At 40.8% G+C, this 60,870-nt stretch overlaps 1 protein-coding gene and 1 long non-coding RNA gene across 5 annotated transcripts; both read left to right on the top strand.

Moving 5' to 3' along the window:
• LOC110402307 lies at positions 5,052-12,800 on the top strand. Its single transcript, XR_002441040.1, has 3 exons — positions 5,052-5,485; positions 6,061-6,184; positions 6,796-12,800. It is a non-coding gene; the product is annotated as an uncharacterized LOC110402307 (long non-coding RNA).
• On the top strand, positions 12,804-58,230 carry SCAF4 (SR-related CTD associated factor 4). Of its 4 annotated transcripts, none has more exons than XM_021404206.1 (21): positions 12,804-13,113; positions 25,528-25,611; positions 26,210-26,254; positions 27,267-27,428; positions 28,537-28,672; positions 31,434-31,573; positions 32,041-32,217; positions 32,562-32,659; positions 33,154-33,201; positions 34,318-34,426; positions 34,778-34,945; positions 36,247-36,332; positions 37,753-37,943; positions 39,750-39,850; positions 40,762-40,875; positions 41,569-41,725; positions 43,051-43,205; positions 48,449-48,611; positions 48,732-48,812; positions 48,912-49,100; positions 57,026-58,230. In XM_021404206.1, the coding sequence occupies exons 1-21, from the start codon at positions 13,084-13,086 to the stop codon at positions 57,865-57,867; spliced, it is 3,276 nt and encodes a 1,091-aa protein (XP_021259881.1). In that variant the 5' UTR covers positions 12,804-13,083; the 3' UTR covers positions 57,868-58,230. The 4 variants fall into 4 exon arrangements, with proteins under 4 accessions (XP_021259881.1, XP_021259873.1, XP_021259902.1 ...); XM_021404198.1 differs by having other exon boundaries at positions 32,559-32,659; XM_021404227.1 differs by lacking the exon at positions 33,154-33,201.

Genomic DNA, 60,870 nt, shown 5'->3' with positions numbered 1-60,870 from the left:
GTCCCAGGACTGAGCCTTGGGGGACACCACTCATGACCGGCCTCCACCCTGACATAGAGCCATTTATCACAACCCTTTGGCTGCGACCAACCAACCAGTTCTTAACCCACCGAACAGTCCATCCTTCAAATCCATACCTCTCCAATTTGGAGAGAAGGATGTGATGAGGGACCCTGTCAAAGGCTTTGGAGAAGTCCAAGTAGATGACATCCATCGCCCTCCTCCCATCCACCGATGCCATCACTTCATCATAGAAGGCCACCAGATTGATCAAGCAAGATCTACCCTTGGTGAAGCCATGCTGGCTGTCTCGGATCACCTCCTTGTCACGTATGTGCCTTAACACGTCTTCTAGGAGGATCTGCTCCATGATCTTCCCAGGCACAGAGAATAATTTTTTTTGAATTGATTATGTTTGTTTGAATTGATTATGTGTCATTCCAAAGACATTTTTGATATACCCTTTCAACTTCCAGTTGCATACAGTGAGTTCTCACACAGACCCTGGGCCACACACTTATTTTCTGTCCCCAAGCATTCTTATGCTTTCAGTAAGAGGGAACAATCCTATGGAATTTATGTCCTATTCCTGTCGGTACTCAGACTTACATGCTACTTCTCCGCACCAAATCATACACTGCGTTTCTCAGAGGCAAGACCTAGGTGAGGAGGAAGAGGCTGGCTGTAGATGGTCACGTTACCAGCTTTGGATGGCACTAATTCCTGCATATTAATATCATCCAAAGAAAGGGTCATGCAAATTACTGTTAGTGTTTCATCTCCTAGCAACAGCAGAGTGAGTACAGAAAACAAATTATTGCCAGAATATATAGCTACAGTAACCTCTCAGAAGGCAAAATATTACACATATATAATGAGTCTGCAGGGTAACAGGTAACAGGTTTCCTTGTGATGCAGGAAAATTTCGGGTTCAAAAATACCGACCCTCCAGCAGTTTTACCATAAGTCATCCTGCTGTATTGTCTTCCCTCCTTTTGCTACGCCATCTGCATTAAAGCTAAGAGAGGCCTGCCTCTCTGCTTTACACTCACTGCTTTCGTGGTGGATGTGTATTCCTACAAACAGAAACTGTAGGTATCTGGATATCTGAAGGAAGAACAAATCCACTACTTAATCTTCACTTCTCAGATCACAGTTATCTAATAGAGCAGGCCTGTTCTGTATATGTTGGACACTCAGGAATGCCACTAGTCCATCACCCAGGAGCTGTGCTGGTTGGCAACTAGCAGACATCTGTTCTCATCATGGCCTCCTCGACGGTGCTTCTGTAATTAATAGGACACTGCTCAAGTATTGGTAGGTCTTATTCTCCGAAGAGTCTGAATGTCTCAAGAGACAAAATCCTACCTTCCAAACTGCAGGAACCCAGCTGGGGAGGTGGCACTGGGAAATGCATCAAGGGTCCTTCCCTTGGACGTCTGTCATGGCTCCCTGGGCACAGAAACATCACATCACATCGTGTGGCCATCTGGAAGGAAGTTACACTGACGCCATTCTACTACTTTTCTGCAGAAAAATAAAGGATATCCACCCGGACACCTGCTTGACTAACACTCTGCAGACCTGACTAACAATCTGCACAAGCGCTAACTTCATGTGCACACAACAGGATTTGTGTGTTTAAGTTAAAAGAGTCGATGTATGTTTTGTAGGAGACTATGCAATTAGCTGAAAAATTCATCTCAACAGTATATTGCTATTTTGATAGACTTAATTTCAGTTAATGAATTCAGCAGCTGCTTTTAGGCTCCACTCAGTGAAATGTAAATACATCTCATAACACATTAAAGAGAGTCAAGTACATAGGTATGTATTGATGCTTCATATTTTATTATTTTGCAATGGAGTGCATGCAGTCCTTTACTTCTCTTCATAAATGATGATCCCTTTGAAATCGTCAGAATGAGTAATTAATTTACCCAAGAGGAACTGTCACCTCTATTTTATGGAAGGGGTGCCAGGACCAAGAGGCTGAGCAGTAACTCGAGGACTCTGGAGAACGGCTACAAAAAGTCACCAGTCTCCTGGGTGCCAGAGAACCCTAACCTCCACATCTCCATTACATACAATGCAGGCTGCTATAGCAGCCACTTCTTTGTGTTACTTGAGTTTTTAAGAGTAGCAAGTCAAACCACATTCCCATCATGTAATTTTTTTTTCTTGTTTAAGTAGTGGAAGAGTCACACACACAGAGTAACATTTATTTTGGCAGTATTCTCTTGGATAACTATGTGTAGTTGAAATGACTATTTCTACTTTGGCAAAAAACAGTGAGTTTTGCAAATGAAGTAACAGTTGAGCTGAACCATTCATGGTCACAGAAGGCACTGTATTACACGAGTTTAGTAGCAGGTACACTAACACTGCCAAGTACTGCTTGAAGCCTATGACCCGTGCAGTTGGACAGAGCAGAACAGCAGCAAAAAGCTCACGTCTCACTGCCAAGCAGTTACACCCATCCAATCAAAGTACTGAGACCTGGTTTCCATTATAAAAACAAAACAAAACAAAAAAAAATAAAAGAAAGCATGCAATGTGGATTACTAGTGTGCCTCGTTCCAACTAAGACCTTGTTTGGGATCATCAGTGAGCCAGGTCTCCAGCACTTGCACTGCAGCCTCCCAGAAGGTGGTTTGGATGCAGCCAGCCAGCCCACCCATAGTGCTTCTCACACTTCTTCCTGCTTTCTCAGCTCACGATCTTTTATCTCTTGCCAGTGGTCAAGTATTTGACATTGGCATATGGCTGACAACAGACATGTTTTTCAACTGCTTTCCCTTTCCAGTCTGTTGATTACAGTCTTCAAACTTCCTAAGGCCCAGGAGCCCTTTTATTGCTTGGGGACTTAGTACTTGGATGTGGCTCTTCAAAGACTGGGCTGGGGTTCCACGTGGCTTAATTTGGTCTTGAATCACAAAAACTACCCTCATAGCCAGAGAATAATTCATCTTCTGCAATAATCTTTCTGCGTGTCACAGAAAATAAGCTGGCTGTTAGTGGCTGTGGTGCAATATATATGCAAAATACAGGTTCTCCTGAGTTGTTTAGTTATTATTCATGGGCTGGGCAAGGCTAGAGGCAAATCGGCACTCTCCGTTACAATGCTTATTACTCTTGCACAGAACAAAGCAAAAGGTATGAAAGTGAATTCTAAAAATAAATCAGTGCTAAAATTGTTAGGGGGAAGAAGGCTGCGGTGGATAGCAGGTGATAGGGACAGTAGGTCATGAAGGGTCTGTAAGCATTGGTGCTGGTGTGAACTGACATCAGCGAGCCCTTGGCATACCCTGATAAAAGGTTTATTTGAAGATCAGGAATACAGGGAGGTGGATCACAACGCTGTGAGGCTGCCACAGGCAGAAGTCCAGGGATTCCACCACACCAAGCAGAGCAGGCCAGACAAGCCACTCTGATATCTGCACTGATTTAGATGGGTCCCATGATCCTCACAAAAAATATGCTGAAAGCCTTGGGAAGCTGCCTAGATGGGTTATGACAACTTTATATCCCCCTCCTGCTCTTGGCCATCTCCTATGTGCAAATTCAATCCTCCCTTCAAACTTGGCTACCCAGAAGAGCTGTGTTGTTTCAACAAGTCTAGTTTAGAGCAGTACCACTGATGTCTGACAAAGTTACACTGGGATAAATAGATTGATGCTGGAATAGCTCATTACAAACAGACATGAGGAAGTAGTTATACTGGAAAACGGGACAACTTAGTCCCCACTAGTGATATTAAAACCTTAATTTGGAGAAGAAGAAAAAACAGGAATAGAAAAAAAAGTGATGAAGCTATTTTAAAGAACCATTTTTTAGACTGTGCCTTCACATTCAGCACAAAAACTCAGCTAGAAGTGAAAAAAAATGCTATGAACTGTTTTTAGGCTGTTTTAAACTCTCCTTAAATAACAAAAACAATGAAAAGCAAGATTTACTTGATGGTTGCTTTCTGAATTTAGTGGCAAATCAGATCCTCATTACTGAATAAGAAAATAAGAAGTTTCCAAGTGGAGTAACAAGTTCCTGGACTTTGTTCTTCATCTGTGTTCCTCATGCACTACACAATCAAAGTCATCTTTTATCCTGTGAGTTATCATTTGCCTAGAATATTTAGTGAAAAGAGTGAGCAACAATACTTGCCAGCATGTTCTCTGTGCAGACAGTACACAGTGTTGTGACCACGTACACAGATGTACACGTTAAGCCTTGATCCTTCATTCAGGCCTGTGTGTAATCATTTATACTTGGATAAATGTCGACAGCACCTCATGCATAAGGTCAGACATAAACAGATGAAGTATCAAAATCTATAACTATGTTTAAAAAAATAACAACAGCAATGCGCACACATATACACACACACAAAACAATAAAACCAACAACAAAGATTAGTGCAAAGTGCATGACACAAAACAAAACCAGATGCCTTCACTCCTTCTTAGTGTGTACATAAGTGCCATCTTCTGGCCACAACAGGGACTGTAGAAGAACTGGTAAAACGGATTATCAAATGATACAGACGAACATTCCGAGTTGGAAGGTGCCCGTAAGGACTATCGAGTCCAACTCCGGGCTCCACACAGCACCTCCCAAAGTTCAAATCCTAAACCTGACAGTTTTATCCAAATGCTCCTTGAACTCCGGCACGTGGGGCCATGCCCGCCGCCCTCTGGTGCAGACTCTTTCCCTAACCCCCAGCTGCCCCTCCCCTGACGCAGCTCCATGCCGTTCCCTCGGGCCCTGTCGCTGTCACCAGAGAGCAGAGCTCAGCGCTGCCCCTCCGCTCCCTGTGAGGAGCTGCAGCCGCCATGAGGCCTCCCCTCAGCTCCTCTGCTCTGGGCTCGACACACGGAGGGACAACCTCTTACCTTGCCCAGCTGGCAGTGCTGGGCCTTGTGCACCCCAGGGTACAGTTGGCCCTCAGGGCTGCAAGGGCACGCTGCTGACTCAGATTAAATTTCCTATCAGCCAAACTCCCAGACTCCAAGAGGCTCTGCAGCCCCTCATCCCCCAGTCTGTACATACACCCAGGGTTGCTCCATCCTGGGGCAGACTCCGGCACTTGCTCCTGTTCAACTCCATGTGGTTGGTGATTGCCCAGCCCTCCCATTTGTCCAGGTCTCCCTGCAAGGCCACTTTAGCCTGAAGGGAGTCAACAACTCTCAATTTTGTGCTGTTGACAGTCGTAACCAATACACATTCAAGTCCTCCATCCAAGTCTTTTATGAAATCATTAAAGAGAACTGGCCCTAAAATGGGGCCCTGATGGAACCCCACCAGTGACCAGCTGCCAGTCTGATGTGATCCCCTCTACTACAACCTATTGAGCCTGACCCATCAGCCAGCTGTTCACCCATCACATTGTTTTTGTCTAGCTGTCCAGGAGCATACTGTGAGAAACAGTATTGAAATGTTTGCAGAAATCCAAAAAGATTACATCTACCAGCTTCCCATGGTCACCTAGGTGAGTAATCTCATATACAAGGTTGGTCATTTAGCCAATTAAACAAAACTTTCCCCTTGTGGACCTGTGCTGGCTGTGACCAGTGATTGAATTGTCTTTCAGGCATTTCTTAATAACTCCCAGAATCTTCTCCACAATTTTACCAGGCACTGATGCAAGACGGACAGGCCTATAGTTACCAGTGTCATCTTTCTTGCCTTTCTTGAAACAATAACCTAGTACAAATCCTGTAAATACAAAGAATGATTTGCTCTAAAACTAGCAGTGGAGAAAGAACAAGTGTATATAGATTTAATGTAAAGAAATTCCATCTGGATATTCTTGCTGTAGTTCAGAGCTGTCAGATCCCCAAGCATCCTTCCAGTGTTGGTAGACTGGGAAAGCAAAGCTCTGCTTTTAGAAAGATGTTAACAACTGTTGTTTGCCTCAGTTGGAAGCAGTTGCAACCAGTGCCCCAGAACCCTGTCTTCCCAAAACCAACACACTGAACCCCAAAAAGTTAGATGCAACAAAAAGGGATTGCGTCATTGGTACTTCTCAACAGTACCAAAGAAATGTGTTCAAATCTCTTTTAGGGCACTTCAGCAGAATTTCACGTAACATGATGATGTTTGTTACCCAGTATCATGTTGTTGGACTGCAGAAACGACAGAGAACCCTAATGCAAATAGGTACTTGAATCAAGCACATCTCAGCAAGGTATCCATGCATCTCCCATTTAGACAAAGAGGCCTATATAAAGCCACATTTTTTAAACTTAGCTGAGAGTCATTGTCACTTGCATGGGATTTCTTTCTCCCCTCCCCAAGTCTAATCTGACTAGAAGTGTTTACTAGTATATTGCACAATATGTTTAAAAGTGATAAAAACTGTATTAGTTACATATTCTTCCTTAAATACTTCAGGGTTACATCCCCATAATAAACACACTAACTCAGAATTTTATTGCATCCTACTTGGCTGTCTTAAAAATCCCACTTTCTGAAGTAGCAACTACATGATGATCCTAGGCTTTGGCAGAACAAATAAATAAACTTTCTCGACAGCATGTGACAAAAGAAACACCAAAGTGTCAAACTCCAAAGCTACAAAGCAAATCATTGAAAAAGAACCCACACTTCTACTGTTCCACTGGCAATTTTTAAGTCCCCTCATTACTGGGAAAGAAAAAAAGACTGAACATGACATTTTTTGTTATTATAGGATGTTTCTGAATACCTGAAATAAGGAACTTTGTAATACAGGTTCAACAGGATGGGTTACTGCAAATAAAAATTACTTTAAAATCCACCACTGCCCTTTTCCCCCAGGTAACATGGAGAGTGAAGACAACAGGATAGAAGAAATAAAGAGTGCTATTTATTATTGCTTCTGTGTACGATGTACGGCACACACTCTTTTGAGACCTAAAGTGAGCATAATGGGTTTTGTGATAATCAGGAAGAATACTTCAATACTTCCGATCCACTGAAGCAAGTAGATTACATGATGAGTAAGGGAACTGAGTCCCACAGTAACGCATCACTGAATCCTATAAAGTCCCACTGCAACCTGTGGAAGGTCCATCTCATTGAAATAACACAGAAGCACAGAGCTTAAACAAGGACATCAGGGTTTGATCCTATGTAAAACCCATTTTGCTGCCTACATATCAGTGCTAGAGAAGGTGAATATTCCTGGGTAATGTGATCGTTTTTCTCCTAAATAAACAAGTAAACACACAAACCAAGAAACACAATTTCTTTCCAGATAAACAAGAATAGTGTTTTTCTGCTTCTTGTTGGGGACTGGAAGAAGAAACCCTTTAAAGTCAAATTTTAGTGAATCCAAAGTACTTTTTCTTAAAATATGTAAAGAAATAGGACCAGAAAGCTGCCAGAGAAAGAAGCAGAGGCCGTACTACTGGTAAATGGGCTCACATTTCCAAAATTGTTGTTGCTATTGGCTTACATACATGCCTAGAAGCTCAGAATATTGGCTGTCCTAGAATTGCAACAGTGTTCGGTTTTTTGGTTTGTTCTTTTTCCAAATAAATGATTCATTAACAAAAATAGTAAGTATAATTCCTAAGAAGAGATTCGCTTTCAATTGTAAAAGTTTTTGAAAGCGCCAAATCATTTATTTTAATGTGACAATGTGCTCACATTTGTTACAAACATTTGTTCTCATAAACCCTGTACTGTCCCAGACAAACCATTAAATAATGACATATAATGCATATTTATGTGTGTTTCCTTTCCCTGTAACCATAAATTCTGTATTTTCCCATCATCTCCTAAAACACAGCTAAACACTGAATTTTCCAAAAGAACTAATTATTCTTTGTTTAATGGCTCTTAGCTTCACTAGTCTCTGTGCATCTGATGAACAGCAGAACAACAGTATGACAGAATTTCTACAGAAGGAAGCAATTTCTGACATATTTTGATCTTCAGTCTTGCACCTACAATAAAATGTTGTCTAGCTTCATCACCTTGCCAGCCTGCACATCAGACCAGAAGAGGCTAGTGAGAAAACTGTGGAGAAGCAAAGTTGGAAGTCTGTTCATATGTGTCTGCTGGCAAAAGCAAAATAAGTCTAGATTCCACAGAAAATATAAACGGTAGCTAGTCTTCTACCAAGTTAATATTCTATCATGTAGGCTTTCTTGTGAAAAACCTCAGTTCATTTAACAAGAAGTTGCAGTGAGATCTTGTAAGGCAAGTGCATTATTATTACCTTGCTGTATGACTTGGAAACTTTGTTAATACTGGGCTAATATTCAAGATCCACTGGAGGTAGTGGATTAATGCGCAAAGCCATTTCCATATGGTTACCAAAGGTATTTTTTTGAAAGCAGAGGTTTCCTCTCATCTGCAAAACATTAAAAAGGATAAACTCAGGATCATATTCAGACAAGACATACCCTCAGCAGTTAGATAACCATCAACAGCAGCTTAAGATGTTGCCTCATTAGCACTTAGAAAACAGCAACATTTTTTTTTTAATACTGAAGTCCGCAATAGTAAAATTATGGGAGAGTATAAAAATCCAAATGTTCACAACAGACAGAATTCTTAAATATCCACTATTCCAAACTGCTTCCATAAATACGAGTACGGAAGTAACCCCTGACCAGAAAGAAGCATTTCACAAGAGGCTCAAATCTTCATCTTCATTAAGAATACAAGTGCAAGTCCAACAGGTAGAATATCTGAAGTGCAAACATCATAGATCCAGTTGTCTACATTACAGGGCTGTCTGCAGAATTTGTATTCAGTCTCTTGTATCACTCCAAGGCGACCGGCTCTCAACTCTTTACAGGGTTTCTAGGTTAAAATCAAGGACCATGAACTATATCCAGATACTCACAGTGAAACTTGAAGTCAAATTGAAAGCTATGTCCATCCAAACCTTATGCAGACTGATTCACTCCACTAAGCAGGCAGGTAAAACACTGCCTATATTATGAGGTTCTCCAAAAGGCCCTCAGAAGCAGATCCGCAGCAGTCTGCCTGTCAATATTACTCAAGTTTACAAACAGTAAGAGAACAAAAAATCAAGAAAAAGATTGAGAAACACTAACTCAAGTATATAGTCGTGGTGCCAGGCTCACAAGCCTAATCCTTACAGGGCACAGATAAACCTTAAGGGAGATACATACTCTTCCCTCAAGGACCTGTCGATCTCAGGGATCTGATTTTATTGTGGTTTACATTTGGAGAATAAAGAAATCCCACCCCTGTGATGTGAGGGAGATCTACCCAGAGTGCAAATGTTTATAATCACAGTAAACTTATACAGTACTAGTTTAATAAAGACTATAAAGCTGCAGTAATATATTGAATATTGCAAGAAAATCAGTTTTGTCTTTCTATAGAATACAGGACTTCAGGAAATTCTAATCAAATCAGTTGTACAATAACTTAAATTACATCACCAGGTTAGAGAGTAATAATGGACAAAATGCTAAGTGGAAACTAATTCTTATTGAATGAGTCAGAGTAACACAGTCAGACACAGATAAATATTACATTTTTCATGGACGATTGCTTTCAATCATTTTGTCAATAACAATGCAAAACACTAGTAATTAAGGAGGCTCAGCAAAGCTGAGCTTCTTAACTCTGAAAGATCGAGATAATATTGCTGCAAGAAAAAGAACTGTATCATTATGGAAAAGTCTCTAATTCTCAAGCTAACTGAAATTCAGTTAAATTTGTACTTCATTTTGTGTAGAATAACAAGGACTATACAGAATTCAAAACATTTCAGATCAACAACCTTGAATAGGACACCATCTGATGAAATTTATGTGCAAAAGACAAAAAGAATCATTACATCAAGTAACCATAACTTGTCCTCAACAGCAATTTCCATACATTGTTGTGCATATTTATCGCCCATCTGTCAAAAACAAGAGTAAGCTGAACATAACTAAACTCATGCATCAACACAAATCAAAACTGCTAAACATAAGACATGCAGAATTATACAGGACAATATTTAAAAACATATATAAACAGTGCTATGAAATGCTCTGTGAGTCATGTCTGATTGCATGGTCCTGGAGGCAAGAACCACTCTTTATATTGTACACATATATAATACAATGCTAGGCATCATGCACCTTGTATTTGTACAATACCTACTGTTGTTATAAAAGCAGCTTAAATAATAAACCTGCTGTAAGTTGAAGTATCCACAAGCGTAAAACTGACAGAAGCATAATCAAATGAATGTTTTTTTAATAAGAAATTACACAATTGTCTCCTTTGTCTCTATTGTATTCATAATACAAGCAATGGTAAATTTTACTTCAAAATTACTAAGCATACTGTATTGGCGAAGCAGATCTGCTTTGAACAACAAAGCCGTAAGTCTGGGTTTTACTGGACTAAGTCTAAACCCTGAGACAAATGACCCTACCCCCAAATCCTAACATCCAGCCCCTAAGGAATCCAAATTTCACTCTCAGTGAATGAAAGGAGCCAAGGATATGTCTACAGAATCCAAGGATTTCTCTATACTGTAAGCAGAACTGGAATCATGTCATAGCACAGATAAACCGCAACAGATTTTAGCTTGGTGGTGGAATGAGCATGGAGCTTAGCATTGCAAGGTAAGGACTAACACAGTGGGCACATTCAGCACCAAGGGACTGCAGCTACCGGTGCCTGTAGTAGGCAATTTTGAAACACACTGAAGTACACCTATACTCTTTTTCCCCTGCAGATTACAAAATATAATTATGCATAAAGTCTGATTACTAACACACTACAGAAGTAGGTGTTTTATAAAGAAGATACATAGTAAGACAATGCCAAATACATAAGTAGTAATGAGGAAACTTGAAAGTATTTAACACTCTGTTTTAGAGGAGTCACCTCTAGAATCTCTACTGATAGCCTGTGAAAGGAAATGTAAGCAGAAGTTTTTAAAAGCAAAAAGAACTAGAAAATTCAGTGTTATTTTCCAGAACCACTTGATCTTTTCCTCTCCTGGAAAGGTTTTCTTTTTCTGTACTCTGCATAAACTACTAATGTGATGCTGAGAAGAGACACCTTTGTATTAGCAAGTTTATATATGAAGGAACATAAGAGTCAGTTACTCAGCAGTAGCTAACATTGCAGAAACACCAGTTAACATCCAGCTTTTGAATCTGAAAACTTGCTAGTTTAGGAAGTCCCATCTCATTCAGTCACTCTTTCTCCCTAAGCCAAGAAGCCCCAAAGAGATCGTTCTTACTTTTCAAAAACCTTTTTAGCTGCTCTAAAAACTGGACAGAGATGATTTACATTTTCAAACTCTCATCATAGATTCCAGTTCTACATTTGCTCTTCCTATTTTTCAGGTGGCAGAATGAGTTACCTGGATTTTAGTGAAATTTTGGACAGTGGTGTAAACAAGAATAGTAGCAAAAGCTACATATGAAGTAATTTACCATGTTGAAACTGATATTTAAAAAAAAAAAAAAACCCACGCAGCAAAAACACTGACATAGGACAGTATTACATTCCTTTTTTTTTTTAATAATTGTTTTAAAAAATTATTTATTATTATTATTCTCTGCTTTGGCAGCTTTCTTTAGGAACATTAGCTATGAATCACAGATTATTGAATCATAGAACATCCTGAGTCAATAGAGACATATAAGTATCATCAAGTCCAACTTTGGGCTCCACACAGCACCACCCAAAAATCAAACCTTTACATCTGAGAGTGCTGCCCAAACACTTCTTGAATTCCTGCAATCTTGCGTCCTGCTGCTGTCACCAGAGAGCGGAGCTCAGCTTCCCTCGTGAGGAGATGCAGGCAACCATGAGGCCTCCCCTCAGCCTCCTCTGCTCTGGGTTGAACACACCAAGAGACCTCAGCTGATCCTCATACATCTTTTCCTCCAGACTCTTCACCATCTTCATAACCTTCCCTTTGGACACGCTCTTATAGTTTCATGTATATTGTTACATCTAAACCTGCACACAGTGCTTAAGGTGGGGTAGCACCAGCGCAGAGAACAGTGGGACAACTACTTGTAAGAGCTGTACACAAACACTTTTTTATGTATTTCATAATCAGAGAAACAAGAGGTCTTATTCCTGTGTCAGCTTCCTTAACTTGAATTTTAAAAGACTTGTTTTTAAAGAGGAGGAACTTCTGGACAACCATTGAAGGAGGAGAGCAGAGACTCCTGAAAGCAGTTTGCATTTGATATAACAAAGGAAATGCAAGACACAGCCCATTTGCAGAACAGTTAATAAAGGCAAACACACTCTGCGGCATATCTGTAACATCCTTCACACCGCCTGCCCAATTTACAACCTGGCTGACATACCAGGCCAGTGTTAAACAACTAAAAGTTCAACAAGATTTAGAATGCACCATACCACACAGCACTATGCAAAATGGCACTGAGGGACATGGTCAGTGGTTACGGTGGGGACGGGCTGACGGTTGGTGATCTTAGAGGTCTTCTGCAGCCTTAATAACTCTACGAAACCTCAAGTTGCTGACTTGACATTAACACTAAAACATTGCACGTGACTGTGTCCTTAACAAGCGAGCTCTTTAATAGGTGCCACAGCTAGTCAGCGTCCTTGAAATCCCGCATTGGGCAGGATAGACGCGCTTTTCTCACGAACTCCCATGGGCCTGTCCGCCTCCCTACAACGACTCCCAGCTCGCCCCAGAGGTGAAGGAAGTCGCTCCGCGGCCCGGCAGCGCGCCGCCATTTCCCCTCCCCGGGGGCGGGGCGGCGCTGACATGGCGGGGCGCTGGGACTCACCCGGCCCCGGGTCACGTGATGCCACCGTCGCGCGCGCTTCCCCCCCCTCCCCCCCCCCCCCCCGTTCTCTCCTGTGGGTGGCGCGGGGCCGGGAGGCCTGCGCGATCCCAGGGTGCCGTGCGCGGCGTGGGCTCCGCCATCCCGCTGGGAGAGACGGCCTGCGCCGGGGTCCTGCCAGCGAGACGCCGCGGCCAGCGAGCGAGCGAGGGTGGGAGGCAGGGAGAGGAGAGAGCGCCGGCCCCGCCGCCGTCAAACGGCCATGTCCGCGCACAGCCCCTGAGCGGTACCGAGCCGCCCCTCCCCCGCGCGGACGCCCGCCTCAGTCGCCGCCAACATGGAGGCCGTGAACGCCTTCAACCAGGAGGTGGGAGCGCGGGGCGGCGGGGACCGCGGGCTCCGAGGGGTCACGGCGGCCGCCTTCGCCTCACCCCCGCCCCCAGCGCTCGGCTTCCGGCTGTGGGCCGCGCGGGCCCGGCGCGGAGGAAAGGGAAAAGCCCGGGCCTGCTTCGGCCTGCGGCATGGAGCCTGCCTGGGGCGGGGGGCACGGCGGGGCTCCTCGGGAAGATGGAGGCGGTGGGGGCTCGGCGGTTGCAACGGCCTAGAGCGCGGGCCGGGCGGGGTGGGGGGGGTACCGGGGGCTACTCTCAGCCCCCACCGTGGCCTCCTCGCCCCGGGAGCCGTGCAGCGAGGCGTGCCCGGAGCGGGCTGTTGGCTGGGGGGGATGGGGAAGGGAACGAGAGGCGCGTTTGGGAACGCGGGGCGCTGCCATGTGAACGGCGGCGAGTGGGAGAGGCGGGACGTTGCACGGAGAGAGGGAAGGGTGCGAGGGTGCCCGGCTGTGTGTAGGGATGGGGCTGGAGGAGCCGTCCGGCACTAGCCCTACCCCCCCACCCGTAGGCAGGTGGGAGAGGGGTGGGCGTCCAGCTCCTGGCACACCGAAGGGCCCTCCTTTCTTCTGATCCCTTAATCAGCCAATCAGAATTTGAAGCAGGATGGACAACGACTGCTTTTTTGCATCGTGTATTGAAAACAAAAAATCCAACTTGTATTTTATAAAGTTTTGACACGTGGCTCGAAACGATTCTTACTCTGAGTCCCGTTTAATGAATTGGCTTTTTCAGGTCGTGTACAGGCTATAGAACATTCATACTTTCATTGCAGATAATCATTTAAAATGAAGTCAGAATCCTTCCGACGTGTTTAATGTATTTTGAAGGTTGCTGTGCACGTTTGCTGTGCAGAACGAGGAAAAATGGCAGGCTGCTCTCATGTGATGAAGTCATGCTGTGTAAAGTTCATTCCCTGCAACTGCTTGTCGCTTGCACACAACTGAAAATCTGTGCTTCCTTGAAAAAATACAAAAGTTCAAAACCAGAGAGCATATCTGTCCTGTTAACAGTGTTTTTTTTTTTTCATTTACTTCTGTTATGGGTGCATGTTACATTGTTTTGAACCAGGTGCATGAAAGGGTGCAAAACAACCTCCCCAAACACATTAGAGTACAACAGCATGTTCTACATTTTCAGTTTTAACGCAGAAGACAGAAGTATTCTTACCTGACTGAATAGAAATAAAAGCAGTCGTTTGCCAGAACTTCTACTCAGTTTACTTCAATGTGTTGCTACCTGATACTTAATTGTACTTAGTGTTTGTCAAAAAACAAAAACAAAAAACCCTTTTTTTTTTTTTTTGCTGATCTGGTGCTGAAAGTATGTGTGACTTTAGAGTATTCTGTGACTAACCTCTATTTCAGAAATAGATGTGTCTCAGTGCCTCTTCCTCTGGGATGAATATCTACTCAGGTGTAGTAAAAAGCGTAATTCTTTTGTTTGATACATTCAGAAATACCGTGTGAAATTCTGGTGACTGTAAGCTGAAGCATATTAAACCACTGGATTTCATTTGAGTGTGAGTTACGGGAAAGAAATCTAATTGTTAAAATCCCTGTTCTGCGGTGATTTGTATTGGCGAGTAGTTCCGTGGGACATAAAGTTAGCATGTTGGGAAGTTTAGGATTCATGTCATTACTGTGTTGTCCTTAGAAGGTGTACATGTGATACCAGTTAGGAACATAAAGTTCTTAAGCTGTTCTGTTAGCTTTGCAAAGCGTGTTGCCTGAAACTGTGCACAAAACCCAATGCATGTTACGCTTTGAAACACCTCAGCTCTTTTGAGGAGGGGAAGATTTACAGTCATGTACCATTCTATTTCTGATCTTTCATAGTGACAGTGGAGAAAGAGCTGTTTTACAAATAGTGTCAATGTTATTCACAGAATGGGGGGCATAGGGCAGGCTGGTGACTGTGTGAGAACTCATCTTGTGCTTAAAGAGTGTCTTAAAATGCATAGATGTGCCAAGGACTACAGAGGTATGTGCGTCTGCTGATTGAATAATTGTTTTATGGAGAGTAAAATAGCTTCAGCAATGACGGTCAGGGTTATCCCAGTCTACCCTTTAGGTCAAGAATTCCTCAATGTACTGGCTGACAGTTGTACAACGCTACTGTAGAAAGAACTGGGCTTTTGTAATGGCAACTCTTAACTTTGGCAGCCATGAGTTTTGTTCTGGACTTCCCATGTATGCCGGAGCTTTGCTGTCTCTTTTGGTGTGGAGGTGACAGGAGTGATTTCCTCAGCCCGTCTACATATGCAAGGAACACGACTTGCTGCCTCAGGTGGCTGTATGATCATTTGGGATTTTGGGGCAAGTTTGGTGTTTACAGCAATTTCTTGAAGGGTGGTAGATCTAAACTCAAATCACAGCTGTAAATTAGGCATCCTCTGGGCTGTTATGTTGGTATCCTCTTTTCACAAAAGCATTTAGGGAGGAAGAGAAAGGCACGAGCAACTCTCTTATTAATGGAAGTTGCGCTGTTTTGTTCTGCCTGAAGTTGGTCGCCCAGTTCTGTGCAAATCATTACAATTTTTTTGGCTGACTCCAGTTTCTCTCAGGAGTTCCAGTTTTGACCTATGGGTTTTGACTGTAAATGATCATGTTGCAGTGAAGTAACAAGTTCCTGCCTGTCAGCTAATTGTGATAAGTACGTGATCTTAACTGCCCATCTGAACTGGGAGGCGAGACTTAGATACAGAGGTCTGAGCTAGCGTGTTCTACTTGGCAATTGTGGCAAGCTATGGAAGAACACTTAGATTAGTTTGGCTCTGGTGACGGGTGGTACCTTAGACAAGTTACATAATTGGATCATGTTTGATTGTGTTGCCCTCTCCTATAAATCCTGTTTTTTGTACCTCTATTTTTACTATATAGTTTACTAGTAAATGCGCCTCTTTAAAATTATCATTTTTCTAGAGGAGCAGGCATGTTTTTTTTATATTCACCAAACGTGTTAACTGCTTTATTTTTATTCAGCTGCACTCTGAGCGCGTATTACTAACTGAATAGGTAGGATTTGACACTTATGTGATACAGTGTATTTCCCCTGAGGAAATTAGTTCAAACTGTATCTTAGGGGAAAGACTTACAATTTGTGTACTGTTTGGTGTACGTGGTTTGTTAGATTAACAATATAGTGTAAGTAAATCACAAAAGGTAATTCGATAATGGTGCAAAACTTAGACGTGCATTTAAGAAAGGAAGTAAATATTTTTCCAGAACAAAAAATAACCCCACGCATTTATGATGATTTGCAAAGTTTTTAATCCCTGTCATGTTTTAATCTAGGGAAGATACGTTTTCTTTTGTTAACCTGAAAAAACTGAGGGGTAACTTAAATGTTATAAAAGCTTGAGACTAGAAATGGGGATTTCTTTACAGTCTGCCTGAAAGTGGAAACAAATTGAGTTTGCTGTTTTGTAATCTTACCTTTCTATTGAGTAATGCAGCATATTAATTTAATCATACGTCTCAGGTTGGCAGTAGATAATCTGTACCACTAGAACAGTTGATATCTCACTTCAATCTCCCTGGATCACAAATAGAACAGATATTTTGTGGGCTGTTTATTTAAAGTTACAGCTGCAGCTTCCTTCTTACCATTTATCCATATTGAGTGATCCAGTCAGTTGTATTTTTGTTCTATATAGCTGTCTTTTACTAATGGTAGACTACATTTTGCACGCTGTGTTATGTAGGTTGCTGTGAAAGTAATACTTCATATTTATTTCCATGGTAGCTACAAGAGATACACACAGCACAATAACGCTATTTGATAGAACAAATTCTGAGCCACAAAATGCTATTGCTCAGCATAGTCACCACCATTAGCTATGCTTTCTTGCCAGCAATGAGCAAGAGCCTGCATGCCATGCCTGCAATAAAAAATAATAATAAAAAAAACAACCCTGCACCAGTAGAGGTGCGCTACTGTAGCTGTTGCCTTTGCTGAAACGCACCACCCACCCCTCACTGTGCTCACATCCACTGGTTGGACTCCAGAAAAGTTTAGCAATCAGCTGTGAATGTCAGTGGGTGCCATTTTTTCCGTGTGGAGGAATTCAATGACACACCTTTGCTTCGAATACACCTACATGTTAGGTGTGATTCTGTCAGGCTGCCCCTCTGCTGCCATAGGCCACACAGCAACAAAATGTAACAGAATATTGTTGGGAAGGTTCAACCTCTACTGCCATGCACCACCATCCACCTCTGATGTCGTGGGCAAACATAATGAAATGGGAAGCATTACTTTCAGAGCAGCCTTCATACAATCCATCCCCTAACCCCTCAGTCCTTCTCTTCGTTGTGTTGCTGTTGCCAACAAGTTTTATATCCTTCTGTGGAGAGGGTGGTATTCAGAGGTTTTGATAAAGGAAACACGGGTAACCTGTATTTTCTGCTCCCTGTTCTTCCCCTTCCCACTACAAGACCTATAAATAGAGGCTAGCAGGATATCCTTCACAGCAGCCCTTCTACAATTCACTGAAACTCATGAATCTCAGTTAGATTCCCTCTGATGTGTGACAAAACAACAAGAACACAACTGGCAATACCTGCGGTCAGGGGAAAGACACACATCACCAGTCTTCTGTGCATATTCATACCCTTCGTCTCTTTCAGAAGGCAGTGACACTGGTTGCAGCTGCCTAAAATACATCCCATGAGGCACCACAGGGTGTATTTTTAAGTGAGTGCTGCCTCCCACGTGTCCTGGGAGAGTTGCTCAAGCAGCAGTTCTAATGATGTTTGGGTGGTGTAGAGAAGGATAGGAGAGTGCTTCTGGAGTTTCAGACTGAATTTTGTCTGTCTTTACTCCGTGATGGAGACTGAAATTGCGGAAGTAGTGTGAACTCTTTTGGGACAGAAGTTGCTTTGTTGCTGCGTTCCCCTTAGTTGAAGGGTCATCATCATTGTGATAGTGAAAAAGCTGTGTGTTTCTTCTAGACTGAACTGTTTCCAGGAACCTGGAGAACTGTGGTGTCCTGTTAGAGATTCTTGGTAAGAGAAGAAACGAGGTGAGAAGCTTTTCAGGAAGCTTTTCTGCTGGGCTCATGAGTGTAGCACTGACCCTAAAAAGCAGATGAGTTTCAAAAACATTTGTGTAGGAAACAAAATTCTGCTCTGTGTGCTTTTATGCTGTCATTTTAATTTGTTTTCTGTAAAGACTTTTTTCCCTAGTGATTCTGAATTTGTAAATGGTCTTTAATGGCCTCAGAAATAGCTTAGTGGATCAAGTACTCTTTTTGCTGGGGTTCCTATCTGGTCAAATTTAAATCTCAATATGTTTTCCAAAGAATAGAGTCTGGCAGCCATGAGTTTTGTGGTGATCTTTTGCAGCACCTAGTACTTGGTATGTTTCACAGTTGATGGTCAAGAGCTTAAAACTTACATTGATCCTCTGAGGAGGATCTCAGCAACGAAAGTTGGGTGGACGTTATTATCTTCCTTCCTTTCTTAGCAGATCAAGGAAGAATGGAGTCCTGAAAGAAGAAAGGAAGCAATGAGTTTTACTGGGGAAGGAAAATGTATCTTAATGGTTTTATTTTACCTGTGTGTTTTTTTTTTTTTTAAGACATCTGACCTCTTAAAAATCAGGTCATGCATTAATATTATGGTGCTTTGTTAACAAAATAGGATGCTGTTGGTGCTTGGTAGTCAAACCTTCCATCCTCCTTTTTTTTCTTTAGATATGTAAATTACTGCAATGATATGCATATGAGAGGCTTGCAGTTTGGCTTTTTCTTACGTAGCTTCTAAATGCATAAATGTATTAAAAAATGAGTGAATATACAGGATACTGACTGTGTCATATATGTATATGAAGCCCTGCTTAAATAAATGTTCTTGGACACATGAGGCTTCCTGAAATTGTTGAGGGCTTGTTAGACTACTCTATGAAAATTGTAAAAGGAAGATTGAATGAGAATATTGTAGCAATGACCTGAGTGCTCGATGCCCGCTAAACACTGCTTTTCTTTCAGTATGTTATGCATCAGTGCTATTCCTTTTCTGTGGATTTTATTTAATGAGTATATAAAACTGAGCCATATCTCTCTATTTGCAAATAGAGATCTCTTTATAGCAAAGAGGCTTAAGCAGGAGAGCAAAGCCAGCAAAGTCAATTCATTGCTTCATATATCAAGTACAAGACACAGGAAAAAGTTATAAGCCTTATCTTTTTCCTTCTGTGCCGGTGGGATAAGTCTCATGGGATGTCACTGTCTCCCTTCTTTCCTAGCAGTTTCAGTTTTTGGAAATGTATGAGCTGCCTTCTTTCTCTGACTGTTGGCCTTAGAATATTATAAAATAGTCTAGTCCGAGAGAACTACAAAAATCAAGTAGAACTGACCGACCACTTCAGGACTAACCAAAAGTTATTGAGGGCATTATTGAAATAATGTCTTTAACGCTCCCAGCCATGGGGCATCAGCCACCTCTTTAAGAAGCCCATTCTGTTGCCTGGCCACCGTAACAGTAAAGAAATTTCTGTAATACCAAATTGAGCCTCCTCCGGAACAGTTTTGTACTATTCCCACGTGTCTTGCCATCAATGACCAGGAGGAAGAGGTTGTTGCTTCCCTCTCCACTTCCCCTGCGCAGGTTGCTGCAGAGAGCAGTGAGGTTGCCTCAGCCTCCTCTTCTCCAGGCTGGACAGCCCAAGCATCCTCAGCCTCTCTTCACAGGACATGCCTTCAGGCTCTGTTACTAGCTCTGTTGCCCTCCTCTGGATGCATTCAAGTACCTTAGCATCCTTTTTATATTGTGGAGCCCAGAACCACACACAATATTCCAAGTGAGGCCACAACAATGTTAAATATGGGGAGAGAATCACCTCTTTGGCTGGCTGTGCTGTGTTTCTTGCGCCCTAAGGTGCAGTTTGTCCTCTTGGCTGCCAGAGCATGCCGCTGGCTCACGCTGAGCCTGCTCTCATCAGCTCCCCCAGGTCCACCTCTGCTGAGTTGCTCCAGCCACTCATCTCCCAGTCTGTGCCTGTGTCCAGCGTCATTCCCTCCCACATGCAGCACCCAGCGTTTTCCTGTGTTGAACTTCCTGTTATTGCTCTATGCCCGGTGCCTCAGGCTATCTAAATCCTTCTGCGAGACCTCTTGTCCCCCCAGATGTCTTTTTGCTCTCTGCTTTCATGCACATGTTACTGCATGGTTTTGCGTTTCTTTTAATAAACTTAGTAATAAAACAAAGCTGATAGCGTTCCCACATTTCATCTTTCTCTTGCTCCTAAGGCATTCTGTGCCCAGATGTGCTGTCTTTAGGGTTCTAAGGTAAGGCAGTGGGTAAATTTGAAAATAGCCATTCTTTCTTTTGCTTCAAAACCTCATCATTCTCATGCTTGTGTGTAAAACAGACCCTCAAAGGGCACGAATTGGAGAAAAGCAGAAATGAATAATTTGTTTTTTTGGAACACTTAAAAACTAAAGGTTGTCATCCAGTTCTTTCTCCCATTACTCACTTTACCTGCGGCTTTGATATGGACTGGAGATCATAGAATCATAGAATTAGCTAGGTTGGAAAAGACCTACAAGATCATCCAGTCCAACCATCCACCTACCACCAATAACCCCACTAAGCCATGTCTCTCAACGCTATATCTAAATGTTTCTTGAACACCTCCAGGGACAGTGACTCCACCACCTCCCTGGGCAACCCGTTCCAGCGCCTGACCACTCTTTCAGAAAAGTATTATTTCCTAATGTCCAGCCTAAATCTCCCCTGGCGCAACTTGAAGCCATTCCCCCTCGTCCTATTACTAGTTACGAGAGAGAAGAGGCTGACCCCCAGCTCACTACAACCTCCCTTCAGGTAGTTATAGAGAGCAATAAGGTCTCCCCTGAGCCTCCTCTTCTCCAGACTGAACAATCCCAGCTTCCTCAGCCGCTCCTCATAAGGTCTGTGCTCCAGACCCCTCACCAGCTTCGTCGCCCTCCTCTGAACACGCTCCAGGCCTCAATGTCTTTCTTGCAGTGAGGGGCCCAAAACTGGACACAGTACTCGAGGTGGGGCCTCACCAGGGCTGAGAGATGGTATAGTTTGATCTGGAAGACTTGGTTAATTCCCTCAGTTATCTTCTATTATGTGCTTCCTGTAGTATTTCTGTATTTTACATTGATCTTTGGGGGATGATGACTTGCTTGCTCGTTAAATAGCATGTAGTACCATTAGTCTCCCTTTTGCTATCTGGTAAGGTTTAAGGAGCATTTCAATTCTGTTATTTAGTTGCATTTATTAGCCTGAAAAGGAACGAGTGATTCTCCTCCCTTTGAGATTCTGGACTTTAGAGGTATTTTATCCTGCAATTCCAGACTACTGCAAGAAGAATATTCTTCAATGAATATTTTGTTTTGTGATTTGAGTTTAGTAGGCTCTTCCCTACTTCTTTTTTTGTAGTAGATGGGTTGATACAGAGCAAGGAAGAAAAGATATCATTTGAAAGCATGGTGCTCCCACAGCACTCAAACTGTCAATTACAGAGAGGGAGGTTCCAGGAGTGTTTGAAAATTCTTAAACTAGCCGAAGCCAGAGCTTGTGTGATACAACAGTGCTTTTTTTTTTCCTGCTGCTTTCAGCAGGTAAGGTGATTAGTTTTCTCTTGTGTATTAAAAGATCCACACAGACAGCAGGAGGCAACTCCTCCTGAACTACTGAAATGATCAAACGTAAATAAAGGTACAAGCCTTGAATAGTCCTTGGGCTAATTCATTCTTCTTTGCAGGGTTTCGCTTAATTTCCCTTGCTGTCTCTTGCCCTGTGGTGCTCGCCACCCTAGGGAATGGGTTAGTTTGCATAGTTCCGAGCGCCAGCTGAGTGCAATGGGGAGCAGTAGCCTTCTTGCTTGCTTCTCTAGACAGCAGTGTCATTGTACAGGGAGGGAAGGTGGGAAGCAGCTCTGAGCTGTTTCTTTTCTGTGAATGTGTAATTACAGTTGGTAGGAATTTTCTAACAGGTTACAGGCTTTACAGGGCAGAGTGTTCCATACAGCACGTTGGAAATGCTCTCGAGCTAAGCTTTTCCATCTATGTTGCCTCTTGAACTGATGGTAGTGCTCTTAGAGAAACTGGGTATTTCAGTACTATTGGAAGAACGCTCCTCTGAAAACAGCCTTTTCTGGCATGTATTAGTTTGGGAAATGGATACAAAAGAGGATCGAGGTCTAGGTGAATGTGTGCAGATGTTCAGTGTAACGCCTGTGCAGAAGGTTTCACCTTCTAGCAGTGAAAATTTGCAAGGAACTGGTAATGTTGTATTTTAGATTTACCCCTTTTCAACATGGTTTTGACGTGTCTAGCCACGATAATGAAAACTTAATAAAAATCAGCTTTAAAATATTTGTTTGGTGTTGTAAATCCTAGGTAAATCTAAAAAGGCAACAAAGTTTTAGTGTGCTGTTCAAAAAGATAGCAACAGGGTGTGTGTGAAGAGAGGGCAGGATATTTACGCATGTACACATGTATGTTTATATGTGGAAATACATTCATCTTAATTCATGGATGTTTCAGCTATAGTTGATCCTGATTTGCACTCTGGAAATATCTGCACGTACTGACCTCACGGCTTTTACTCTGTATTCGTTGCTGTTGCCCAGGGTGCTGTCTGTAACAGCAAATGAACAATTTATAGTCTTCTGCTCAGTCTTGTTCTTCTCAAGCTCCTGTTTATTCCTGCCTTATTAGCCTCAGTTCCAGCCTCTCATATTCTTTAATTAATGACTTCTTCCAGCTACCGTATTCTTTATTGCATCCTCCCTGGCTACTTCATCTAGCTGATTTCCCTTCTTCTTGGCCACCAGCTGTTTTGTTTTCCTTGTATTTTTTTCGCTAGTTATAACATCATTCTTGGGATGCCTTTTCAGACACCTGAAACGCTTGTTTTTTTTCTTTTTTGGCTGTGACGTATTGTTATCTGTCTTGCTATGAGCTCCTCAGTTTCCTGATTCTCTCCTTTTCGCCTGTTGTGTTGCTGAAGTATGAATGCTGAAGTGCTGCTTCACACTGGCTGCTTTGTTCTTGTGTGGGGCTTGCTCCTTTATCTGCACGGCCAGTTGCTTCCTGGTGTGTCACAGGAAGGGTATGGAGTACCTGTCTTAAAATGTTGGCCCCTTTTTGCCTGCTCCACCTCATCTTCAAACCCTTTTGGTGGCTTATTTGTGGGTACTGTATTTTGTTGTGTTTTTTTTGTTTTGTTTTGTTTTCCTTCCATTACATCTCAAAACAGATTTTCCTCAGTTCTAATGTTGTGTTGACTTTGTCCATCGTGAGTTATTGCACTTATTCTAAAGAAATAATTCAGAATTGAAATCAATCAAACTTTTTTGAAAGAGCAAGTTGACCCATAGACACAGCTGCTGTGTGTCTTACAGTTTTAGTGACTTAAAAATCAGATATATGGCACCAGTACTTGCCTTTTATGGAGATTAGTAATGAAAAGTCACGGTCTTGACTTGATGTTGGAAAGGATATCTGGCAACCACTCTCTTGAAGGACAATTTTTCTTCATTTGTATCTTGTGGAATAAAAATAGGTGTTTTTGTTGTTGTTGTTTAATGTAATTCTTGCTTTGTCCTTTATTAGTGTAAGGCTCACATTTTGATTTGCTGCATGCGTTATTGACGCTTCACTTGCCTTCAAGAAGTTAGCTGTAATGTTTTTTATCTTCAGTTATATAGCACAAAACATTTTTCTGTGATTTGTGGGGAAAAAATTCACAGTAAAATGATTGCGTGTGCAGGAAGTGTTGAAGACGTGGTTGTTTTTTGTTTGTTTTTAATTATAAAAACCATGACAGTATAAGGAGTCTGCTTTTAGTAAGCCACAACTTAAATAGCAGGTTTAGTTTATGGGAGGAATAGAAAATACTATTTAATGGAGCAGAGCACCTAACTGTGAGGTGTGATATGAAAGGAGGCGTTACAAAGTAGTACTGGAACATCTCGGCTTTTTTTTCTGCCTGGAAGATGGGAAGAAGATTGGAGAAAACTGTTCTGACAAGCCAACATGAATTGTGGTTCTAGGTCTGCAGGCTGGTAGAATACAAGTATTTGCATACACCTTAAAAACAGAGTAGCGTATGGTGTAATTTTTAGGATTGGCCATTTCTATGATTTGAAATTACGACAGCAGCGTATGGAGTGCAGAGGGTTCGCTGTAGATTCCGAGTAGGCAGCCTGATCTGGAAAGTGGTGAAATATTCATGGGATTTTGGTGTCACAGGTGTGTGCAATGCATGCTTCTGAGTGCCAGACTGCAGAACTGTTACTGAAAAACAAATCTTTTCAAATTTGTTATTTCCTTATTCTTTTAAAATGCTCTTCACGCATCAAGTTACGGTGGGAAAATCAAACTGTTGAGTGGTACTGGGCATCTGAGGAGAACGTAGTGCTCTTTCCTCAGCATTGTGTGTTGCCATCGTGGATGTGTTATCAGCTGTGACAATTCTACGTGCAAGTTTTAGTTTCTGTCAGTTTCTGAAGTGTGAATTTAGCACTTGCTTTTCAGGCTCATGGTTAATACTGGAAGACTGGTGTGACTTCTCAATGCCTAGATTCAAAAGGTTGCGCAACTGTTTTGTGACAGAGTTCCTCACATGAGACAAAAGTCGTGCTGATGCCATTTGTGAATACAAAGTTTGTTTGGAGTTACACTTGGATATGAAGAGATCTATATCCTACATGTACTATATCTGTTTTGAATATAGCGTATGAAAGCTTTGTCCTTGGTGAACTGATTTTTCCACTTGGTAGTATGAGTTCAGAGAACAGTGCAGAGGATTCTCCACAACAGTTGCTGCGATTAATAATAATATGATATGCTCATAGCAAGCCAAATACCTCCATTAAAGACATTTGCAACATTTATATATAGCAGGATAATTTGGAAACTTACTGCTGATTTGATTGCCTTGATGGATGAAAGTTGGCATACTTCTAGGCAAATTATTTTAAGATTATAGGATTATGTCAGTCTGTAGGGATGTTCTGATGTTTCTGTTTCTTAAGGAGCTATTCGGGCTAGTTGAAATCAAGGTACAGTTAATTTTGTTGTATGTATTTGTTTTTGTGAAATAATTCATGTACCGTAAGTTTAATACCTGTGTTTAGACACAAATAAGACGTTGACAGAAGCCATACCAAAATCTTGTAAATTGCTACATATGTGTTATTTCACAAGGAGGACAACTTTGAACATTGCCCTAGAAGGTCTGCTTGGTAGTACCTTTGTTTCAAGGGCCAGCTAGCATCGTAGTGATGCATAGCGCAGAATATCTGTAAACAGTCATTTGTCTGAAATGTTGTGTTTTTGGTTAACTGCTTGAACCTCAAAGTACATTTTTAATGTTTGGGTTTTTTTTTTTTTTTTTTTTTCTGTTCAGCTCTTTTCGCTGATGGAGATGAAGCCTCCTATTTCCCGAGCAAAAATGATTCTCATCACAAAAGCCGCCATTAAAGCTATCAAGGTAAAGTACAACAGAAGGAAAACGAAACTGTAACACTAGCAACGTGTTGTTATTTTGCTTCCAAGTAAGTGCATCTGTGGGTTTTCCAGTCTTAGCTTCGTGGATGTTTTATTTTAGTTGGCATTAAGAATGTTATTTAGAAACAGGTGGGTGGTGAACATCAGCTCGTGGTTTTAGACTAGTAGCATAATGCCTGCTTCGTTTTTTCAATTACTGCTTTTTAATGCCACCCACTATGGTGTTATGATTTCTATGTAATAAAATTTCAAACATTGCAGCTGCATCATAACATATTAAAATGTACTGAACTTACTTATAAATCCAGAAAGTTCTCACTTTTGTGTAGACATTGGAACACTTCTCACGGAAAGGATGGCTTGTGTCTGCTCTACCCATGGCATCTTTTTCTCCATTAGCTGTTCAGCTTGATTATTGCTGACATGCTTCTTTCTTGAGTATGACTAGAATATTTTGTGTGTAGTCCATACTAAGTGGTTGTAAGCATTAAGAGTTAAAACTTAATTGTATCATTAAGTAAAATGGAAAACGGTATCATTGTCAAGTTGATGATAAATTGATTTATGTATTTCTTTTCCAGCTCTACAAACACGTTGTCCAGATTGTAGAGAAGTTTATCAAAAAGGTAATTAAAAAAACATTTAAAAAAATACTATCTGCATCTGTTACTACTAGTGTTATTCAGAGACTGAAGGACAAAATGCTGTTTTGTTAGGATTTTATATATTTTTATCTCTTTGACCCTATAATCTCCTTATTTGAACTTTTCATGCTACGTTAGGAAGGGTCAGAAAAAAACGAGTGTAAAATTCCCCCCTCTAGTTTCCTGGTGTTGTTGACCTTCAGACTGATTTTCAGTGGCGCTGTGGTTGAACCCAGCAGGTGGTTCAGCACCACGCTGTTATTCGCTCTCTTCCCTCCTTCCCAGTGGATGGCGGAGAGAATCGGAGAAAAAATGAAATAGAACTCATGGATTGATGTAAAAACAATGTGCTAAGATACAGAAAAGGAAGAGGAGGAAAAAGGATAATAGCTATTATATATATGTGTATATAAAAATTATATTTTATATATATATATATTTATTTTGCTGTGCGCACACTCAGCCAAAACTTGCATTTCTGTAAAAATGTTCATGGCTCCTTTCTCTAGATTGATGAAAATACTACATTGTTTAGAAAGTTATTGTTCTGTAAATTGAAAGTGCTTTTTATGTTAGGATTCTTAAAACTTTTCGTATGTACTGGTCATTTTAGCTAATTAGTGATGCATAATACCAACTTCTTTCATTGGTGTAAAATTGAGTCTGTAGCTTTTTGTGGAAATTTGTGTTTGAACATAGTGTTACTTTTCACTTTTTGTTTTTCCTTGATAACTGTTCCTTACTGTTGAATGTATTTCAATACTTGTTTTCATATGGAAGATAATTGTGAAAGGGTGATTTTTTTTGACAGTATTGCTTGATTTTTTGCTATCCATTGTTTTCTCTGGAGCCCATATAGTTCTAGAGACAAAGAAGTGTTTGTGTTGTTTTTTTTTCCTACTACTCATATACTGAGTGTAGATTTCTTATATGAAGGTAAGGAAAGCATGTTACCTTATCATCATTGTATAACGGAAAATTGTTTTGTTTTCAGTGCAAACCAGAATATAAAGTCCCTGGATTGTATGTTATTGACTCTATTGTTCGTCAGTCTCGTCACCAGTTTGGAACGGATAAAGATGTCTTTGGGCCAAGATTCTCTAAAAATATTACTGCCACATTCCAGTATTTGTATCTCTGTCCATCTGAAGACAAGGTACAACTATGATTTCTTAAGTGTTGTGAATTGGTAACAGCGTTACTTTGACATTTCCATATACAAGTGAGCTAATTTGGTGATTCTCTATGTCCTTGCAGTGAACATTGTTTTATAAGATGATAGAACGTACTGAGAAAGATTATCAGCAGTAACAGTTAAATAGAAGTTCTAGCTAAAAAAAATATTTTGTCTAAATTCATCAGTTCTGTTCTCTGTATACAGATGCATGAACGGTGTGTGTGTGTGTGTGTGTGTGCGACCGTGCCAAAACTTTTCTTCTTGAGACTTCTTCAGGACAACTTATTAGTGAAGGTGATGTCTCCCACAGAAAGAAAGTGCCAGAGTCGTAGCCAAGTGCCGGACTTGTAACCAGTGAAGGTTCTGCTCATTTTTCAAGACTTTCAAAGTGATTAGTCAAGGCCAAGGACATTGCTGTCCTGGAATTGTTTTTCAGACCAAAATCTTGTTCAAAGATAATCATTCTAAGTTTCTATCTAACTGATAGTATTGTAGAAAATGTTTTGTGAAATTGTTTAATCATTTAGCTTTAACTTCCTGCAGTGATCAGAGATTTTTCTACCTCCTTTCCTGATCTTTTGAACAATGGTGAAGGATTTTCAAGCGTCAGTGTAGGAGTGGTGGGATTAGTAGTAAAAAAATCTGAAGAAACAGTCTTTGCTAACTTCAGAACTTTATTCTAGTATTTTATTCTAGCTTTATGGCCCATCTCTTCTGTGGGCTTTTCAGGCTCATCTTCATTTTTCCTGTCTTTCTTATCACATTTATTGTTTGTTTCACCCCTTTATGACTGTTTGTGAAGAAGTGATGGGGCTGATATGACTTCCTGTACTGTTTATTAAACCTGGATTTTCTGCCTGGCCAGAACAGCATTAGTAAAATGGTACAAGGAAGTTTTACTTAAGGAGATCATAAGTTGACAGATTCTTGCTGACCTGTGTGACAACAGTGGGTTATTTCAGCGGTCTGCCCAATTATTCTGTGTTGTTAAATCTGTTCTTCTCAATGCTTAAAAAAATAGAATAAAATTGGAGTTCGTGTATTAGGAAGCTGTATCTAGTGTTGATGTCTGCTTTTGTTTCAACAGAGTAAAATAGTCCGTGTCCTGAACCTTTGGCAGAAAAATGGTGTCTTTAAAATTGAAATCATTCAGCCTCTTCTGGATATGGCAGCAGGAACTAGTACAGCTGCTCCAATGACAGAAAACGCTACTAATAATGAAGGTATGAGTGACATGAGTGATGGCATCGGTGGACAAAGGGAGGGCAACTGATGTCATCTACTTGGACTTCTGCAAGGCCTTTGATGTGGTCACCCACCACATCCTTATCTCTAAATTGGGGAGAGATGGATTTGAAGGGTGGACTTATTCAGTGGATGAGGAATTGATTGGAAGGTCACAGCCAGAGGGTTGTGGGCAACAGTTGCTATGTCCAGGTGGAGGCCGGTAATGAGAGGTGTCTCCCAGGGGTCTGTCTTGAGAGCGGTAATCTTTAACGTCTTTATCAATGAAAGATTGTTTTGGTCATGGGTTCAAAAGCGCCCTCAGCAAATTTGGTGATGGTACCAAGCTGAGCGGTGTGATTGATATGGTAGAAAGTAGGGATGCCATTCAGAGGGACCTTGATAAACTGGAGAGATGGGCCCATGAGAGCCTAATGGAGTTCAGCAAAGCAAAGTGCAACGTATTGCACTTGGCTCAGGATAATCCGGGATATGTATACAAACTCATTGAGAGTAGCCCTGCTGAGAAGAACATAGGGGTCCTGGTTGATGAAAAACTGAACATGAGCCAGCAGTGTGTGCTCACAGCCCAGAAGGCCAGTGGTATCCTGGGTTCCATCAGAAGAGTGGTGGCCAGCTAGGTGGGGGAGGTGATTGTCCCTCTCTACTCTGCCCTCATAAGGCCCCATCTGGAGTACTGCGTCCAGGCCTGATGCCCCCAATACAGGAAGGATGTCGTGCTTTTTGAGACGGTCCAGAGGAGGGCCATGAAAATTATCAGAGGGCTAGAGCACCTCTCCTATGATGACAGGTTGGGAGTTGGGCTTGTTCTGTCTGGAGAAGGGAAAGCTCTGGGGTAACCTCATTACGGCCTTCCAGTATTTAAAAGATTATAAACAGAAGGGAAATCACAGCTTTTACTAATTCTTTTAGAAAGGTGAATGATGTTAGAAACTTGGTTGCTTACACGTTGAAGTGCCTACTGGTAGTTTCAACAGAACATATTAATAAATTCAAGTTGACTGTTACAATTATAATTTTATAATTCTCATGTTGTTTTTTTTAATGTTAGGATCTGCATCAGTAAATTATGACATTACATGGAAGAGCTTCATGTTACAGTGAATCATTTTAGTAGCTGAAAGAAACAGCTTTTAATCTCTTTCAGTACAAGACCCCAAAACATCTTATAGCAGCGTTTCAAATCCATGATTCCTGAAGAGTAGATTTATGCCTGACAGCAGGCTTTACGTGGACTGCTGGTTGAAAACCACTGACCTAGAGAGCTGAGTAATGACTGCCTTCCCACAGTATTTTTACTGACCTATTTTATGCCACATAAAAGCTGGTAGCGAGGTTACTGAATTGTGGAGGAGAAAATGCATACCACAGTTCTCTTTCTCTGGAGGGTGCTCTTTTTGAGCTTCTGTATTTGTCTTAGCTTTGGTAATCCTTGTTGCACTCGCATATGTTGTGAGTGAACTGTGATGACGGACAACAAAATAAGGATGCATACTGCCATTAGTAGACTCTTCTCCAGTGGTGATATGGAAAGTTCGTCTACTGACAGTCTATACGTGGCAGGGCAGGGGGGAAACTTCTTCACATCTGACTGCAAGTGCAGACTGGTGGTTATACAATTGCATTCTGCTACAACAGTTGAGTCACGCTATTTTTGCTGTCTCTGTTTCATCACTGGCTGTCAACAGATGTGGCGTTTTTTGCCTGAATATTCATTCTGATTTCAATCAGATTATTCACATGCACCTGAGGGGATAATTTGGCCCCGAAATAAACTTATTAATGATTAATATAGACATATTATGAAAGAGAATCTGTTTTGCTCATAACGCTACAGTCTATTTAGCCAAAAAAGAGGAAGATAAATGTAAATTTTTCTCCCTTGAGTAAGCAGACATCTTTCTGAATATATACAGGAAGTAATTTGGGAGCTGAATTATATTTCAAAACAATCACATATCTTTTTGCAGTTTTTTAGCATTTGGCTGCTGGGAAAGTATTATTCAACGTGTTTGTGTTTGCTTGCTGCGTGTCAGCATTGCGGTAATTTAAACTGCAAATAGATGAATGGGTTTAAATAAGTTGGGTGTTGTGAAGCAAGAATATTTGCTTAGTTTCTCAAACTCAAAAATATTTATGTGAGGTTTTTTTTAACTTTATCCTATTGTACAGTTTCGCAGTATTCCAGTAGAATTTATTTGCTGGAGAATAGTTGCTTGCTTACAGTGTGGTGAAGCTGATGGCATTGCTGCTAATTTACAACACTGTAATTTAAAGCAAAGAGAATGGGAAAGCTGCACGTATAGCCTGACGATGAGTGCAGTGTAAGAATGAGTGTAGATTTTCAAACTTTGAAAACGGAACTGTGGTTTTAAGAGTATTGATGTGCATTGCTTAACGCTGTCTTGAGTAGTAGTCTTTCTCTTTTATACAGTTGTAAATACATAAACATCAAATTATCATCTAAAATACCATGCGGGGGATCTCTTTCAGATGGGCTGTCTGTCTGTTCAAAATTTCCACGGTACAGGGATGTGAACAATGAATGGAGCCAGTCACAGGCAAAATGAACGGAATATGCAGTTGATGTAGTTTACATAGGAGTGCAGACTTGCTTCTTGGGTTAAATAAGCTACTGCGGATAGGCAGTTGTTTTGGGGAGGTGGATGTATGCAGTGAAAAGTACAGCGAGTGTTTTGGAGTAACGTAGCTCTTTCTCCATTCCTCTGGAACCTGTAGGTTCGCCACCCCCTCCAGCGAAGGTTGCTTCAGAGCCCCCTCAAGTCACTGCTAATTCAGTACCTACTATGCCGCAGTTGCCCAGTTCTGATGCCTTTGCAGCTGTAGCTCAGTTGTTTCAAACAACGCAAGGACAACAGGTAACCTGTTTGTATGTGGATTGGGGGGCATGGGGAAATGGTGACAAAAAGGTCCATATTTCAAGCAAAATAAAAAACATCCCCGAATTAAGTCAGTATTTGAATAGTCTGTGACCTTTCTAACCAGAAATGGTGGTATTTGAGGAAAATTCAGTTATGTATTACTAAGGAATTAGTTCTGAATTGAGTTATGAACTTTCGAAACCAGGCTTAATATATAAAATGCTGAGATGTAATGTTTGTACATGTGATTAAACAATTGCACGGTTGGAAGGCTTGAATACTCAAATCTTAGGATGTGCTAGATTTTGCCACTGAAGTATCTTAAAAATGACTTCATAATTCATGCATGTTATTGGTGGTGATCGTCTTGTGCTGCAGTCTGATTTAATACAAATTTATACCCTGCAATTCTTCTAGTGCTATGTAAAATATATTTATTTTACACTATGTATTTTTTTTTGTAGCTTCAGCAAATTCTGCAGACTTTTCAGCAGCCTCAGAAAGCCCAGTCTCCGGTCATAGATAACACTGTGATGGCTCAGGTTCAAGCTATTACTGCTCAGTTGAAAACTACAGCATCACAACCAGCCGAACAGAAAGCTGCTTTCCCACAACCTGAGCAAAAAACATCATTTGACAAAGTAAGTTTTCATTTGTTCCTTGCGTGTAGCATCATCAGTTCAGCAAGAGGCTGCTTAGAGATACCTCAATGTCTTCAATTTGTTAGGGGGAGAATGGTACAAGTTGTGTTTCTTTCCTTCTGGTCGGAAGTTGTCCTCCCATTTTTACTGTCTTTGCATTTTCTAAGGCTTAATAAAATTGGTTTTGATCAGCTGAGTTAATTTCAGTATTTTTGTCCTGCTTCTAACTTTTTCTTTAATTCCGGAGTAGTTGTATAGGAAGACAACGATATTAAGGACGTTTTGTTTTACAGTTGTGTAAACTATTGAAAAAATAGTTCACTTGATATAAATTCTTTCAGAAGCTGCTAGATCGGTTTGACTACGACGATGAGCCAGAAGCAGTGGAAGAATCAAAGAAAGAAGATTCAGCTCCTTCTCCTTCAGTTTCTCAGCCAGCCTTGTAAGTTTTCTTTGTCATAATAAACAATTATTTGTTATAAAATATCTTTAGTTTTCAAAGCTTACTAAAATTCCAGGTGATCAGTGCTTAACTGTTAACAGTCAGAAGTTAAAATATTGTTAACGTTTTCTGTTCTTTACTTTGGTGATGCATTGTATGTTTGGCATGTTGCATCATTGATTGAGGAATGTGTTCGGTAGAAAAAAGCTCAGTTTTGGTTTCAGGATGAGTTCTTTGTTTTTCTTGCATAACTGAGTGTGTCAGGGAATTGTTAGTAATGGGCTGAATTGCTTTGCCATCTGGGGAAGAAAAAAGCTATTCTAAACATTGTAGCAATGTAATGTATTAACTACTAAAAAAATAAGTTTGGCTTTGCAGCTTTAAGATCTCAAAGATTGAATACCCATGCAAACTAACTCAGGCTCCTCGTTGCTGTTTGCTGTGCATTTTGAAAAGTCTTGAATTACATGATCACATACTAGTTTTTCCCACAGGACCTCTCTCTCATTCAGTGCACAGGCTGGATGGTGCTCAATACCTGGGTTAGTCAATATTTCTTTTTTCCCCTGCTTCAGTGTGTGGCCTCATGTTTTTCTTTCTGTATATGCCATCTAAACCCTGCTCTGAAAAACAGGTTCACTAACTTTGTCATTAGCTTTTTCACTGTGTTTATCACTTTAAGCACTTTAATTAACTAACATATGTAACATTAAAATGCCCTTTGAGTAAATTGGCAGAATTTTCCCTATAATACAGATGGGAACTCTGGAGTACAGAAATAGGAGGTAGGTCAAACACCTACCACTTGTGTATGCCTACCCTAGTGGTCACTGGGCTAGGCTTTTCAGCATGTTTATATTCTGTTTGTAGCACTTCTCAGCCTCTGCCCTTATTACCTTATAGTTGTGTAAGATGCTTCTGAAAACTGGATTCCAGTAGTCTCATTTTGGGCACACGGAATCAGAAGTATTCTATATGATTTGTCCAGGATCTCATATGAGAATTATATGGTGCCCTCGTTTTAAAATACAACTGAGTTCCATTTCCATCACCATTAAATTTCTTTATCTTCCTGAAATCCTACTTGTTTTTGTACACAAACTGTGTCCTGTAAACAGGTTTGGTTAACTGCACGTACCTCATTGATAGCCTGAGCACTGTCTATTCTGTGTGTTGAATCAGGAAGTGAATGGCATCGCTCTGGCCCTTATGTAATATACATAGCCCTGTCTCCTCTGCCCTAAATTCCTTGCAAACTGTATTTTTTTCCAGCGAAAGTACGGCTGCTGTCTGTTGTACCCGCAAGACAAACTGGAAAAGAGGATAATTAGCCTAAGGCAGACAACCTTAATGAAAAATGTACATAATCTTAGGGCTTTAACAAGACCGTATAAGTACAGGGGAAGAAAGAGGCTAACTTTTATGTAGCATTTCCTGAAATGTTAAAGGACCGTTCTTACAATGGAGAAAAAGAAGACGTTCTTTATTCTTCTGATTGGTTTTGTTCTCACTGTTTAGAGAGAAAATGGTATCATTATAAAGATAAATTTTCTAAGTTCAAAGCAATACTGTGTAAGTGTACATAGTAATACGTAAAAGAAAAACAAAAAAGTCTGTATGTCTGCTGACTTGTCTCACCAAAATATTATTGTTTTTAGTGGTTTTGCAGGAGAAGGTATACAACAGCCAGTATTTCCTCAGCTCCCAAATATGGATCCTTTTCAGCAACGAATGATGGGAATGCAACAGGATCCAATGCGTCATCAGGTAAGTTAAGGGTTTTTTTAGTTGCTTCTTTATCTGTTACGTCTTGAGTTTTGTCATTTCCTTTGATGAAGAAGCAAGGAGGTCGTGTTTCTGTTAGTGAAAAGTGAATATGACTTAATTTTCCAACTGTTCCGGAAAAGATAATTTTGTTGTCTGTTCTAGTCAAGCTTTGGAGAATTTGATATATTTATATATTTAAATATATATAATTGCTTGACCTACTTCGTCTTTCTCAGACTTCTGGTCTTCCATTGTGACTTTAGAGCAGAGAGACAGTTTTACTTCTAGCAGACTAGAAAGGCTAATATAATTTTTTCATAACTGGAGGTTTTTGTTCTTTGTTCTTCAAAGGTCCCACTTCCTCCTAATGGACAAATGCCAGGTTTTGGTCTCCTTCCTACCCCTCAGTTTCCACCCATGGCTCAGCCTGTGATTCCGCCAACGGCTCCTGTGCAGCAAACTTTTCAGACTCCTTTCCCAGTACAGAGTGAATCACACATGCAGAAAACACATCAGCAGGTGAGGACCCCCTGCAATAAATAAGTTCTTAACTTACAGTGCTCTAATACTTGTCTTTAGGGAGGGGAGATTTCATGATAACTGTGTCCAGAGGTGGCTGTGAGGGTTGCTCATCTGAGAGAAAGATGGATAGCAGTAGTGCTACACGATGAGTTTGGTACTTCAGGAATCTAGCAAAAAAAGTGTGTGTATGCTGTGTGTTTCTTTCTGTGACAGATCTGGGCTTGCATTTTGTCGACTGTCTTCTTGCTTCTCCTCATTCTCATTTCCTGTTCATGCTTCAGGAGTTCTAACAATGCAGTCCCATTCGGGAGAGTAACAGTTGGGAAAATAAAATTTTTAAGAACTCCGTAGATCTGTCAAATAGAGAAAATGAACTCAGAAGTCTGTAAAAGTTCTAGTAAATAAAATCACAGTATATTTATCCACCTCTCTCCTGTTTTGAAGATTTTGGAGGGTACTGCTGGGAAATGTTTAAATGAGAAAATAATACCAAGCTGGACTTTTATGGCGAATTGTGACGTGACAAGTTCTATAAGTAGTTCTTGCTTCCCACTTGGAGTAAAGGGATGATTCTCAAGATAATCTTCATAGTGTGTTAGTCTTGAAGTGTGTTGGTTTAGTAAATTCTACGAGGTTACCGGGTTACTTTTTCAGATGTTCCCTGCCAGGCTTGCATCATGAAGACTATTTAAAGCTTAGGCAGGATGCAGTATGTTTTGGAATGGGAAGCTAGAGATGACTTAGGGTAGGAAGGAACAGCCGTGCCGAGTTTTTTTTCTTTATACACATACATTTTAAGCATGCTCTTGCATTTTAGGTATTGTTTTGATGGCTTTATTGCTTCATTCCTCAAATGTATTTTATTATGATTCACTTACATATATGGCTTAAAGTACTCTCCTGTAACATCTTGGAGAAAAGTTTTCCAGCAGGTGTTACGTTATCTGTAAATTTGAACATAGAGCAGGATCGTCTGGCTGACTTTACCATATTCTTGGGGCGTCTGTACAGTGCTGAAATTAACAAAAATGTGGAAAAACAATTTACAAGTTGAAGATATGGATTTTTCTAAATTATTTTTACTATATTTTCACAGTGGTTGCCTTAATTTGCTTTCAGACTTTCTCTATTGGTTACTGTACTAGTGCTGAAGGTTCTGAGAAGAATTGCATTACATTTTATTTTCACATATGTGACTATTCAGTGTAATATTAATACTCTTATATTACTCAATCTAGGCACAAAATGAGATAAGATACAGTACTGACCTCTAACACCAGTCAAACTTAATATTTTAGAACATGGAAGTGGAACAGCCACCTATTCAAGAAAGAAAACGACATGTTTCTGACAACAGAAAGTCAAGATCTAGATCTGCATCAAGGTAAAAATGACAATCTCTTTTTATTTTGTGAGGTTAAGTATTGTGTCAAGTATGAGATTTTACATAAGGAATGTAAGTGTATCGTGTCCAAAAATGGCAAAGTGCTTTATGCATTCTGAGTGCTGAGAAGAGCTAGGCTGATGGGAGCTCAGAGAATCTGTTTCTGTGCTGCCAGATCTGCTCTGTGGGGTTGGAATTTCTGTGAGACAACAGTAAATAGCTTGGAGACAAGCTAATTCCTCAGACTGTTGCTGGAGTTCATTTTCAGTGCCATAGAACTTACAGTCTTGTTACCCGTATTTTGTGCTGGCTTTGAGTGCCCTACTCAGCATGCTTACTTCGAGGCTGCTTCTTGGAAGTGCCTATGTGCTGTGTTGGTTGGATTCTGTTAGCAAATGCCAAAAGATGTTTAGCAGCAGAGTCCCTTTTTGATTTAATTCCCAGATTACTTAAAAGAAATTAATGTCTGTTTATGATTCCATGTGTGGACAACACTTGTGAAATTTCTTGGTGGAGGCAAAGCCCTCAAGAGTTTTAATGGAACTCCCCTTCTGGAAAGGGAATAAGAACAAACAAACAAAAAAGACCTTTCCAACTTCATACCTCTCAGGGAAGACCCATGTATAAGTACAGCTTAATGTTGCATGTACTTTTGTGCACGGGTAACAAGAAGCAGAGTAGTGACTCTCAAGACTTGCAAACCTCTGAAATCCATCTACCTTCCAAGGGAAATGAGGTATCTATACAGTTTTCTTCTATCAGTGGAGAGTAACTTATGATACTCCCTAAGTTTAAGGGAAGCAGAATGTGATTTAGATTTTGTCTCTCCTCTAAAGATGTTTTTCTTATGAAGAGATCTGCGATTCTGTCTACTCTGGGATCTTGCCTGTCACAGAGCCGGTATTTTCCATGTCTCAGCAAATCAGGCTCTGGTATCAAAGCAAAGTCATCTACCCTAGACAAGAGTCCTCTCTTTTGCCCAGCTTTGTACTGTTTCTTTAAAGGTTTCCTCTCTTTTCCGGACAATGACTTGTTTAGAACTCAAACACAACATAAAGTATAATTGCACTGGTGGTATTTATTTTTGATCTCTTCTAGCCATTCTACTCTAAGAGCAATAAAAATTTGCCTCGTTTAAGCAGATGACATTTTTTTCTATTTTAATGTGGATATCGTATTGATACTTGGCTTCAATACAAAAATAATATCAGAAATGGAAAACAATTAGCGTCAGCCGGTGTGCTTTAATTAGTTGCTATAGTAATATACTCTAGTTCTAAATGAATGTGAGTGACCATGGATTTATTTTTTTAATGACGAACTCATGGCTGGTTATTTAAACTGACATCTGAAGTAGTTATCCATCTGTAAAAGTCTGGGTCAGAAGGACTGAATATAAATTGTTCCTGGTTTAAACTAGGTCACCTAAAAGGAGACGTTCGAGGTCTGGCTCCCGCTCTCGAAGGTCACGTCATCGTCGATCTCGATCACGATCCAGAGATAGGCGCCGACACTCTCCTAAGTCTCGATCACAAGAAAGACGTGAACGTGAGAGGGAGAGAGAGCGCAGATCAAAAGGCCTTCCTCAGATCAAATCAGAAACTGTTAGTGGTGAGTTTGCCTTTTCTGTGTATTATTGCTGTAACCTTGAAGTTCTGGTAGTACCATTTTTCAGATGCTCACGATCTTCGTGGTTCACGCATGGATTTTTTTTTTCATGTGTGTCCAATATGAATTTTTTTTAATGAATTTTTAGAGTTCTGTAAAGTTGAAGATCCTGTAGTGGATACTATGCCTAAGTAAAATGGAATACTAGCAGGACAAACTTAGTTATTTTAGAAAAACTGCAAATGGCTGAAGAAGCTACTCTACTTAGACTTACTTGTTTAACTTAATGTTGACCAGTCCATTTACCTTTAGTATACGTCTTTTCCAAAAACATACTAGAGACAGCTCAATTAAACTTGAAGAAACGTATCCTAGGTTGTCCCTCTTGGTTCCCTGGCCAGTTGAAGACAACAGATGGCTTAGTGCCACTTGGAGTATTTTATCTGATTCCAATCCATCTTCTCTCTGTCTTTTTTTCCTGTGTTTCATGCTATTTGATAATGCTCTCCAAGACTCATCCGTACTAAACAGAAATAAATTGTACTGAATTATTTTCTGAACTATTTTGAAGTTGGTGAGAATTAAATGCATTGCGTGCCAGAACATCCTGATGCTCATAAGAGGCAGTTGGGCCTTCTTGGAATATCTCCAAGTCAGAAATATTTTGATTGTAAAATAGAAAAATTTTAAACACTATGTTTTTCTTTTCTTTCCTTCAAAATGTACAAAGTAAAGCAAATTGAACAACAGGAATCTGAGCACATGATTATGATTTTTTCTAATGATCCAGTGTTGTGCATCTCTCAAATCTGAAGGGGAGCTTTGACCTGGAAAGCACAGGCTAATGTTATTCTTAAAGAAGCTTGGCTTTGTGGGAGTTCATAGACAATATGTAGTAGCTGTCTTCTAGATATTCTTGGGGCCATCAAATAGAATGAAGGCATTCTTTTCGATATAGAAGGGACAAAAGATATGAATCTGTAACTAGTCAAAACCTGGTGTTATGACAGTAGTATTAATAGCTATTATTTTAAAGGATTTAATGGCAATGGTGTAAGATAGTGTTTTGCCAACGCCTCCCCCAGATTGCTAACCTAAAAAGCATTATATGACAATTTTGTATCACGTAGAGGGAATACACAGGTGAGTACTGAATGTTGCTTTAGTACTCTTGAAAGAATGTATTACTTTGTGGTTGTCTGCTGCTTTATTACCTCTGAGGATGAAGCAAAATAAGCATGTTGCTTGCTTTTCTTGAGGCTAAAGAGGGTAAAAATTCTGCTACTCACGGTAGTTTGTCACTGCGTTCTGGAGGAGAGCCTGCACAGCAAGGAGTGTGTCACTATAAACAGTCTAATTATCACTGTGCTGATAAGTACAATTTATAACTTGGGACGCTGGCCCAAAGCTTGGATTTCATGCTAAGCGGAGTGAGTTACCTTGCTGTAAAATATCTGTTGCATGTATGAGGATATTTCAAGGAGCAGTCTTAGCAGCAAAGCATATTTTTCCTTATTATAATTACATGCAGAGCTTATCAGAATTTGCCAGTCATTTTAATAGAGGTTAACTGGACAGCTTCTTAGTGTGTGCATCATAACAATGGTTTCGATGCCGTGGTTAATTCAGCTCTGGGCAGGCAGAGAAAGAGGCCTTGCCAATACTCCTAAAGATAGTATCTTATACTAGCATACTTTTCTCCTTTGGATGTCATAACTCACTATTTTAACGTGTCTGTTTTGACATTTTGGCTTGTGAAATAAATGTTTACGAGTGCTCTTACGGTCTTTGCTAACTCTTTGATTGTAGTTTGTAGTACTACACTGTGGGTAGGACAACTTGACAAAAGGACTACGCAACAGGATGTTGGAAGTCTCTTGGAGGAGTTTGGCCCAATAGAATCAATAAATGTAAGTATAGATGTTTCAATGCAAGCCTAGACTTCAAAAGCACTTTTCAGACTGTTTCAAGTTAGCTTTATTTTTAATACATTACAAAGATTGAAGGGCTGTCATTGCCTTTATGATTGTGTTTTCTAATGTGAAAATTCATTTGTCCTCTCATTTGGAAAGAAAAAAAAGGCAGTTGCTTGCTATTTATGTATTAAAAAAGCCTTTGGGATAATTTTATGGATCACCCCTGTTTTCATAAAATTCACACTTTTTCTAGAGGGAATGGAATAAGAAAGGGTCATTGAGTTCCTTGTCTGCTCCATTTTATTGTTTGACAGTAGGAATGTAGAATCTCAGCTGGTGGTCATTTGTTTTGTTCGTTTCTGTTCTGTCATTTTAGACATAAACATAGAAAACCAGGATTATGTAGTTTTATTAAGGATGTGTATATATATGTGATAGTGGAATTTTATTTAAACAAAATATGTAGCTGATTTTCTTGCTGTTTTGTGAAACAGAATTGAAGCTTTTTTTCTCAAATTCTTTGCATGTAATAAGAATGGTTACAAAACTGCAGATAAAACAGTGTGAAGGTACAGATGGCGATTGTGGTATTTGGAATAAAGCAGGGGTGTTAGTGTATCTTGTTTCTTCAACAGATTTACTAATTCTGAGGCCATAGTACTTCTGTGAACAGTGTTGGCCAATTTCAAAGATTAAATATGCAACAGGAGTCCATATTCTCAATTAGAAGCATTTATTTCTGGAAGATGCTGGCTGTTCTAGCCTCTTAAACTAACATCCTCCTTCGTACCTAGTAATCCTTCTTGTAACACCAGCTGATGTTCCAGTTTTCTGTAATTTAACATTTGTATGTCGTTACCTGGTTACTGTTAGCACTCTTTTTTTTTTTCTTAAAATACAAACAGATGATACCACCGAGAGGATGTGCCTACATTGTAATGGTTCACAGACAAGATGCTTATCGTGCCCTACAAAAATTGAGCAGAGGCAACTTCAAAGTCAATCAAAAATCTATAAAGGTACTTCTTGGATAATGTTAAGCTGTTGTAATTACTACAACCTTTTTCATCTGTTCTAGATTTGTTGGTGTTTCGGACTGGTATATAGTCTGGATGTGGTATTCTCTAAATTTATGTGAATGAACCACTTTATTAATATGTATTATTCCTGTTCTGTCGTGTGATTAAAGGAACTTGTATCAGTTTCTCTGAAAAACTGCCAGCAACTGTGTAATTGGTGCAGTTCCATAAATGATGTTCTTCTAGTCATTCTGGTGGACGGTAACTGTGGTTTTCTTGTTGCTGCTTAATAGTCTAATCTATAATTAAACACAGTTACAGTCCTACAAAGAGTACTAATAATTAAGGAAGAACACATTAATTAGTCAAGTGTTTCCTTTTGCGGAACATCATATTCAAGAGTGAGACTGTCCCCTGAAGAGAAATAAAATTAATTATAGTGACAGGGGAACTCTGGAAAAAAACGCCTGTTTACATGTTTCCAAATCATGTGCCAGAGTCAAGCAGAGACGTAAGAACTAATTGTGCCTTTTAAAAAAAACCCTTCTGTTTTCAGAGTGTTTTTCCTGCTGTTTCAGTTAGAATACACTTGTTTGCTTTGTAGCTTTTTTTGGATGTGCTATTTTGTCATAACTGATAATTTAAACCATTAAAATGACAGCAGTACTAACTACATATATTTTTTTCTTCAAGATTGCATGGGCTTTGAATAAAGGAATAAAGCCAGATTACAAGCAGTATTGGGATGTAGAATTAGGTGTTACTTACATACCATGGGACAAAGTTAAGCCTGAAGATCTTGAAAGCTTCTGTGAAGGTGGAATGTTGGACAATGAAACTCTTAGTCCAGGTAAAGTACTGCTGCTACTTTAAATGCTTATAAAAAAGCTGTCCTTCATACTGATGCAGTGAAAATGGTATGGTTGACTTTTCTGACTCTGAGGTGCGTATAAAGTGAAATGGCTTAAGAAATGCAAAATGTGCAAACCATAGATCAGAGACTGGTTGTAGGCAGTTAATGGCAGTCCCCATCAGGGATTGAACAGTTGGATTACCAGAGGTTGAGCTGAAGCTGCACTTGGACACCTGATGAGCTGTGACTCGACGTTGCCACTGATAGTGATCAATGTTGGAAACTGCTCCGTAGTCTAGAACCTGGTTCCCCTCTAGTTTGTGTGAGCTATCCATAGCAAAGGAGCCTGTCTTTGGAGTACGTGTGTAGGAATTTATCTGACAGCAACTTTATGATTTCTGTAAAAAGTGCCTTTTGTTTTCATACTTAGGGTCGGTTCCATTAGCGAGTCTTGTATTTATCTTGACCTAAACAGAAATCTTGTTTTATTGTAAGCAGTGAAAATACCAGGCTTCTGTGATTGTATTAAGAAAATTACACCTGTTCAGTATTAGCAACTTAATCACTGACAGGCTTCAAATCAACACAGAATTGCTATTCTGCTGGCTGTTGTGATTTCTAAAAGTAGCATTAAATGAAAGCAATACTTAAAAATTGAAATTGCCTTAGGCTTCTGGTGCACTAGACTACTGTGTTGGTTTTAACAGTGCAGCCATTGTGTGGTGTTCTGTTTCACTACTGAAACATTTCAGGATTTTGTCATTCTGTCAAATTTGCCCTAATTCAGACAGTTACTACTTTAAATAGTAGTATGCTTTCATGATAAATAGGTGTAAGTTGAATGTGTTTTTAAACTGACATCTAACATTTTAAACATAACCTCAGGTGTTCCAGTGCTCAGTTCCCCATAATGCTTGTTCTCTGATCTCTTTTTTCTACTTAGCTGTCTTTTCCCAAGCAAGTGGCCCAAAGCAGCCTTACTGTTTTTGTTACAGTCAATGTGTCAGAACGTGTAAATGCTGACAGTGCAAGGAACTGTGAAATACAATGAATAACTGATGAAATGAATAAACTTCATTGCCATTTTTCAGTGATTTGCTTTAATTGTGCTTGAAAATACTTGGATGTTTTTTCCCTAGAAACGTATTAAAATGTCTCGTAGCTCTGTGTTTTGTAGCTCATTTTCTGAGAAATTGTTTTAATGAGGTCATTTCTGTAAACATCACAAAGCGTATGGGTTTTACACGGTAGTATTTGACTACTTGTCAGCTTTTTCAGAACTGATAAACAACATATATGGTTGGTTTCTTCTTTCTGTATAGAGTGGAAGGGGATTCCCAAGAAGTCTGAAAATGAAGTAGCTCAGAACGGTGGCGCAGAAGCTACGCATAATGAACCAGTGTCACCTATACCTAAAGCTTTACCTGTTCCAATTCCCGTTCCCATGCCTGCACCAATTACAGTACCTCCTCCACAGGTGAGAGTCGCTTCCCATTTACTGTAGATATCTGAACAAAAACTTGGATAGTTATTCAGCGTGGCAATACGTACGTTAACAGAAGGGAGAAATTATGGTGAATTAACTTGATCATCTTGTGTGTGTGTGTCTTGTTGTTGTGCCTGCTTAAAAGCAATACCTGACTTTCTTTACTTAGAGGAGCAATACAGTCTAGTAGGAGAATGTTCCTTTGCTGCTGAGTCGCAGTGCCAATGGAAGACTTAAAAACCGTAAAATCCATTAAGGTTTGGATTGTATTTTGTGCCCAGCAGGAACAGGGAGTCTGGTTTGGTTTTCTTGAAGAAGGATGTAGTTTGCATGTACCAGGACAGCCCTTGGGACTGAATCAGCATGTGCTTGGTGGGAATGGTGGAGAATTTGCTCCAAAACCTCACTGTTGCCTTAATACTAATGTAGACAAGAGCATATGTGTGTCTGTCAAATACGTCTTTGAAGTCTTGTAGGACTGTACTTCTAATACTTATCGTCGCAATCTAAATAAATTATTACAGTTCATTTTTATTAATAGGGTGAAGCACATCACTGTCTTTTATGACTGCATTAATTTTTTTTGTGTTTTCCTAATTAGTTTTCCTTACTATTGATTTAACTCACCTGCAGATCTAAAATAGCATATTGCTTTCGTGTTTGTTGATGTTGTGTATGCTCTCTTTGAACAGCCCTTGGGATTTCCATGTGAAAAATTTCATATTCTGCCTTTGTTGTAACAGTAGTTCTTTAGTCATAATTGATGTTCATCTGTTAAAAGAATGCTGTCTGAAACTTTACCACTAGTTTAAGCAGCACGTAATAACAAGTATTCCCTTCAGTGCTTTACAGTCTATTTCTTTTAGCTTTACTTATTGACAGAAGAGTGTTACTAGTTTTATAGTAGTATTTTACTTCCTGTCACTGGTAAGATGATAGTATACGTTCTTCCAAATGGGAGAAAGTTTGAATAAAACTACTTTAAATCTTGAGAAATGTTATGGACTATAACATGGCGGACACTCAGAGAAGACCGAGAACTTGTGTCATTTGAAGATGCATATAATTTACCAGTTACTTGGTTTGAGAACATAGTATGTTGAGTTCTGTGTTGCGTTAACACAGAATTCCTTAAATGCTCCAAGACATTCTTAGTAAATGAATATATGAGTTAAATCTCAAATTTCAGAAAGCTTTAATAGCCATTAGCTGTAATTACCTTTAATTAGAATTAACTGTATCAAACACTAGTGTTTTTTTAATATTTCCCTTAAATCTATGCTGAGGAAGAAAGTATAAAGAAAAAAGTCACCCGGTTCTAGAACATAAGTGTGTCATGGTGGTTCATCTGTGCCTCACAAGCTTCAATGTTCTTTACCACGGCAAAGATATTTGCACCTTTGCAAACTCAGGCTAGGATTGGAGAACTGTATTTGGCCTTCACCTCTGGTTTTGCTTTGAACTGTTCTTCAGGCTGTGTTATGCTTACCAATTTATATTTTCTCGGGCACCATAAAATTAAAACAGTTTATTAATTTGTAAACAGTTCTAAAAACTTGCTAATGAGGTTCAGCTGTGACGATAGTAATGGTTAGTGGTAAAAGTAACATATGTTTAGGACTTTAAGATGTGGGGAGGCTGTTAAGAGTGTTGGTTAGCTGCTGTTTCTGTCCAGCCTGCAAGTGGACATCAACATAGTGATACCCAGTTGCTCAATCCATCCATTAGGTTGCACTCCTTTTAGCCAGGGTAAGTACCCAGTCCACCCTTGTTCCTCTGATCAGAAAAGCAGATTTGATATTTGTGAATATGTCAGAACAGGTTTGATGCATTGTCTTGTTTTGGGCTGTGGTAGTGAAGTGTAGGACTGCCTGATGGATACACCCAAACGACTCAGACTGATCGTTATTCCCATACCTTACTCTCCCCTCTTCTCACTTCTTGATCTTATTTTTGTTATAGTCATCCCTCTTTTTCTCTGTTCCAGGCTTGCATGAACTCTAGTCTAATTGATTCTCCATGTTGGTCCCTGATCTACATCTTATAGATGCAGATCTGCAACTTACGGTGCCATTACCTAAGTAATACTATCCTGTACGTTATTCTAGGAAATTGTTCCTTATGCACCATTGGCCTTGCAAGGTCCTTTTCCCTCTGACATTCCTCTTTCCGATTGTGAAGCGTGGCTGTTGTTTACAAAGTACCCTGCTAACCAGCTGCTGTGTCCAGCCATTCCTTACGGCACTGTCCATAACTTTTGTCAGCTTCTCACTTTGTTACCTGTTGTGTCCAGCAACTTCTCGTGCCATATCCAGTAGTTTCTTATATCCTGGTTAAGCCTGGTTAACAGCTCTGTGCCCTGCCTGCAGCCCTAACGTTGTCCCACTAAATGGTTGGGATCAGGAGGTGCTGCATCGCTCCTTTCTCTGCTAGAATCCAAACAGGCCTCCTGTGCATGGGCTGTGCACATAGGAGCCCTGCTTTGCTGGACCTTGCCTATGAGAGGTGTAACTGCCTGCAGACTGGCCTCTGGTTGTCAGTATCACTGAAACCCATTAATGTACGTATTAGCAGGGTGCTTAAAACCAGTAATGTCTTTTATGAGTGGTAGCTCCCATAGGTAAGTCTGGTTCTTTGGCCTGATAGCATGCACAGCATTTTTTGGCTACAGTTCCTGGGTTGTTGGCAAGATAGGTGGAATATTGTTGCTGTGTTGTGCCACTGGCATGAGCCCTTTTCTTGCCTGTAAATTCAGATCTCTGAGCTGTTGCTGAATCTGGTCCTGCTCCTGCAGGTCTGAGTAATACACCTCAGTGGTCCGCTCTGAGGGTAGGTCCATGTTTATTTTTAAGTCATATTGCAGTACTGAAGATGAAGTTTACCCTCAACAACCAAGAGAGAGACTTGTGTTTGTTAGTAACAATGATGCCAGTTGTGTTACTTGTTCACTGATAAGCTTTACAGGCAACTGGTGTTCCATTTTCTTAGCAAAGCTTGGTGGTACCCTACCAAAACTGCCATTTTTTTACAGTGAAGAATGGCTCAGGCTTTGCTAGGGTGATAAACTGAAATTTCTTGTGGCTGTCCTTACTGTAAGTTTCCCAGACCAGCCCCAAATCCACTTCCTTTGCTTAATGAGTTGTCATCCAGAAACAGCAGTCCAAAATGCTTGTACCTCCCAAACTTCCTGGCATATTACCGAGTACCACATGCTCCTCCTCCCTACAACTGGATGGATGTTGGACAGCTCCTCCATCATACACCCTTTACATTGAAACTGGCAGACTCCTCCTTGCTGGCCTTCCCAGTGGAGACTCCAGGTGCTCTTAAACAGATACTTACTTGTCTTGGAGCACAGATGTAGATTGTGCTGGGCCGGTGATTCTCCTTCAGTTCTCAGTCTGAGAGGTATACTTTAAAAAACAGCTGTATCTGGACACAAGCTAAACCCTGGGACGCGTTTGTTGAGATGCAGCACGATTTGCATTACAGTTATTGAGGGCTCAGTCACTCCAGTTTCTAACACTGCTAATAAAATACCATTTTTTCCCCAGTGTTTATCTCCCCATTAATAAAAGGTTTCCTCTGTAGCATTTTTGTTACTCATTTTTTTCCAGTCCACTAGCTATTGTTATGAAATTGTTCACCAGTCCTCTGTCCTTGTCTGTCAGTGTTTATTAGCCATTCTTTAACAGAGAAACTTTAAATTAGATATTATGATGTTTATGCACAGTTTTTTACTGCCTTTGTTTTTTTTTTTCCTTAAAGGAAAGATTTTTGCCACGTTACATAAAATCATGTTTTAGAGGGTTAATTTTTTGGGGGGGAGAGGAATAAGTAGAGCAGTTAAGCTTTGATAATTAGGTGTGAATATCCTCTAGTATCTACCTGAATGATTTTCCTTTGATGTTACTTCTGTTCTCATTCAGTCACAATTTTACTATTCATTATCCCTTCTGAAGCCATTCATAGTTTTCTCAGCTTTTCCCTATGTAAGGGCTGGCAGCACTTCACAAGTTTGCCCCTGTTTACCTTTACCTTGCTCAATTCTATCAGTTAAGTACATACCTATATCAACACATTTGTGCAATCAACAGTTCTATTGCGATGTCTATAAACAAGTTCAAGCTGTTTTTTTTCTGCAGGAGTGCCTGCAAATAAACAAAAGGACCTAACAAGACTGAAGTCATACTTTTTCTAAACCTTTAATGATGATTTAATGCAAGCACCTTTAGAATTACTCAGTATTAGCGTTCATCTAAGTAATATCAGCCCGATGTGGTATTCCTAGGTTGTGCTTGCCTACCGATTCAGTGTTGGCCTTGGAAAGTCCTTGTACCCAGAAGATCCCCAGGAGACCTTTCTGGTTATCTGTGCAGTTGGGCTGTTTTTCACGTAACAGTCCGTAAACCACCTACAGAGTCCAACCAACTATTAGTTGCCTGGCAACTTTTACCATCTTTGCAGGTTTAAGAACGTTTTACTTAGTTCACTCTAATGCCATTTTGTTTAATTCTGAGGATGGAACAACAAAGGCTTTCCCTTCTTTACACTAGAAATATATAAATTAGGCTGGGCCTTTGTGTACTAGTTCTGGAGTTTGATGCAGGCGAGTTAGTTACAGTCACTTAACTACACAGCTCTCCTTCACTTCAGTAGTCAAATTTTAAATGCAAAATGTATTTTGACTTTCCTTTTGATTCCTGCACATTTGGTGTAGCTTTTATAGTCAATTAGTAATTATGAGTGTAACAACCAATTTAATTTAAAACAGTTTTCATTCAGAAACTGCTTGATACATACCAGAATTGAAAAATTAAGGAAAGAAAATTCACTCTAATACAAACTCAGGTAGCAAAATGAGAAAAAAAAAAAAAAAAGGCTTTTAATTGATTCACATTTGCGGTTTAATAGTGCTTTGCGCCAGATGGTAAAATGAATTTCAGCTGCTGTGTAAAGTATGTATTTAGATGACTTGTCCTCATGCGTTAATAACAATTTAGCACAGAGAATCATTTTTTCTTTAACAACGGAGGCAAATGAGATCAGCGTTGATACTTTAAGTTGTAGGAGTCCTTTGACTGCTGTTACTTAAGCCACCTTGCTGCAAAGTAATTTAAGATAGCTTAAATTGTTTTAGTTTAACAGGCTAAACGTGGAAGAGAGTCCTCATCTGAACAAGGAATAACGCATTTGGTCTTGAGGTAACGTGTTTCCTTTTTTTTTTTCCTTAGGTTCCACCACATCCATCAGGTCCTCCTGTGGTTGGTGCGCTCCAGCCACCTGCTTTCACAGCGCCCTTAGGAATTCCACCTCCTGGATTTGCTCCCGGAGTGCCACCACCACCTCCACCTCCATTTTTACGACCTGGTTTCAACCCAATGCATTTGCCTCCAGGTATATTCATAGGGATATTAAGTATTTTAACCGTATACCAAATAATAGTATTTGCCATATAAACAGCACGGCTACGTGTTGGTAAATGATGTGTAGTGTTAACGCGTACATTTTTTATAGGCTTTCTTCCTCCTGGACCACCACCACCTATAACTCCTCCAGTATCTGTTCCTCACACTCCAGCAGTAAACATCCCAAACTGTAAGTGCCTAAATCCTGAACAAGCAATGGTAGAAGGAAGCTATCACGCGAGCAGAAAAGCTGACTTATTTTTTAATATGTCGCTGCATTGTTCCTTAGCTACAGCAGCTGGAGTAAATGAAGACACTACAAAAGATGCGTCTGTAGGAAATCCCATCCCAACAGTGGTTTCTGGATCCAGAGGGAATGCCGAAACTACTGATAGTTCCAAAATATATGCGACTGTTCCACCTCCTGTAGCACCTACTAATGTACCTGCTCCCGTCACCCAAGCTATTCCACTTCTTGGTAAGTTCGTTTTGTGTATATTCTTCTGTTTTATTGTCCTCTGAATTTATAGTACAATTTTCACATTGCTGCTGACTTAGTTAATAGTGAAGTGGAGCAGATTTCTTAAAATTGTTGAAAATTCTGTCCTTTTTGGCTTTTAAATATTTTTAAATACTTGATTTTACACACCAGAAGCAGTAAAACTTTATTACTCAACATTTCTTTTATAAACAAACAAAAAAGCCATAACGTTTAAGTTAGAAATAGAGGACAGAATGCCACGTTGTCTCCATTAACAAATGGAGGTTTTTACCACGTAGAAAATTAACTTAAAACATTTGTATGGCACATGAGCTGAGTTTTAGACTCAACGATTACATGTATAGAGGTTACTAGAAATTTATCTTTAGAGAAGAACAGTATATTTTTTAGTGTATTTTTTTAAATCTATGAGAATATGGTATGCTTTTTATGTATGGAATGAATGATTTTAATAAAATGGTTAAAAAAACCAACAAAACCAAGTTTTATTCAGTCCTGTAGTTCTACCGATTTTGAAACTTTTTACCGAGGTCTTACCTTAGAAGTGTCCTTTCATGTGTCACTGTCAAGAATACATACACTCAGAAAACATTTCCTACTGAGATTGTTATATTTGTGGTATTTTAGGTCTCTAAAATAGAGCCTGACAAGCAAATGGAAAACACAGCTTTAAGTGTTTTTCTGTCCAGAAATGTGCAGTGCATACTGCAAAACAACAAAAGATTTGTCTCCCTGAGTGCTTAACTGCTCCATCACTTTTGATGAATACATTTTCCAGTTGTGACTAGGGATTTCTGGATGCTTCATGTTAGAAACTCCAAATGAGAACTTTTTAAGGGGATTTTTCAAAAAGTGAAGTACCTCTTCTCTCTGAAAATCACTCTCTTTAAAATCGGATATCCCAACCCAGTGGCTGACTACTTATAGAGCACAGAAAGGTGTTGTTTAAGAAATAAAAAAATAAATATCTTGTGGTGACACCATGGGTTAAGAGAATTTGGTAATGATGAAGATTATCAGGTCATATATTTAAGACATTCCCCTCTTAATGACCAAATGAACTTTTTAGCAATTGTAATACAGTATTACCAATAAACTTCAATTATTATTGAAGCTTCACGGTATCTTTGTACAGTATAATTGGAACTTTTTATTCCAAGCCTTTGAAATGTGTGTGCAGTTTGCTGTATCGCTGTACACAGAACAAAAACATTTTGTAAAGAATGTTGGAGTGAAGTAAATGAAATACTTGTGTCCGTTAACTCAGGTGGTAGCTTTCTTCTTCTTACAAATTCAAGGAAGCTGAATTGGATAAATCTGAAATGGAAGAATTTGGCTTTATTTCTGTTAGCTTGTTTACTGAGTAGTCGAGGTGGATAAAGCTGTCCATGGGGTCAGAGTGACTTCTCTCCACAGTCGGTCTCATCAACAAGCAGATGGAATTTTTCTTCTTCTTACGAGATTGTCAGCTTAAGCATTAAGACAGACTTGCAAAGTAGACTTTAGGTAATAACTAAGAGGGCTCTGTGTTTCTTTAAGTAAATGCATTTTATGTTAATGGGCGTCTTATTTCAGGAAGTTAGAAAATCAAGGAGTTAGGTGAAATGCTTCCATCTTGACATTTCAGAGTTAAGGGCAGCTATTTGCCATCAGATGTACGATACAAGAAAATTAGTATCAGTCTTTTTTGCTTTTAAGTCTTTTCAGTAAGTTAACACCAGTGAAACACTTCTGTTAAAACCACCTCCATTCACTTAACAACGGAGTGCAACTCTGCACGTGGGAGTCCAGATGCGGTCTCCCTGTGAGCTAGAAGAAAACCATGACAGAGGTGATGCTTACTTCTATGCGTGCTGATCAGATTGCAAAGTGGCCCTTGAAGCCTTGAGCTCCCCGTCATCTGAATTCAAGAGCTGGCCAGGCTGCATCATCATTCCTTCCTTTTCACTCTGCATCAGGCTTCACTCCTAGGGAAATCAAAGCCTGGGAAATGGAGTGTGCTGAGGCTTCACTGTGTGTACGGGCATGAGATGCAGTCTACGTACACATGCCAGTCCCAGAGCCCAGAAGGACTAGCAGGCCTGACAGTCGCAGTGTAGCTAGAGTGCACAGTCTCGTACAGTCCAGCGGCGAATGACGTGGATGAAGTAAATGAGCAGGTACAGCATCACCCTCAGTTAGCCGTGGGGAAAGTGCAGGGGAGAGGAGTCGTGCTTCAGACTAATCAAACTCGTGTTTGCAAGCATATGGTTTAGCAATCTGAATATACGACTGATCGTGTGACTAGTTTCTCACGGAGTCCTCTTAAGCTGCTCCTTAACGTGCCCATGATGGGACTCTCCAAGCTGAGACAAAGAACGTGGAAGAAAGACTTGCTTGACAGCATCATGAAGTATGTCGGGAGGACTGCTTGGGGAAGTAGGGGTAAAGGGGCTTGAGTAGTTTAACAAGAAGAATGAAGAGATGGTCTTCGAATATTTGGGCAGGACAGAAGAACTTACCTCAGCAAGCTGAATTCAAGGAATGAAGATTGTTTTGAAGAGACTCAAATCTAAATTCAGTAACCTTGCTTGAGAATACCTTATGTAGACTGTACAAACACAGGAGCTCTCTTCTAATTTTTGTAACTTCAAAATGAAGTTTATCTTTCTGTTTGGTTTTCATATGGAAGATGTGTTACAAAGCAGTTCTAAATGGATGATTGTAAGATTTCATATGCTTTCTTAGTACTGTAAGTTACATTCTGTTTCACCTCCACTAATTTCATTTGTTCCTCCAATGTAATTCTTTCATCACTTCCAACAAAGACATGTTTGTGCTTCAGCGAGGTGATCTCTTGTGGACATTGTCTAATTTTTTTGGTGCTTATTTCTTAAAAAAAAAACAAAAAAAAAACAACAAAAAGCCACCTTCAGGTTGTTTTGATTTAGTTGTATCCTTGATCATATACACTGTTGTTACAGCTTCTTGTTCTTGATGGGAACAAGATTATCCAGATTGTAACTGGCTTTGTGAGTGTGTCCTTATATGTCACTTTTAAAATGATCTGCCAAGCAGATATTTTTAGATTCCTTTTACATGTACATACCGCAGAAAGTGACAGGCTTTATGTCATTTCTGATTTGCCATCTTGTTCTTAGTGCTGAGCAAATGCTGTAATGTGGACCAGTAATAAATTGCTGTCGCAGATGCTGTGTTGCAGATATCCAGATTGTGATCTATTACCTTGATTAAACGCACCATATTGCAGTTGGTAGGTTTTTGTCTAATGCTCTCTTTACTAAAATTTCTACAATGATAATTACATGTTATCGAAGAATAATACACCATAGTTCTCAGTGAGCTTGGTTTTCATTTCCTGTTCGTGCACGTGAACCACAGTTCTTTGCTCCCTCACTGGTTTGCTCTCCAGTAACCACGTGATCTTTTTGTAATCTGCATTAAATTATAAAAGACTGTGTACAGTTTTCTCTAAGCTCATCTGGATATTATCTATTACAAAGTGTGTATTGGGACCAAGGAGGTAGGAGCACTTTGTTAATACAGGTTATGAACAATGGTAAACCTAATGTGTTTCCAGACTTCTTAGGATAGCCCATTTTAAAAGCATAACGCTGTGTGCTTGCTAATTATGTATATGAATGTTACATTTCTAATACCACTGAATGGGAATTCAGAGGTATGGGAACATGAATTCCACAAATGGTGCTTGAGAATTGATCTTTGCCTTGATGAACCCCTTGACCGGAATCAGTATAGAGTTTATGTTGTATAAAGTGGGAATTTCAGAAGTCTTAACACCGGTAACCAACACTATACACATACATAGTTGGGCTCTTGCTTCTTTCTTTAAGCATCTTAAGTGAACAGAGGCAAACTCCTACTGGCTTCAGTGATGGGCACTGACTGTGTTGAAGAATGTCGGCATTTACAGCAAGCTATTTAGGGTGCGAATAGATATTTAGACTCTTAAATTTAGGCTTCTTTCTTTACATTCTTGACCTGCTCTTAAAGGGTTCTTCATGAAACACCAGAAAATGACACAAGAGATAAAACATTGTGTTTGGTACCTCTTCCAAGAATTTCTTGATACTATGTGATGTTCTGGTTTTAACATGCAAAATTGCCCACTGGAGAACAGTGGGAGAATTAATGTGGCTTGCAGAACTGCAGAATGTAGGCATCAGCCTCATCCTGAAACCTTAGTTTGCTGTTCTGCTGGATTCCTAAGCTTTTGACTTGGTGTTCTCATGTGTACTTCTATCCAACTTGACAGAGTTGTATGTGAAGGGAGGCTGTTAAGTGCAGATAACACCATTCCTCCACTTCCTTTCTGGTAACACATCTGAGAAGCAATTTAACAATTGTGAGATACTGTTATCACTTATAGAGCAGAGTTCTGTTTAAAAAAAAAAAAAAAGCCACACAACAAATGAGATGCCACACTCCTTTCCCATGTTAACATTTTTAACACTGCTAATTATCACAATGGAACGTGTCCAGCCAGAAGAGAAGATGATCAGGAATGGGATTACAGTGCCATGGCAGTCTTGCTTTTTACCTGATTATCAGTACAGTAAGGACACCTGCTGTGAGCTCTCTGGATAGAAGACACTCCTTCAGGACAGATGTAGCATTTGGGCCACGCTTTGTGAGTAAAGTGAAAGCAGGACAGTTTTGATGCTGGGTGGCTGTTCTTGCATCTCTGAGAACATTCCGGTGGTTGGGGATGGGGTCATCCTCAGAGGAGTTCTTCATATTTGTAGCGATCGGAAGGACCAACATGATGGAAAAGGCATTGCAGAAGTGGTGGAAGGACCAGCACAAGAGCAAGGTGCCACAAAGGTTGGGAAGTAGATTGCTCACCTGTATCAGAAGATTCTGGCTTTGCAGAGAAAAGCTTCCACCAAGGAGAGATCTCCAGATAGAGATCTTTCCTCAGTGGCAGTCAGCCCTTAAATGAGGCCTAAGAGGGGTGGAGCCAGGCTCCACCCCTTCGGGTCACACAGTGAATTGCCTTCACCTGTGCTCCCAGGGCTGACTGGGTCTTTCCTTCCAATCAGTGGTTCAGGCCATGACTTAGCAGTTCCCATACAATATTATAGGCTTCTCAAGTGCTGATGGCCTCTCCTTATGCATCACTGGTAAAACTCACAAAAAACGTTGTGAAAGCAATCTATTTTTTTAGACATTCAAAACAGAATTAACATATTAGGTGTAAGGTCTGAGGATGATGTATCACCAGCAATAAAAGCTATGTCTTTTAATAAGAGCCATGGTCAAGGCAGCTTAAACAAAGGAAGAAGCTGGTGAAAAGGATGGCTGGGGTGCCGTATCCGTAAACAAGAAGACCAGGCTAGCTACAAAAAGGCTTACAAGAGTGAGCCCATGAATAAAACAGAGGCTGGGGCAGATAAATTCCATCACTCGTTTGCACAGGTATGAGATGGTCATTCAGGAACTTAATTGCTTCTGTAAGAGCTGCTGTATTTTTCTTCAGGTTTGATAAACTGTTTACATTTTGCATACTGTCTTATGTAAAGCAGTAGAAGGCTTTAGATTTTGTCAGGCATTGCATGTGATCTGTGCTGCTAACTTTGCTGAACATCTTCAGTGAACTTGGGGGTATTTCTGGATGGCTCTTTTGGAGTAAATTTTTAATTAGTGCCTGATTTGTCGGCACGGAGAAGAAACTAACTGGTTTCTGCAGTGTACTCCAGCCTGGAAAGGTGAGGGGGCTTATTGAATACAAAAGGTGTTCCACTACATTAATGGTGCAGTCCAGATGGGAAGAGAATGACTTTCCAGAAAGCACTGTGCTGCTTCCATGCGTTGTTTTGTGTAGAAATATGGCTGAGAAATCAAATGGGCAGGTATGGTTTAATTCAGAAAGCTTATCTCACTTGCCTCATGCAGTCATAGCCCTCACCTCATCTGCTGCTGTAGAGCAGGAACGTGCCTATCCTCTTCAGCCCATTCAATCTTAGTTCTTCCTTTCTGCCTTATTTTTAAAATTCTGTGGAAGAATTTACTTTAAAATATCCCTGAATCTCAAAACTCGGCAAAATAAATTTCTTGGAAGGCACTGCTAGCCACGTGTCTGCCTTGCCAGATGTGTAGGACTGAGTCTAGGAGGAGCTCAAACAAGGTGGCAGGTAGCCCTAGTTACGAACCTGAGGGGGAAGGGGCCGCTTATCTTCAAAAGGAAAAAGAAAAACCCCAGACAAAAAGCAAGCTGTTGCTGGTGGATCATTGCTTTCAAAGAAGGTCACGTTTTAAGCCAGGTCTTAAAAGTGACTGCTTGGAGGGGAAGGTAAGATGGTACCATGGACTGGAAGAACATGCATCTCTTTGCTCCCTGAGGTTTACTGATCAGTGAAACGTAGTTTCCTTCTAACACCAACATGAAGAGCATTAAAAGGTTTCTGTTTAGATACGATGTTAGTGGAAGAAGCGGTGTAGTGACAGGGCACTAATTCTGCAGAAAGCTCAGGCTTGGCTGAGCTGCAGATGCTAAATAAATTAGCTGTGATGTCCAACTGGAAGGTGGGATGTCTGCACAATGGCATGTCTGCTCTGTTTTGCTCCAGGTGCAGTTGTCAGTGTGACGCTGCCAAGTATTTAATTTCAATATTAATTTACTTGGCTGGTTAGTATTTTAGTTTTTCCCAGGGGCAGTAGTTACAAACTTGCATGTAAGCTGCATCCAAACCTTTCATTTTTATTCATGTGTGTGGAAATAAAACAATTTTAATTTTGGAGTTTACTTTAAAAATGTCTGCATATACGTGCTCTCAGATGTATGGAGCTCTTTGGCAGGTAAATGGCTTGTGAGCAGAAATGCCTGGGGCTGACAGATCCAGTGTGAAAGGCAGAGGGCATGAGACAATAGTGTGGGTTGAACACAGGGGACGTGCATGATGAGCTGCACACGCTTAATGGTGCGAAGCACCCGCCTGCCCTCATACCCCTCAGCTTTCGGCCATAGCTCCTTGTGTTGGTGTCAGCAGGCTTTGAGGGGTTCCTCTTGTTCCTCTTAGGAAGATCATGCTAAACCAAGACTCCAGTACTCCAGAAGTAAAATGGAAAATAGTTGACGCTGGACATGTACTATGATTCTGTCCTAATCTAGTGCCTGATGTAGTGGGGGGCAGCCCTGCCCACACCAGGGGTTGGAACGGCGTGGTCTTTTTGAGGTCCCTTCCAACCTAAGCCATTTTATAATTCCATAAAAGATGGAAAACCGTTAAAAAAGAAAAAAAATCCAGGAACGACGTGTTGCATTTCCTTTTAGTTTTATGCTGCAAAATTAAACTTGCGTTACCAATTTTCTTGGGAAGGGTAGGTGGAACTGTGTAGCTCCCCGCTCCTTTCCCAGCCCTGCTCTGGCCTTAGCTCTCCTTCTGTCACTTAGTGCTGACTGCTGCCTGTCGTGCACTTGTTGGTAATCCAGCTGAAATTTCATGCATTTTAGCCAGGTATACCTTAACGGTGTTTATCACAGAGGAAGGTTCTAGAGCTAGCTGAAGTAGCACGTGTGTCTGTAACATGGAAGCCTGGGAAGCATAACCCATCAGGGAGGTGTTTGGTCAGCAGCCGAGGCAAGGCACGGAGTTGGTGTGGAGGAACTCCGACCTGCAAACCGTGATGGCTTCTTCACCAGGGCAGCCTTGAGGAGAAGGGAGCAGTCAGTGTCTGTCTCGGCAGTAATTGTTCGTAGCACAAAAGAAACTTCTGCTGAAGGACAGTGCTCTCTTGTCGGAGTGCAAACCAGCACGCGACACTTGGCAGACAGCTCTCCCCACACACCGTTCTTGCGTTACTCATTCCGTGAGACTTTCTGAACCTTTTGAAAATGAAGTTACTGTATTTTAATCTGTGCTTCCGTTTCTTTGCTTCAGGCACCCAAGGAGTCGCGCCGCCCCCGCCGGCCCCCGTCGTTGGCTTGCAGACTCCATCCACCGGCCTCCTGGGTGCCCGGCCGGGCTTGATACCGCTGCAGCGACCGCCAGGAATGCCACCGCCTCCTCTGCAGCGGTTCCCCTTGATGCCGCCGCGACACATGCCGCCCCACATGATGCACAGAGGGCCCCCGCCCGGCCCGGGGGGCTTCGGGATGCCTCCTCCCCATGGAATGAAAACCCCCTTCCCTCCGCCGGGCCACTTTGTGAGGCCCGGGGGGATGCCGGGAAGCGGGGGGCCCAGCGGACCCGAGGAGAACAGAGACGGGAGGCAGTTCAGGAACGACAGGCAGACGTTCACCCCTAACAGAGACCAGGAGAGGTTCGGAAGGAGATCTTTTGGCAATCGGGTAGAAAACGACCGCGAGCGCTATGGCAACCGCAACGATGACCGAGATCACGAGCGGCTTGGTAATCGCGACAGGAGAGAATGGGGGAGAAGAAGCCCCGAGCGCGATAGGCACAGGGACACGGAGGACAGAAACAGACGGTCCAGCGGACATCGAGACAGAGAGAGAGATTCTAGAGATAGGGAGTCTCGCAGAGACAAGGAAGAAAATCGAGGGAAGGAAAAACCCGAGGTGACAGACAGGGCAGACGGTGAGAAAAACCACGAATCTCACAGCGGCAAAATGGAAGACGCAGACGTTGTTTCAGAACTTCCTAAAGGAGAGTCTGAACCTTCAGGCGTAAAGCCTGAGGGAGAGTTAACATCTGAGGCTACCTCATCCGCGGAACAAGCTGAAAAGGATCTGAGCGCGGTCGCGGAGGCTCCTCGCTAGGGACTGGAACCTCAGCCGAGGACAGTGACATTTGTTGGAGTGTAGAGCTTTAGAGTTGTACAGTCTGCTGTATTATACTTGCTTCTGCTTCTATCAGCCCCTCGGTAGTTGGTGGGGAATTGTAAGCAATTTGATTGCTTCCCTTCTATTTAAAATAGCCACAACGTAACGCAAAAATACTGAAGATATGATTAAAATATTACCCATTTTTGCTGTAACTTTTTTAAAGTTTTGACTTTAAAAAGTTTACAAATCAGAAGTAGAAGTGCTTTCTATTTTTTTTTTAATTTAAGAAAAGGTAACGGTGAAAGCTCCTCAAAACAATAGGGATGTGTTTTTAATAAACTCTATTTTCGTAACAAACTTTAACGTGTGCTATTCTTCCTACACTGCACTGAAGCGGAAAAGGATTGTTGGACGTCTTTTAAGTTTGAACTGCTGATGCTGTACGGGAGTCTAAATTAGACTGTTCTGTTTCCATTTGTTACAAGGAATCCGCCTGTTTGTGTAGCTATTCACGGAAGCCGGTTTTTATTTGTAACAGTCACCTTGAGTTTTAGCTCGCTGCATTTTAATGATCTACCTGACCGCAGGAGGTCGACGTTAGTTTGGAAATGTTAACTGAAGAGGTATTTGCAGTGTTCAGTATTTGCAATGTGATCGAGGCGTTGTTTTGGTTTTTTTTCTTTGTTTTCTTTTTTCTCCCCCTCTCCACTTGGTTCTGTGGATCAGCCTGCAGACGTCCCTGGGCGGCTTTGTAATGTGGCGGAGCTGTGCAGCTGGAGTTGGGCCGGGACGCGCGCCGGTGCAGCACCTTCTGTACGTGTCGCTCACTGACGCCGTTTGGAAAGCGGGGTGAAAGAGAAATCAAAGAAAGACACCAGAACGCAATATGCAACGCGGAGCCTATCTTTATTTAAGCGGGGCTGGGAAGAGGTGGGGAAGTGCGAGACTGCTCCAGGATTTTAACGCGCTGCCTGCCCGTTCTCACAAACCCGGGCTGCTACCGTTGTCTGTGTTAACGACGTCTACCTCCTGTAAGCCTGCAAGAGGTAGGTGTTCAGTTTTTACCCGCCTAGCATTGTACCTGTTGGACTGATGGAAAAAGAATGCTTATTCTTGTGTTTGTCCAAGTTTTACCATCTCCTCTCCGGATCACTTCAATCATTTTGTCTGATTTTAACAGGGCAAATCCTAGCTCTTCGTGGTTGGCCCTTTGGGCGCAAACAGTTTTGAGAGAGCGCTGCGTGACGCTGAGCAGCCTGAGCCCTGACAAGCCCACGCTGATCGTTCTCTGATCAGCCCACGCACTGAACCCGGGGCTCAGGCTGCACCGGGCGTTCAATGGAACCTCGTTATACTCTGAAAGTGTAGTTGAAAAACTGTATGAATCCTGTGCATATTTAATTTTTTCTCCTTGCTATAGGTGTGTTCTACTTTTAAAGTTTTTTTTTTTTCCCCTAAGCAAGGGCAGCTGCTTTCTTACATCAGTACTTTTTCATAGCTGCTCTGCGGCAGAGGAACTTTTTTTCTCGGGGAGGGAGAGGGGAGGGAAAGCAAATATGGATTTACGGATTGGGAAGAGGACATATATTTTTATGTTCTTGCAATAGCAGAATAAAGAGAAAAAAAACTGTTTACATACTCGTAGTGAACTCAACTTCCATGTGTTAAAACTTGTGTCCTTCATGTTTGCTTCATGCTGGGCCAGTAGAACTTAAATTTTTCCATATGCAGCCAGACACCAATGTCATGTTTAAGACCGTCTCAGTAAGGACTGCCATAATTCTGTATGGAGGTAGGATTCAAGGCAAGAATAAAAGAAATGGAAGGTTTATCTGTTCACACAAACGCCACCTCAGCGTTCTCTCCCTTTCTGGGAAACTGAGAAGCAGTGCCTAGGGAAAACTTTGGATGCTGCCTGCAGAATGAGTTCCTGCTGCCTTCTGAAGCAGTAGCCGTGCAGTAAACCTGCTGGGGATGCAACCCCAATATAAGTATACCCTGCTCTTGAACTAGCTTCCAAATCTCCAGCTTTAGAAAGAGACAAATCTGTATTTGAATAGTCAGCTCAGTGTAAGCATCCATTACTGATAAAGACACCGTAGTGTTAGCAATTAATACCTTGATTATTGAGCCTATGCCTGCCACTTAAGGGTGTGTGTATATACATAAACCAAGTACTGCTTCTCCCTCCTTCGATAAGCACTGGCTTCTGGGTAGTGCCTGATCAGACAGTTCAGCCAACAATGGCAAGGACAGCTGAACACGAAGCTCTGCTTGCAGAGCAGCAGGGCTTAGCGCTGAGGCTGGCTGAGCAGAGGAGCTGCCAGAGCTCCCATCCTATGCTGCTCACCCTACTGTTGTCACACACACCTGCTGCTTTCCCCTCACTTAGGGAACAGGGAGACAGCACAGCCATCCTCTAAGCTTCTAACTGTAAGGAGGTTGTGGTGGTACTAGGCATCTTCAAAGCATTCTAGGATTCTCAATGCTTAAGAAGCAAGTCAAAAGGTACACCTACTATCTTACTCCAGCTGCAGCTCAATGACAGCACAGGCCAATCCACCCAAAGAGGTACAGGTGGGTAGAGGCTGGACACACATTTGGTTGCCACCTGTAATGGTGGTAAGTTCAGTGTTTTTACAGTATTCTTGCTCTACTGAAAGCCATTCCATTTGTAACATGCTACACTGGAATTTGGGTGTCACTGGAAGTACAACCGACTACTTCCACGAATATCACTTATGTACAAGAGGAATGTTGATACAAGTCTTCATTAAAATTCATAATTTTATCTATAAAAAACTTGGAAATCTGTGTCTACAAGGTACATACAAGAAAATCAAAAGCCGGCACAATCACACGGTGATCACACCACTGACAAAACTTGAATACACAACTCCTGTCTCTGTAGATGCTTTTTATTCCAGACTTTCTCCCTGTCAGAAACCTCTGTAGAGCTTGAAGATGCCCTCACTAATGCCTCCAGCCTGAACACCC

The sequence above is a fragment of the Numida meleagris genome, chromosome 1 (assembly GCF_002078875.1).
Source record: "Numida meleagris isolate 19003 breed g44 Domestic line chromosome 1, NumMel1.0, whole genome shotgun sequence".
NCBI classification, from domain to species: Eukaryota; Metazoa; Chordata; class Aves; order Galliformes; family Numididae; genus Numida; species Numida meleagris.
This window is presented reverse-complemented; position numbering and strand designations above follow the sequence as displayed.

What these genes read in the sequence shown, in the direction of transcription:
- SCAF4 (XM_021404198.1), top strand. Translation starts at nt 13,084, where the DNA reads ATGGAGGCCGTGAACGCCTTCAACCAGGAG. An exon ending in TGAACGCCTTCAACCAGGAG is followed by an intron (nt 13,114 to 25,527) that starts GTGGGAGCGCGG and finishes TTTTCTGTTCAG; the next exon opens with CTCTTTTCGCTGATGGAGAT. An exon ending in GCCCAATAGAATCAATAAAT is followed by an intron (nt 39,851 to 40,761) that starts GTAAGTATAGAT and finishes AAATACAAACAG; the next exon opens with ATGATACCACCGAGAGGATG.